The 55,719-nt window shown below is 36.7% G+C and overlaps 1 protein-coding gene across 1 annotated transcript; it reads left to right on the forward strand.

The window, feature by feature from the left end:
- Nucleotides 1–865: 865 nt before the first annotated feature.
- Nucleotides 866–13,985, forward strand: dnase1 (deoxyribonuclease I). Its single transcript, XM_038269262.1, has 9 exons — nucleotides 866–997; nucleotides 3,224–3,382; nucleotides 7,051–7,139; nucleotides 7,272–7,352; nucleotides 7,490–7,605; nucleotides 11,080–11,192; nucleotides 11,274–11,428; nucleotides 11,509–11,602; nucleotides 13,839–13,985. The coding sequence occupies exons 1-9, from the start codon at nucleotides 899–901 to the stop codon at nucleotides 13,884–13,886; spliced, it is 954 nt and encodes a 317-aa protein (XP_038125190.1). The 5' UTR covers nucleotides 866–898; the 3' UTR covers nucleotides 13,887–13,985.
- The last annotated feature ends 41,734 nt before the right edge of the window (nucleotides 13,986–55,719 follow it).

Here is a 55,719-nt window from a genome sequence, read left to right on the forward strand (position 1 = left end):
TAAATATGATTCATCTGATTGAGTCCAAATTTGGTATATTTTTACACAACATTTAGATTTAAAAGTCTGTACTACTTTTTTGTGCTATAAATAATATTTTGGTAGTGTTTTGCAATGTTTATGTCAAAGAAAATTTTGGCGAGGTTCAAAAAATGCAAAATATTTTGTATTTTGTCCCTAATATTTCAGGCAGGGTCAAAGCTACAATGGTGCTGACACCAGAAAACCATTCTATGACATCTTACCTTTACAGACGTACCAAAAGTTTCTTCTTAAATCTAATAGCTGTGAGGCTATAAGTGATTTACTTTTGTGTGTTTTTGTCAGGCAGAAATTTATTTATACCCCCTGAGGGTGTAAGAGGTTAACAGATTCTGTCCATAGTTTCTGAGCTGACCTGCAAAGGTAAGTTGGTTGTCGATGTCCAAACCCCGTAAAGACAAACTATATAACCTTAAATTGATTTAATTTGTGGGTAACACAGTAAAAAAGGGCTTAATGCCATATCACAACACACATCATTCAAATTTGCAAAGAGATAAAAATACAGAAATCTATTTTATCTGCACTTTAGACGCGTTTCTGTGTGTTGGTCAACATCTACAACTTTATCTAAAGAGTTGAAGTTTTGTTAATGAAATGTAATAATGTGAAGGGCTGTGAATACTTTTGGAAAGGGCAGCTGCCCATCTAATGCAGCTGTTAGGGCCAAAGTGGAGTTTATGTTGCAGAAATGTTACTATCAAAAGACAAAAATCCAGAAGGAAAGTTAGCTTGTTATACAGTGTGGCAGTTTGAACAGGATTCCTGAGCTAAATTCATCACCCATCCTTCATCTCTGCTCCTAGCATGCAGTCATCACATGAATCAGCAGGTAAACACAAAACCCTGACAGGGGATGTTATCAGCGGCTGGACTCTGGGTTTATATAAACGCTCCTGGGACTAATACAAGCCAGGCTTTGTTAACAGGCTTTCCTCTTCGACTTGCTGAGCAGGTATGCACTTCTTGGCTCTTTGCTTGTTTGCAGTTTGACCGCTGTTGTGCTGATCTGGTTGTCTGACAATCGTTCTCTCTCGCTCAGTTTGAAATGTGTAACCAGGGTAACGAGAAAACGTATGATCCTTCACTGGTGTTATATTTCGTCCACCCTTTTAAAGTTGATTAGAAAAAGCTACATATGGCATAAAATGTTCCTGCTCTCACAGGTGGATCAAGCAGCAGAATGCTGTGAGGTGGTGAAGCAGGTGTTCTGTCTGCTTCACAATCCCACACTGAGGTGGGCGACAACAGGGGATTTAAAGCTGCTCACACCGCTGTACAGTGATCTGATTCTATTAGCTATAATATGTCAGGGCATTAAGCTTTTATATAGTATTGGCTCTGTTGGTAAATTTTGTTCCGTTATTGTTATAAAGAACATGTTTTGTAAACGGAAATGTTGTTTTTACACTTTTTCTATTCAAAGTTCTCTCTCAAAGTATCTTTACCTCAAGCCCAGTTCTTTACCTCAATAATATGTTGTTGCAGACCAATACAAATGCTTCTTCGCTCCTCATTCAAGAACAAATGGTAGAAGAAAGAATGTCTTAACATCAAAATTATGGAGTGGAATTTCTTCCATACAGTTGCAACAGAAAAAATTTGGAAGCGTATTGTATTCATCAAAAAAAAAAAAAAAAATATGACAGCTTATCTCGTAATTACGAGATACCGATCTCGCAATTATGAGATAAGCTGTCAGATTTTTTTTCTTTGGTGAATACAATACGCTTCCGTACGTCCGTAGCTCTTTTTAAAAGATCTCAAAAATCAGTTATAAAAAACATGTTGTTTGCAAAAGTAATGGAACAAAATTCCCTCCATAGACCTAAACCTTTTATAGAATATATTTCAATTCAGATTAATTCAGTTTCAATCCAATTCAGTTCAATTTTCAGTTCAATTCAATATTGATATATTGAACTGTGTTTGCTGAGGAGCGGTGAACATCAGAGAAAACCACAGATTCTGGCAAATCTGAGCTAAATGTAATACTGCAGCTTTACATTTAGATACACAATAGAGGTAATAAAAATGATTTTTAAAAAGACTTAAAGGATGGAAAATAAATTAGAGCTCAATAAGAAAACAAATATCAGGTTAATGTGTTATGAAACAACAGGAGGCCATATCATTAGATGAAAATTATCAACACTGGTTCTGTTAAACAAGTTGGACACAACTTTTTTCACCACTAATAGTGAACAAAAGTGTCTGACAGCAGGACTCAGAGCCGTCAGAACCAAGATGAGAAGGACAGCATGAATGAATGCTTATAGTTCTGAATAATGAATATCTCTGTCTCTGCTAGTAATATGTTCCATCTATGTGCTCCTTTAACAGGCGCCACCTTCTGGCTGAACTGGGTTTTGCACCTCATCTTGCAGGGAACAAGTTTACCTGATTTTTACCATATCAAAAAATTATGTCATATTACATAAAAGTGCAATAAGTGTTACCAGTCACCCCCCAAAAATTAAACATTAAATATTATATTGAATCATAACATACACACGGCATCATCAGTGACCCCTCACACCCCCACCATGGACTGTTCTCCCTCTCTAGGTAGAGGCTTTGCAGCATTCCATGCAGGACCAGCAGGTTCTGTAACAGCTTTTCCCCGCTGCCATCAGACTGTTGAACTGTGGAAAAATCTAATCAAGTCACAAATCGAGACTCTGCATCACAACGATAACATACCTATAGAACTCAACTCAAATGTGTTCTACTGCATTTTCGCAACATATATATGTATTTATTTTTGCACTGCTCTGAACTTCCACATCAATGCCTTTTTGCACCACGTCTCTCCCACGTTGTTTACATTTTGATCACTGCTGCACTTAATTGTTCAATTTTCACTGCTAGGCTGCTGCTCAGTCACTATCCTGACTTAAAATCTTTGTTTTGCCCTCCCCATTTTCCTATGCAGGCCAGTTAGTTATACGTCAGCTTGTAAATTTTTTCGGTCATAGTATCTTGATTCATGTATAGCAGCTAATATACGCAACGGTTGAAGTAAGAATCATTTACATTCCCATTGAGTTCCATCCCAGTGTTCACGGGGATGGACGTCTGTGAATAAACTGCCTTTTATTAGTTTATCTCAACCAAATGGTGATTCTGTTCTCTAAACTTCTAGTTTCCACTTGCTAACTCTACCATCTTCCACATTTAGATCTGTCCTCTGTGGTCCAGGATGCGGCTGCTGTGCTCTGTGGTGTTCTTTGTGGCTCTGCTGCATCTGTCCTCCTCCCTCCTGCTGGGGGCCTTCAACATCAAAGCATTTGGGGACACAAAAGCCTCCGACTCGAATCTGATGAACATCATTACCAAGGTCTGCATCTCCACTCAGCGTTCACAGTTCTTTAACTATAATCTTTCATTCTGTTGTTGTTGTTGCTTGAATGAAATCACAGAGATAAAAAAAATGTTGCAGAAATCAGACATTAAATATATGCCTCTAAAGTCAGAGAGCAGTTTGGTTTTCTTTGTTGCATTTAGATTTTTGTATTTTATTACTCCCCCCAAACTTAATTACAATTAACAGTAAAAACTGTATTTTGCTTTTTTAAAATATGAAATCCCCCATTCATAAACACAACCACATATTAATCACATTTTGGTCACATTGTTTATAAACAGAAAAGGGCATCAGCTGTATCTTTTCAAATTTTGTATTTATTATTATTCATAATGAGTCCAGAGCTTATGTCCAACGACAGTCTAACTTATGCATAATTTCGCCTGGAGGCGCCTGGCCTGCATAAAAAGATTTCTTTGATCGTGGTATTAAACTAGTTGCTGATTACCGCCCATCAAAAAAATAAATATAAAGAACAAACAAAAAAGAAAATAAGAAGGTTGGCACTCACGGAAGATTCAGCGTCATGTCTGCTAGTGTTGGTAGTGGCTGTGGGCGTGAATGCAGGGAGGATCTATCACGCTCACCTTCTCACTCACCCTACAACTGCCAAATTGATGAGATCATGCTGATGTTGGAGAAGAGCTAGTATGTATTCCCGTCTCAGCCTTGCAGACCCTCCATCTCTTGTGGAACATTTGAAGTCTTGGGGAGTACTGACAGTTTCCTCCTGTGAACCCTCTTTTTATCCAAAATGCTGCCAATAAACCGTTATACATTAGCAGTACGTTAGAAACACGTTTAGCATTCGCCTGGAACATTTCAAATACAATAATATGTGTTGGATACGTTCCTGATAAGTTATGCTCAAGTTGCTAATAGGTTTTGGATAAGCTAGACACCACGATTTATGAGTAAACTTGATCAAAATGATCAAACAACTTACCTGCAACTTATGCCCCACGTATGAGCATGAGCTGACATAACTTGCCGTATGTCGACATGAGCCAGTGTGTTTCAGCGTGCTCATAACTTATACAAAAGTGACACATAATTTATACAATGTATGCCCGGATTTATCGTATGCCAGGAATACGCTGGCTAAATCATCAAGGTGTGACAGACGCTTTAGAGATTAAACTAACAGATTCTGCAGAGTGGGAGAATACAGATAGAATGAAGCAGAATGATGAAAAATGGGTCCCTATGTCCTCCAGCAGTCTAAGCCTATAGCAGCATAACTATAGAGAAAACTCAGGATAACCTACTTTTAAGTCTAGCCTTAAAAGTAGACAGGGTGTCTGCCTCATGGACTAAAACTGGTAGTTGGTTCCACAGGAGAGGAGCGTGAAAAAGATCTGACTCCCATTCTACTTTTAGAAATTCTAGGAACCACTAGTAAACCTGCAGATTGAGAGCGAAGTGCTCTGTTAGGAACATAAGGAACAATCAGATCTCTGATATCAGATGGAGCTTGGCCATTTAAGGCTTTATATGTGAGAAGGAGGATTTTAAATTCTATCCTGGATTTAACAGGAAGCCAATGAAGAGAAGCCAGGATAGGAGAGATATGATCTCTGTTTTTCATTTCCATCAGAACTCTGGCTGCAGCATTTTGGATCAGCTGAAGGCTTTTAACTACAGTTTGTGGACTTCCTGATAGTAAAGAATTACAATAATCCAGTCTTGAAGTAACAAATGCATGGACTAGTTTCTCAGCATCAACCCTGGACAGGATATTTCTAATTTTTACAATATTTCGCAGATGAAAGAAGGAAATTCTAGAAACCTCTTTGATATGGGAAATAACACCAAGATTTTTTACTTTATTAGCTGAGATCAATTTAATCCCATCCAAATGAAGTGACTGACTAATCAGCTTCTGTTCCAAAGACTAACTTCTGTTTTTTCTGCATTCAGAAGCAGAAAGTTAAGAGTAATCCAGGCAAAGGCAAAGGCTTGATTTCAACTTTGGTAGGGACACTATTGGTCTGATATCATTGGTCCCTTTGCAAAATGATGCATGCTCATTTTTGTATGCTTGACGGGAAAATCAGGGTGTATTTTGTTTAAAGAGTAAAGCAGCATTTCTTGCTACATTGTAAAAATGTGATAAGCGCTACACACACTAGATGCTGTTTATCAATGTTTGAAGCATCATCGGCTCTGATGAATGAGGAATTATGACTTTTTTCCACTTTGAAAAGGTTTGCATTTGAAATTACCAGCGATTAAAACAGAAAGTAAATATGTGCCTATGTAACAAAATATAGTCTAAATATGTCTGTTTTATGTGGATTTATCCTGTTTTTTCTTTTGAAGATATACAATTGTGCAGAGGTAAAACCCACTCTTATCTTTTATATATTCTCTCTGTATCATGAAACAAAGCAAAAATAATAGATTTAAGGGACACCAAATAAATTTCTTCTATAATTACTCTATTTAACCCATATCATGTATTTTTATCTTGGGCTGAAACAATTCATCGGAATAATCAAATATTGAAATGCCAACAAATTTAGTAATCAATTAATTGTTAACTGGAGTATTGAGACTCTAAACCATGTCTTTAGCTCACAGAGCGACCCACATCATACCAAAATAGTAAAAAAATATATATTCAAAAATGTTTTCGTCTGTCAATATTCTCCATCCAGAACCCCTCTACTGCTGCAACAAAGCTGTATTGTAAATTATAAACATGTCATTTTTGGTTGGGACAAGTAGGTCGGTTCAAAATTTTGGTAGGGACATGTCCCTATGGTCCATGTGCAAACCTACGCCCATGAATCCAGGTTTATATGTCTTCAAGAAAATGCCTGTAATCTATGTAATGGGTTAGCTTCCTTTGGATTTATAGACAGATATAGCTGAATATCATCAGCATACCAGTGGGAATTAATCCCATGCTGCCTGATAATTCTACCAAATGGGGGCATATATAAAGAGAATTGGTCCTAGCACTGATCCCGGTGGTACTCCACAGGTAGCCCTGGAGCATAAGGAACTTTTATCATTAATGTGAACAAACTGAATTCGATCAGATAGATAAGATCTAAACCAGTCTAGTGCTGTTCCTTTAATTCCTACAAAATATTCAAGTCTTTGAATATTATAAATATATTATAAATGCAGCACTGAGATCTAAAAGGACAAGTACAGATACAAGTCCATTATCTGAGGCCATGAGAATATAATTTTTGACTTTCACCAAGGCTCTGTCAGTGCTATGATGAGCCCTAAAACCAGATTGAAATGCTTCAAAGAGTTCATTATGGTGTAAGTGGTCGCACACTTGTTTGGCAAATACTTTCTCAGAAATTTCAGTTCAACCTCAAGGATGACTGTTTCAGACTGTAAAATGATTAAAAGGGTGCTTTCCCTACTATATCTCAATGAGATTTTTTACTAAATGCAATAAAAAGCTTTTCTGATTAACTAACGATTAGGAAGAAACTTCATAAACTATCTCCCTTCTGCACCTTTGTGTTATAACTTAACTAAGTTGGATGCGTAAAACCAGTGCTGCAGTGTTTCTCAATAGATATTTGCTCTACGCTGCAAGTAACCTGAAAACAGGGTTGGTACATACAGAACAAAGAGCATAAAGAAATACTCTTCCTCTGTTTTTTTTGCAGATTGTCCGTCGCTATGACATCATTCTGATCCAGGAGGTCAGAGACAGCGACCTTTCAGCAACCAAAGAATTAATGGACTATGTCAACAAGTTAGAGTCACTCATACCCAGCATCCACTGCACCATTATGCTAACATAGCATCAATGTTTCTAAAAGAAGTAGCAGTAAAGTTTCAGAAAATCATAACATCTTTCTAATGTTTATTTGTGCGTTTTCCCCAGAGCTTCTTCTGATTACCGCTACATTGTGAGTGAGCCTCTGGGTCGCAGCACCTACACAGAGAGGTACCTCTTCCTTTACAGGTAGGAATAAGCAAATCTATATAAAATCATATAAAATAAATGTTCTTATTCTTCTATTTTATACATTCTGCTTTTCAATGTGTAGCACTTTAACACCTCAGCTCCTGATGTAATTCTCTTTAACCCTTTATCTGCAGGCATGCAAGTGTATCGGTGGTTAAAAGCTACACCTATGATGATGGCTGTGAGTCCTGTGGGACAGATGCTTTCATCAGGGAACCTTTTGTTGTCCAGTTCTCATCCAAATATACCGGTATGCTTTAAAACACTTCCTCTGTTTCAGTAACATTTATTCTCCAAACACCCAGACTTTGATGTTCTCTTTAAAGGGTAACTTACCCCAAAACCACAATTTTTGCAGATAAAATAAGTCTCTCAGTGTCTAAAAGATACTATTTATCTTTTGTTTGGTAAACTTGTTTAGCAATGCAAACTTAGTGCTGCCTTCCTGTTGAAAGGTGGCTATTAACTTTAATATTTCCTATTGGTTTCAATGGTTCATGTAGCGTCCCAGCAATTCTATGCACAAAGACCCTGGGCCCAGAATCTTCTTTCTGCAAGACAACAGTTTTAAAGACTCTGCAGGGGTTTCCAAAGAAAATTAACCACGCAACAGACCGGTGATCCTCTAAAAATACATATTCAGTTAAAATATACGTTATTAATTCCAAAGAGAAATTAAATACATCGAATAATGAAAATGAATAAAAATAAATATGTTTTTCATATATTTATTTATACCTATGAAGTAGTTATATTAGTTTTTTTAATAAATAAATTTTTCAAAATAACATTCATCATTTTAAATGTATTTTTATTTATTTAATTTGTTGATTTTATGATTTAGTTGTATACCGGTATTTAATATTTAAATCATGGATCAAAATAAATAATAGATGTTACATCTGCTTATTTCATTGTACTTTTATCCATCATTTTGGCCCTCCATAGACCTCAGTCATCACATCATGGTATATAAAATACATAGAAAACCAAGTTAATTGAAATAAATAAAATCGCTTTAGGAACCACTAGAAATAAGAGCGCCTAATGTGTCTTCCTGAAATAAGACAAAGGACACAGCAGCGTTTTATATATTCATATGCAGATGATGCACAGCTATACATGTCTGTATCTCCTGATGATATGAGCTCTGCCAATAAGCTTTTTGAATGCTCTATTGGTGTAAAGACAACCTGGAAAACTATTCAATCCATTCTGAACTCTTTGGTTTAGCCTTGTGTGCATGTTAAGAGCCTTGGTGTGATAATGGATTGCAGTCTAAACTTTTTAAAAACTGACCTAGAAAAAACAAATTTATGCTCTTTTTTTCTTAAATTTTCTATATTTTTCTAATCTCGCTCTGGGATTAGATGTCCCAGAACTAGAAGATAGTCCAACAACGTTTCTTTCACATGCAAACCATTATGACTGTTCCCATAAGGTTCCCCTTGATACTTGTAAGGTAAAATTTATTGAAAATTATTTAGGGAGTATAATTGTATACAGCGGACATGAATAAAGAGTATATGAACTAAGGAAAGAGAGAGAAAGACAGGCAGACGGGCAGGAAAGACTGAATTAAAAGAGATTAAATAAAACAAAACAGCAAAAATAAACACAGAAGATATACAGTGACTCCTACAAGTCTGCTTCCATACCTGTTTGAGATGAGAGGAGCACAAAACAGAGAGCATAACAGCAAAAAGAGGACAACAAACAACCAGAGTAAACATCAAAATAAGGTTCAAGACCAGCAGGCCAGTCTCAGTCAGAGAAACAGGACTACACTATAAAAACAGGTCTTCACGAACATCTATAAACAAAGGTGTTTATGGCAGCAGCACAGCTGATATTTCCCTCCAGATGGTGTCCAGGAGATTGCCTTTATCATTGAGCCCCAAACCTCCGAACCGCACTCCAGCAGTGAAAGCTGTTCCCCATCAGGGTGAGGAGGCACTCTGCCTCAAGAACTGTGCAGGTCACCTGGCTGGTGTCCTCACAGACATCCAGGAATCCTTAGAGGGTAAAGGCTGGTTTGGATTCAGACGGTGTGCCCAGACGGACACGCACAGAAGCAGACAGGCTGGATCCAGTAGAGTCAAAGTTTGGTTCAGGCAAACAGATCATATGGGACAGGCAGGCCAGTGGGTGAAAGGGAACGGAATCAAGAAATCAGAATCACTAGGGAAATGCTGAAACAATCTCACCACTGGTTAAGGAATTAACTCGTCTGAAGATACATGAACCTTAGAAATAACTAAAACTAACGAAACAGAAATCAAACAAACAATGATCTGGCCCCGATAGCTGGAACTGAACCCAATATAAGGAACAAACAGGCTGAGAAGTATTCGTGCACGGGGATTGTATCCCACCTGCCGTACAGCCACACCCATCCCACACCTAAGAAAGGTAGAATAATCGAAAAAGTACCTGAAAATAGAGGCCAGGGACATAAACAAGAGGTCACAGATTAGTGGACCAGGCTCCGGATCTGGACCCACCTGCTGGCTAATCCGGACCCAACCTGATTAAAAATATTTATAAATTACCGCATGTTGTTCGACGAGAGTGTCTAAATTCACTTGCACCTCTTCTCCTGTTAATATGGTAAAACCGTCCAGAGCGTCCGGCACCAGGCTACAAGGGATACAAATGATCCAATGAGCTGCTGTCAGTTTGGGTTGCTGCTGCTGCTACTTTTAGACACAGCAGGCAAACCTGTGGTAAGCCGGGCGATGGGAAAGAAGGAGAAGATGATGAGAAAAAGAGAGCAGAGAAAGTGTGGACTGCTGCAAGAACTGCGGTGAACTGGTGAAAGAAAAGTGAAATGGTGCTCAAAGATGACCCTGAACATTTAGAGGATGTTTGGCTCAACCTGCTGCTGTGAAGCAGGATTCTCCACCATGAACAGAATCAACAATAAATATGGATCCAGGCTCAAAATGAGCACCTTGATCTCTGCTTTAGAACGGCTTTGTCTCCATTCAAACCCAGGTTTAAAGCCTTGCAGGGCAGCATAAAGCCCACTGCTCTCATTATGCTATAAAATTCAATTCATTTTATTTATATAGTGTCAATTCACAACACGTGATATCAAAGCCGTTTACAATTCAACCAGATCATAAAGTCAAATTGATTCAATTCTATTTAAGGAAAACCAGTTTATTGCATCGACTCATTGACTTGAATGCATCCCTCACAGTAAGCATGCTTATAGCGACAGTGGAGAGGAAAAACTCGTTTTTAACTGGAAGAAACCTCCAGCAGAACCAGGCTCAGTGTGAGCAGCCATCTGCTTAGTCTGACTGGGGTTCAATATGTGAATCACAAAATTGTCTATATACCAAACTGAACGATTGTTGTTCTCTACTTCAGAAACACTTTAGATTTTAAAATGGAAACATTTTCTTTTCTTTTTTTTTTAAATTAATGTATAACATGGATGCATAAACCCCTAATTATATTTACTGGTTGATGATTTTCTGATCTTTAACTGGTTACTCAGATTTTAACATTCTGTTTATAAAGCCTTAAAAGGTCTGACGCCTTCTTATATTTCTTATACTTTTATCGAGTACATCCCAAACAGGTCATTGAAGTCATCCGACAAAAAACTTCTTGTTACGCCTAGCATATGTTGTTATTTAGCCTTCAGCTCTTTCAGGCTTATGATCCACTTCTCTGGATCTCTCTATTAACAGACATCCTCTTTGTTTTCCAGCCTCAAGCAGCTTCACCCTGATCCCCCAGCATACCTCTCCAGACTCGGCTGTGAAGGAGATAAATTCTCTCTACGACGTGGTGGTCGATGTCCGCAATCGGTGGAACACCAATGTGAATAAACTCTAAGTGAAGACATTAAGGTAATGAGATGGGCAGCTGCAGCACAGTTAACCCTCCACCCTCTCTGTGCAGAACATTGTGCTGCTGGGGGATTTCAACGCAGGCTGTAGTTACGTGACGACCTCTGAGTGGCAACAGATCCGGCTCTTCACAGACAAGACCTTCCACTGGTTGATCCCAGATACGGCTGACACCACCGTCGGCCAGTCTTTCTGCCCTTATGACAGGTAGATCCATACTAACACAGCTGCACCAACACATGAACTCCATGATTCACTCTTTCTACTCATTTCTTTGTTTCTTGCAGGATTGTGGTCACGACTGACATGAATAAGGGAGTGGTGCAGGGCAGCGCAAGAGTTTATAACTTCATGGCTGACATGAATCTCAGTAGCAGTGGGGTAAGAGCTAATCATATTCAGTGGTCAGATAACATCCATGTTTTTCCTCTCTTTATCCCTGCTGGGGTTGTGAGGGGTGGTGCCTATCTCCAGCATATATATACAAATACATTTATATATATATATTATATATATATATATATATATATATATATATATATATATTAGGGGTGGAACGGTTCACAAAATCCACGGTTCGGTTCGGTTCATGGTTTCGTGGTCATGGTTTTCGGTTTGGTTCGGTATATTTTGATTGTTACCCCGAAATCCCATAAACATTAATGAAGAAATCCCAAAAAATTAATGAATTGTAATTATTGTTAATGATCCGCGGAAGCCCTGGATCATTTCCGCATGTTTTTTTCTGCTTTGAACTGAATCATCTCGCGCATGCCCTCTACGATCTCCAAGGAACTCAGAGCAGAGCGGACGGGAGCCACAGCGGAGGCTGAAGGCTTTGCCTTGTGCAGGCAGTCTGGAGCGCAGCGGGGCGGGGCGCTGACGGAGTATGTGGGATTTCGGGGTTAGCATGACATGTTGGTCTTTTTGGAGTTTATTCCAGACCTTCACCCCACTGACTGAAATGCACATTCTCTTCAAGGTGGTTCGAACCCTCAAGGTTCTGAATTTAAGGTTTTCCCTGTAATAATAGCCCCCCACTCCAACAGGCAACAGCTTTTGAATATTTTCTGGTAGTTGTTTGTTTCTAGCTTCAAACATAAACTGAGCTGTTTGAAATTCTACCAGATCTGAGAGTTTTAGGAGGCAAGACTCTATAAATATTAGGTTAGTATGATGGTGGAATCCTGCTTATGAACCATTCTGATGGCCTTGTTTTGTAATGTGCATAACGGTAGCAGCGAGGTTTTATAGTTGTTGCCCCGTATTTCTACATAGTAACTCAAGTAGAGTAATATAAGTGAGGAATCAGAATGTGAAGTGCAGCACAATTTAGTAAATGTTTTGCTTTTTTTTAGTTAGCAACACTTCTGCATGTTTTAGTTTGAATGTATTTTATATGTCTCCAGCAAGTCTTATTGTCTATCATTACTCCCAAGAACTTAATTTCCTTAACTCTTTCTACTGTTGCATTATCTATCAGGATATTTAAATTTGTTTCACTTTCACAGTTTACAAACAACATAAACTTGGTTTATGATTAGCTGCTTAAAGAGAAAGTTAGAAAGTTAGAAAATTATTGCACTCTGCCTCACGACATCAGTGGCCCCTCAGGGAGATTGGGTATATTTTTATTTATTTATTTTTTTTATGGGTAGGTGGGGCGGTGTCAGTGTCGGTATTATCTGTAGTCCGTGGGTTAATCATTCCTTTACATAAAACATGATGGCCACTAAACTTCCAGTACAAGGAGGGGCTGCTCAGAGAGCATGAGGATTATGTAGACATGCATCAATACAGCAAAACACCACTTTGTGCTTGATTCTGATGAAAGGTTAAAAGGTCAACTTTGGCTGTGACTCCATCCTGGAGAGACATATCAGCTGTGCTGCTACCATCTACACCTTTCTTTCTAGATGTTGAAAAAATAATACAACCTCTTTTTGCATTTACTTAATTATATTCAGTGACTTTAACACCATTGTTTTATGTTCTACCCTGATAACATGAAACAATTGTGTTAATATGATGAAATAAAAGCCAACAATGGTTGCATTATTTTTTCAGTGGCTGGAGGTGCAACTCTTTCATCCTCTGACATGGGATGACATTTTTATATCTCCGCTTCTGTCTCCTTGAACCCCAGTCGGCCTCAGCAGATGGCCGCTCACACTGAGCCTGGTTCTGCTGGAGGTTTCTTTCTGTTAAAAGGGAGTTTTTCCTCTCCACTGTCGCTACAAGCATGCTTGGTGTGAGGGATTGCATTTGAGTCAATGAGTCGGTGCAATCAACTGGTTTTCCTTAGATAGAAAACTTTGAATCAATCTGACTGTATGATCTGGTGAATTGTAAAGCACCTTGAGATGACGTGTTGTGAATTGGCGCTATAGAAATAAACTGAAATTAAGTATTAGTTTGAGGGTAAATATAAGTCACATTAGACGTGGTAACGTTTTTTTTTTTTTTTTCATCATGGTCTCATTTGTCAAAGTCCAAACAACATGACATTTTAATAAATGTTGATGCATTTGGATGGCCCCAGTTATTTTTACAATGTCTGCTCTATTTAATCATCTCTCCCCTATCTAATGACCACTGTTTGCTTTGTCTCCTTCAGGCACTGGATGTTAGTGACCATTTCCCAGTGGAGGTGAAGCTGGCCTGAGATGTCTTGCTGCCTGAATCATGACTCACAGCTGAGAAGAGACTCAACAATCATGGACTCATGAAATTAAATACTTAAATTAATAAATAATGATTCCTGTTCCTGTGTCCATGTTCCTCTGTTTTCTGTTTTGCAAAGTGAAGCTCAGTTATGGTAAAATTTGAACTTAAGATGCGGTCATCTTAAAACAAATGACAATATGTGTAAATTTTTCCATTTAGGCCTATATATTTAATATATTTGATCCTACATGGGACCTCAACATTCAACATAACGTTCAACATAATTAGGTTAAAAAATACAACCAAAGTAGGACCATTTGGTGTAAACTGTTCTTAATCAGTAACTTTCTACACACATCCATGGGTACTTAAAGGAAAAGTCCGGTCATATTCAGAATACAAACTTCTGAAAGTACTTTAAAAATGAAATTATTACATACCTTTCAATAAATGATAAGTGTTTTTAATTAAGAGTAATTTTCATGTGAATGTGCTTTACTGGAGGCATCCATGTTTGTTAAAGAACACTACTGCCACCTACTGGTTTGTGACGTCACGGTGCGGTATCGGCTGTTGATCAAGTCCAAGTGCTGTAGCTGCTGTTTGTTACAAGCTTAACTATAGCTCTAACTAATTTCAATGGTGAATAATTGTTTTTGATTGCAGATGTGTCTAGTAGTGGCGCTAGGCTCACCGCAGCGTGACGTCACTGCAGGAAGATGTCAGGACTGAGGTGTTAATATATTTGGGCAAAAATGGCTGCCTCCACACTCAGTGATCGCAACGAAAATTATTATTTTTATTTTTTTACTTATTTAGCTAAATTCATTAAATCACCACAAACGTAGTGGTTATAGGTATAAATAATGATCCATGGATTATTCCTTGCTGACCGGACTTTTCCTTTAAGGTGCATTCATAACACACAGGGTGTCTGGAGCAGGGGCAGTGTATTTGCAAGGTATCCCAATGGCAATTGCTCAGGAAAGGGTGGTGAAATGGTCAGCAGTGTATCCCACACTATGAGAGTGGTCACCACTTTGCAGTGGTGTCAAAAGTACCCACATTTGTTACTTAAGTAGAAGTTTAGATACTGCAGTTTAAAAACACTCTGGTAAAAGTAGAAGTATCAACTTGACCTCTTTACTCAAGTAAAAGTGAAAAAGTATGTGCTCCAAAAACTACTTAAAGTATAAAAGTATAAAGTAAACTTTAAAAAAAAAACAGCCAGATGCCACTATATGAATATAAAAGCTCAATTTTTGGACTATTTCTATAAATTCTCTGAGATAGGGCCAAGGATGAGGGAGGTCTGGTTGGTCTCCGTCTCCCGATACGCTCTCGCCTGTGTCCGACCTTTCAGACATTTCAACATCTTTTTCTGAATACCACATTGTAGCATGGCATAGACAATTCACGTTAGCAGTTTGAAGAACACCTGCTTGCTTCTGATGATTTCCTTTAGCTAACCAATGAGTGTTTGCGTTATATGACTCATCCAATCACAATAGTTTTCACTAGATGTGGATGGAGCCAATGATCTGCATTGGATGGAGCACATGACGGGAAATAAAGATTTAGAAACATTAAACCAGGGGAACCAATTAAAAATCAGCTGGTCTGAATAAAGAAAATACATAAAATTTTTAAATTGAAAAAAAAAAAAAAAATTGCCAAAAATTGCATCCTGTGTTATCTCAGAGGAGTTGACACTTATATGACTGTATTCCTATACATCCATCAGTAGTTAAAGGTCAAGGGTCAGCAAATGCTAATTCTACCTGTAAAGCAATAACAGCGTAATTGTCGTTGTCTGATCTGAAGCCTCATTTGGAGCTTCTAAACTGGCTTTTGAAAAACTTTGATAATTTGCTGCTAATATTACAGATTTTTTTAGAATAAAAAACTAGCAGATGTGCACAATCAAACAAAAATTAGAATTACAATTATAGAGCAATCAGTATTATAAAAAAAAAGCCCACACTGTTTCTGAATAGATACATTATTGTATTAGTTAAGTTCTGTTCCGTTTATGTATCTTTCCTTGAAAATATGAAATGTCCCACGCTCCTGAATGCACCATAGCTATCTGACGCTCGTGAATGCATCACACTGGTCTGTGAACGCTGTGCTGTGTTGATGCGCGTTTGATTTTCCGCTTCAGACAAAGCTTTGCAGTTTCCAAACTCACGTCGGCATCACCGTTTATTGTTGTGTGTGAAAAACAAGAGACTAGAAAAAATAAATCAGCCGTACCTCGATCAAAATCTTTGGATTAAATGTTGTTCATAACATCCATATATTTTTTAAATGAATCTTCCATATAATCACAAATGTTTTCCCCAGGAGGGGAATATTTAAACGTTTTTATATCATTAATATAAGAACAAGTAGCTCCATTGGTCATAGTTTAATCAGTTTCCCTCGTTGATATGTGGTTGTTGTAAAGGAAGAAAATATTCTAACATAGTTAACTTTGGAAAAAGGTTGGCTTTTCATTCTTCCCTTCCCCAGGTCCACTCGGCGAGCTGCGTTTGGTAATAAAAACCAACATTGCATGTTGACGTCACAGAATTACGGAGTTTAATCTAATATAAGACAATGGATACACTTAGAAATAAGACAATGCACAAACCTACACCAGAAACTGCAGAACAACAGAGACATACATTCCATTACCTGACATAGGAGGAAAGAAAGCAAAGACGTACAAGACATCTTTGGAGAGTTTGCAAGAGCAAAATCTGATCTTTTTCTTCTATTTAGAAAGCTTTATCCTCTTGTATCTAATCCATTCAAAAAGGGGCTGGCCCTCGGTCCTCCAATCAAACGCCATCTCTGACACTGCTAGGGCTTCCCCTTATTTACTGCAAACATCTGGGGTCATTTGCTTCTTTGTTTTAACAAGAAAAGGCGGAAAGCTTGTCCTGGCATCTAGCATTCCTAAAGTCATAAAACACAAGATAAGCTCTCACAGACAGCTTGTGGAATGCGGGGGTCTCACCATCCCTGGTTGTTTATTCTGAAAGACTTTTGACCTTCTGTAAACCAAGCAGAAATCTCTCCTGCAGGCTTAACTGTTATTCACCCCCCAGGAGATACTCATTCTATGGGCTGGTGGTCTAAATACTTATCCATTAGTAGTTTTAAATCATTAACACAGCCTTGTTCAAAATTAAGAAATATGTTCAAGTGAGAGTGTTTACACATGCCATAAGATTAACTGTATTAAAGTCTAAAAAATAATCATTTTTCTTTAACAGTCCCCGTTTTGAGGTCTGAGACATACAGACCTCACAAATAAAATGATTAAGCCTTCTAATAGAGGAACCAAAAAACTATTTAGTATACTAAAAAACTAAAACATTAGCCCAATTTTTATAACAGTCCCCTTTTTAAACAGCACCTCCTAGGTCCACTGCCAGGTCATGTGTCTAAAGCTAAACTCCATAATCTAAACTTATCAAATGTATCTTGCGCTGTCCAACAATTTAATACTCACCTGATGAACCACAAAATTTTAACCAGTAAAAACTAAACTAAAAAATACATTTCACTTATCAAACATGAAAAATCATAAAACTCAGTTATGTCAATAGAAGAAAACACACAATAGAAATATTAGCCCAAGTATAAAATTAGAAAACCAAAGCAAGATATCTCGAAATTACCAAAAAATGCTCAGCAGACTCAAAAGACAATACTCGCCACAAAAATTACAATTTGTCAATACAAAACAATAACAACATAAAAAATACATCATAAACACATAAAAATTACAAAAGACCTTTTTTTCTTTTTTTTTTTTCACAATTCAACAATAAGAAGTTAGAGTTCGTCTCTATGCTCCTTCGATAGTCTTTCAAAAATGAATATGAATTCTTCGTCAGGAAACGATCCAAAGATACGCGCAAAAAGAAACGAATGTTCTTGAAGAGTTCGCAAAAACGAAAACACGCAATAAAAAGAAGATAAGTTAATGATGATCTTGTAGCTGGATCCTTCACGTGTTCCTCCTCGGTTGTAAACCTCAGGTTTTCACCTGAGTGTCCGTTGCTCACTGAAAATTGGAGTATTATGCCAATTTAACAGTGAGTTTAAGGAGAGGGTGCAATCTCCTTTTCTCAATGGAAGGACACCGGAACAGGATTATTGTGCCTGTCTGGGCCTTTTAAGCCTTGTAATTCAGGAAAATGAAGTGGTTTTGGCAGACTTCTGCCCGGAAATGCAGATCCTCCTCCGCGCTGTGATGGCCCTCAGACACTCCTCGACCGCAGGTTGAGACTGTAGATTCTCCTGTATGCCCTGCAGCGTGCGCCGTGGCTCCTCAGCTGACTCCAATGGAACCACGTGTCTCCTTCTCTCTTGTAGACGGACAGCCTGAGATGTACTCTCCACGACTCGGTATGGTCTGGCGAAGCGAGGTTCAGACCACTTTCTTTTGATGACCTTCAGGCGCACCCAGTCGATTTCCCGAACTGATCCCGAGCCTGGACGTTCCTGTGACGTCTGGTATTTTGTAAATTCTGCTCCCAGGCCCCTGTAACTTTTGGGAAGGGAAATTTTTTATGAGAAAAATTTGGGGAAAACTTCCCTTTCCACCCTGGAATGCGGGGTAGGGGGCCCTGGAAACTTTCCGCCCCTTGTCTGGACTCATAGGGAAAGAGCCCCCCTTGTTGATTGGTTAATGTTTGATCCTACCTTTAGGGACAGCTTCACTGCCCCTTCCTTTTTTATTTAAATCTGCTACTTTGGAGCTGTATTTTAACCACCCCTTTGACCCTTTTTTTATATGGGGCCTAATGAGAAAGAAATTTTCCCTATATTTTTAAAACCCCAAAATTTTAAACTGTTTTTTTAGAAGCATTCCATAACGGGGTTAATTTGTAAATCTCCAATTTAGACCAAAAAAAATTTTAAATTTTCAAAATTTTTTTTTTTTTTAAAAACCCTTAAAGAATGATCACCTGTTTTTACAGGGAGCAAAAAATACCCAAAAATGCCCTACTTTATTCCAATCTTTTTTAAAAACCCCAAAAATTTAAACCCTTTTTACCTTTGACCCTTTTATTAAATTTAAAACCAAATTTAAAAAAAATTTTTTTTAATTAAAATAATGATTACCCCTTTTTATATTGTTTAAAATTTATCAATTCCCTTTTCAGTTTTGGAAAAGATTTAAAATACAGCTAATTTTTTTAAAAATGATGTAAATTTTTTATTTTAGACCTTCCGGGATTTTCTTAGTTAAAAAAACTTATTTTAAAAAAACCATATAAATTAGAAAATTACAACAACCCAATGATCCCCTTTCCCCTTATTTTTAAAAACATTTATTTTAGGGTAAATTTTTTTATAGTCAATTTTTTTGTTTAGTATATTCAATTTTTACATTTTACTTATTTCTTTACCAAAATAGTTAGCTCTCTTTAATGCTGGAAATACACCGTAAAACATTTAATGTATTTTTGATTTAACTTAAATAACCTTTTTTTCCCGAAAAGAAAATGCAGAGATCCAAACTAAAAATTTTATCAGTAAATTTCCAAATTCATGCCCCCCCTTTTTTTCTATAAAAAAACAAATGTTCTGTCAAAGAATACAATAAAAATCCTTAAACCCTAAATTTGGGAATAAAAATTCCGCTATTCCACACAAATTTTTAGCCTCATGAAACCCACATTTGGGATGAAAAATTCAAACAGGGTGCCCCAAGTTACTTTTACAATCTGCAACCTCAATCAAAGTTTTTAATTTTTTGATTAAATTTATGAAAAAAAAAACACAAAATTTGGTTTGTCATTTGCCAGTAATTTTCAGTCTATAGACACCCAATCCACTTTAACCCCTTAAAATTTTTCAAAATTCCTTTTTAAAAAATTTAAATTTAGTTTTACTGAAGGGTAGCCACGGGTACTAGGGAAAATTTAAAAAATTTAGATAATTTTCCCAGTAGATGAAGCGAAACCCCAAAAATGAAAATTCCCAGCTATATTAAAAAATGAAATTTGCAATCATTATCCCCCCCCAAATTCTTTTGGGGCGGGGAAGGGAAAAAAAAAAAAACATTACCCCTTTTTGTGAGCAAACAATTGGAATCATGGAGGAATGAAAGGGGTCTTAACATTTGGTGCCCCCAAACCCCCTAACTCATCGAAAAAACCTCTGACCCCAGGAGAGGGGGTTTGTCCTCAACCTGAATTACACTGCAGGGCTCCGGGGCGTGAAGAAAACAGGGCCCTCAGGGTATATCTAAAATAAGAAAGAACAAGGGCATCACACACTAAAAAAAATTTTAAAGAAAAAGAACTTATTAAACCACTCCCAAAAGTTTTGTTGGCCCCCCTTTTTTCGTCCCAAACCCTTGCAGATTAAAGGGGAACCCCGGGAATGGGTTTTGGCGCCCAGGTAAATGATCAAAGGTAAAGAACCCCAGGATCAAACTGAAAACCCACAAAAACGGGCCCAAGCTGAGCGACTTGCCATCCCCCCCAATTCTGAAATTCTGCGGGAATCAGAAGGTCTAGGAAGCAGTCATTCCAGCAGTGCAAAACATCTGGTTTTAACAGTCCCGTTTTGATGAATTTTGGGTCACCCTTTCGGGTCGACAGACCCGGGGACATAAAAACCCCAGAAAGACCATTTTCCTCTATTTGAAGCCCCCGCCCGGGGTTTGTCTATGATTTTTTGGTCCCCAAATCATTTGTGATTTCCCCAGCCATAGAAGACTCCCCCCAGTTTAAGCCCGGAGCCCCTTTTTTTTGTTTTCACCCGGGGCTTTTAAAAAGCAACAGCCCAAAGGAAAACATCTGTTCCCGGGTTTCAGCAGGAGAACAGTTCGCTTTCACTGACCTTCTTTCCCCGCTCAACAGGTTCGGTTTCATACAACAGTCCAGCAGAAGAGGGGCCCTATTTGCATAAATTCAGGGGTCTTTTTTCCCGGAAACAACAGGGCCCCGGGGGAGGGCCGGGGTAAATCAAAAAAGACCCCTCCAAATACATCTTCCATGATTCTACCCTTTTAAAAGACCCTTCCCCAAGATCGCCATCAAGTCAGAAGGAAGGAAAACTGCCAGAAAAAAAAAAATAAATACAAATTTAATTTAAAAAGCAAAACTTATTTTTTTCCACATTTTGGGTTACTTTCCCAACTATCATAAAAAAAATTTTAAATTTGTGATCCCTCCTCCCGTGCCCCCGCAAGATTTTTTGGTTGTTATAGCAAAAACCGGCCAATCCCCCAAACCCTGAACTGCAAAAAGAATAAAAGAAATTTGTTAAAATAGTCCAGGGATCGGATGTGCCAAAAATTAAAGAAAATAATGACATTAAACTGTTCAAAACAAATAAAGTCAATACCTGATAAACTTTTCACTCTGCTTTCCCAAAAATTATCAACAAACAAATTTAAAACCACAACCTCCAAACTCATTAAAAAATTTAAACAAACTCTAAAATTTTTCCAATATGTTTACTTATAAAATTTTGTGAGGGAATTCCCCTTTGGGGTCAAAAAATTTTATAAATTGCATATTGTTTCTACAAAATACCAAACATCCTTATCTTTGGGTTCCCACGTTTCCCAAGGGAAAAAGCCCTTTTTCAAATTTCAGAAATCCTTTAATTTATTTTGAATTTCATAGCATTTTTTAACCCAAAAATTTTTTCCTAAAAATTTAAAATTTTAAACCCCCAACTTTTATAAAATTAAAAAGTCAAGCGTTGATGCAGAAATCTATCAAAAATTTTTTAAATGTAAATAGTCATGGAAAATTGATGTTATTTAAAAACCGTTCAATTTAAAGTTTATAAAATTTAATTTAGTAGAAGCTTCTATATCACATAAAACCATATTTTTAGTAAAGCAGGAAGGCCATATGACTTTTCTTTAAAAAAAAACCCATAATTCACAATTGTTGAAGGGAAAAAAAATCAAAATTTTATTAAATTAATTTAATTTACCATTAACCATACCCAAAAATTTTTCCAGGAATTAGGGTCAAATTCTGCTTCCTCCCCTGTTGAATAATAAAATTTTCATTTTAAAACAATTTGGAATCTATGTCCCCTTTTTTTATAAAATTTTTGGGCTAAAAAAACCAAAATATCATAAAAAGTTCCACCTTTTCCCCAAAAATCTTCCATCTAGTTTTTCAAACAAGACTGAAAATTATGTAAATTTAAAAATTCCATCTGAAAATTTTCTTCTTTTTTAAAAAAACCCCCTTGGTTTTTTCTTTTTTCCCCAAAAGAAAAAAAAATTTAGAGGTGGAAAAAAAAAAAATAAGAACTTACCCCCATTATGCAAAAAATTTTCAAAATGCCCAATCATTCACCCATATGAAATATAAACCAAGTTTTTTTAGTTAAAAATTTGGGTTTTATTTTGTTGTCAAAGTGGATAACACAATTTCCTAAAAAACTAACCCTTTCTGCTTTAACCCCAAGGTAAAATTTCTCTTTTTCATTTTAATTTCATGCACAAGCAGATGATTCACCCTTTAACCGGGATCGTGACACCCAAAAAATGAAATTTTATTACCTTAAAAAATTGTCCCTTAAAGCATTTAATAAAAAATATTTATGAAAAAAACCCCCCTTAAAGTGTTCCCTAAATAGTTTAAAAAAGGGAAAAAACACACAGCTAAACACTAAACTAAAGGTCATGTTTACATAGAGCATCCAAAAACCCTTTAAAACCCCATCACCCCAAACCTTCCCCTCTAAATTCACACTAAAGCAGACTCTCAACACATTGTAAAAAGATCGGGAAATGTTACCCCATTTTTTAAAACCCAAAATTCACCCTGTAAAAGTTTTAAACAAAAAATTTTTTATAACACCAGGGTTTTAAAAAAAAAAATTTAATAATAAAAAAAACCATTTTTTACCCAAAAATTTTTCCAAATATTGTTCAGTTTTTTGGGGTAACCTTTTTAAAAACCCCAAATTTTTTAAACAAAACCCCCTTTTTCTTTGATAGCCCATGTTATTAAATGGCTACCAAATCCCCCCTGAAAGGAAAAACCCCAAAAACCTTTCATGTGGTCATGTAATATGCGAAATGGGTGCACACAAAGGATCGTCCTAAAAGAAAAAAAAAGCCCTTTTCTTTAAAGGGGTTTAAAATGTCCCCATTAACAGTTTTAAAAAAACGGGGGTTACCCCGGAAAAACACCCATATGTTTCCCCTTTTTAAAATCTTGGGGGTTTTTTCCCCCTTGTTTCAGGAAAACCTCGAAATTAAAGTGGATTGTCAATTTTAAACATTTATTAAAAAAAAAAAAAAAATTTTGGGGTAAATTCCCAGTGTCTACCGGGAAAAACTGTTTGCAACACATTTCACCCCCCTGGGGAAAGAAAAAACCCTTGTAAATCTGTTTTTTGGGTACTTTTCATTTCAACAAAAAACACAGTCCTAAAGAAATTTTCACATAAAAACCCAAGAATCCTAAAAAGCGTGAGTTTGGAAAATTAGCAAAAACTAAAGCACCCCCAAAAATTTGCAAATAAGGGGGGCCCCAATCGGGCCCCCCTGCTGTGAAAAAAAAAACTTGCACCCAAAAAAACGGAAAAACACCGCTGTCCCACAAACACTTTTTTAAACAGAAAGGGGTAATAAAACACCCAAAGCAAAAAAAATTTTAACAAAATTCAGAACACAAACTTGAAACACAAATCATTTCCCGGGCACAATCTCAGAAAAATTTCGACACAAAAAGACGAAAAGGACACCCCAGGCGTTGGGGACAAAGGGCTACAGTATAACGGGGGAAACAGACACACGCCACAAACAAAAAGGGAAAAAAAACAAAACACAAAAAAACACAGACAACGTTGAAATTTTCAGTCAAGAAAAAGACAGAAAAAAAAGAAAAGAAAACGTCCCGGAGCCGGGTAAAGGAATGTAGACGCATCTTTTAATTGTTTCCCAAATTTTAATTTTACAAAAACCCTTTTTTTTCTCATTTTTAAATTCTCAGCCCACACTTCAGAGCTTGGGGCAACTCGAGGCGAAAATAAGCCTCAAAAATTTTGGTTTTTTTCGATCACTCCCAAACCGCCCAGTGACAAAAAATTTTTTTTTTTTTTTTCTTTTTTAGCTGGGGGAGAGCGATTGAACCCGTATTAAAAACAAAAAAATTTATTTTTTTCCTTTATTTTCCACCCAGTGATACAACTCGGTCCAATTAACCCCCCCTATTAGTCCTTTTCCATGAGTGATCCCCAATGAATTTAAATTAACCCCAAAAAAAATTAAAAAGTCCCCCTGGAGATGGTCGGGAAAACTGGTGAAAACAAGCCAAAACTAAACCAAAACACCCAAATTTTCCCAAAAACTTTTTTTAAAAGGGCCCCGGCATTGCTTTTCAGGGTAAAAAGAATAAATTAATCTTTATTTAAATTTAAACAATTAATAATTAATCAAAACAATTTAAAAAAAAATTCTTAAAAAACCCACTTAAGGGCAAAAGTTAAAGGTTTAAAGGGTCTGTTTTTAACTAGCCAAAAGGGTTCCCCCGTAATGTGTATTTATTTTAAAACCTTTAAAAAACCCACTCTTTTTGAAGGGATTTTTATCTACCCCTGGGAGGGATCTGAATTCTGGAGGCCGCAAAACAGCAAAATCACCCCGGGGCCGGGCCCCACGGCCTTTTAGACAAAAGAAAATAATCAAATCGGGCTTAAAACCGAAGCGTCGGGGGCCGGAAAAAGGATCAATCAGGACCAAAACAGCCGTCCCCCGAGACTCCAGAACCGGCCCCGAGCCCCCCCAAATTTTAAAGGGAAAAAAATATTCTAAACCCCCAGTTAACTTTGGAAAAAGGTTTTGCCTTTTTTATTCTTCCCTTTTCCCCCGGGGCCACTCCGGGGGGGGGGCTGCGTTTGGTAATAAAAACCAACATTGATGTTGACGTCAAAAGAATTACGGGGTTTAATCCCAAAAATAAAAACAAGGATACACTTAGAAATAAGACAATGCACAAACCCCACACCAGAAACTGCGGGAACCCAAAAGAGACATACATTCCATTACCTGGGGCTAGGAGGAAAAAAAGCCCCGACGTTAAAAAGACATCTTTTTGGGGATTTTCAAGAAACAAAAACTTATCTTTTTCTTCTATTTAAAAAGCTTTATCCCCTTTATCTAATCCATTTTAAAAAGGGGCTGGCCCCCGGGTTTCCCCCAAACAAAAAGCCATCTCTGACACTGCTAGGGGGTTTTCCCCTTTTTTTACCCGCAAAACCCGGGGGCCAAATTTCTTTTTTTGTTTTAAACAAGAAAAGGCGGAAAAGCTTTTCCTGGATCTGCAAATTTTCCAAAAATTTTAAAAAAAACACAAGAAAGCTCTCACAGACAGTTTTTGGAAAGCGGGGGGGCTCACCATCCCCGGGTTTTTTATTCTGAAAAGACTTTTGGGCCCTTTTGTAAACCATAGCAAAAAAATCTCTCCGCAGGGTTAACTTTTTTCACCCCCCAAAGGGGATACTCAAATTTTTATGGGTGGGTGTCTAAATATTAAACCATTTTTGTAGTTTTAAATCTTTTTCACACCCGGTTTTAAAAAAATTTAAAAAATATGTTCAAGTGAGATTTTTTACACATGCCATAAAATTAAAATTTTATTTAAAATCAAAAAAATAATAAATTTTTTTTAAAAATAGTACAGAGTGAGGGGGCGCTCCCGCTACGGGGATTTCATTTTTCAGCCCGGGATTTCACTTTTTCCCCATAAAAACCGGACCGGGGGTCCGCTAATCCGTACCCCGCATTTTTAAAACCCAAGCCAAAAGTAACAAGTAAAAGGTTGTTTTAATAATGTAAGGGAAAAGAAAGTTAAAAGATATTGTGGGGAAAAAGTAATGGTAAAGTCAGAAGTAAGAAAAAAATTTTGTAATGGAGTAAATTTTAGATACCTTTAAAAAATGTACTTAAGTACAGTAACCCAAGTTTTGTACTTCGTTACCGACACCTCGCCCCTTTTTGGGTCATCGTGTGGGGATTAAAATCCCGCTGTTGTCCAACAGAAAATTTAGGGAAAAATTTGAACCTTTTGCTGGTGAAATTTTCCCGTATCCCCCGGTTTAAAAGTCAATTTCCCAAAAAATTAAAAAAAAAAAAAAAAAAATCCACTGGGGCAATTTTCTTCCCATCCAGGAACGGGTTTTTTTAATTCCCAAAAAGTTTAGAAAAAAAGCGTTTTATTCAAGGGGTTTTTTCAGGAGCCCACCAAAACCCTTTCTTTTGTTTTAGAAAAAGGCTTTCAAGACAGCTGTAAAAGGCGGGTCTTTGCAAAAAACACACAGCCAGGCGGACCCAGCCTCCCAGCCCCGCTCCCATGCCAGAGGAAGAAAAGGCACAACCACCTTTCCCGGTTTAGAGGGAAAAAGGGTCACTGGGAAAAAAGGCTGATCTCCAACATCTATAAACCAAAAGGGGTTTTATGGAGCAGCACAGGATATTTCTTTCCCGGTTGGGAAACAAGCCAAAAAGGAAATCAAGGACAAGCTACTACGAAAAAAAAAAGCCCGAGGGGAGCAATGTTAGAGTTTGAGCTAACAGATTCCTCAGAGTAGGAGAAAGAGAAAAGAATGAACCAGTTCAAATTAAACCCTTAAAAAGAGTGTGGAAGTTTTTTAAAATTTAATTTTGGGGTTTTAGTTTTTGGCGTAAAATTTTTGGGTTTTCATTTTTAATCTGAAGGGGAGATGGCAGGTTTTTATATCCCCCCATGTGGTATAAAGTCCCCCAAAGGGTTCAACCTATTTTGAAAGGGAGGGGTGGGCAAAACCCTTCTGTCCCAGAATATCACACATATTTTGAGGACTTTATGCAATGAGAGCAGAGATTGATACCAAACTGAAAAAAAATACGGTTTTAAAAAAAAAGGGTAATTTTTTTAAGCAGGGGGGGGGAGTTTCAATCCGTGGGGGGCTGGTTTAAAAAATAATTTTTTTGGGGGGGTGAAAATAGCCTAGTGGATGTTTTCCCCAATAACCCCGGGAAAAAGAAATTCAAATTAAACCCAATTTGGGCCAAAACTAAAAATTTAACATTTAAAAAATTTTTTAATTTTCTTATAATAACTAACCCGTGAGATTTGGGTTTACGGGGACGGGGGTTTTTTTTGGTCCAAAATCCATCTCAGTCGGGGTTTTCCCGGGGTTGGTGATTTTTTTGAGCCCCAAAAAACCCCAAACAGGGTGAAAAAAACAAAAATAAAAAGTATTCCCGGGCCTCAGCCTCCTCCAGTTACCAGCCAAAGAAAAAAAGAAACAGAAAACAAAAAAATTTCCCCTTTTTTTTCCCCAGCCCCCAAATTAAAAAAGTTTTTAAACCCCCCACCTCAGGCTCTTTTATTTTGATTTTTTTCTATTAATCGTTTTTCCCATAAATTACCTCCAACAAACAATTTATAAAAAACAAATAATTTTTACAATTTTTTTTTTTTAACAATTCATTAACTTTCAAAACCACCAAATGGGTTTTTAAACCCCGCAAAAACCCAGCCGACCTTTAAGATACAAAAACCCCGAAAAAAATGTAAAAAACCCCCACCCCCCACATACCCCCCACAAACCACACACACACCCCGGTACAACCCCCTAAAAAACAACACACACACCCCCACCAACACACACACACACACACACACACACACACACACAACGGCTAACCCCACTGAAATAATTTAAATGTGCCCCCTCAATACCCCGCAGGGGAAACCCGGAAAAAAGCTTGTTTTGTTTTAAAATTTATGGAGCTACTGGGTCGCGCGAGGTATTTGGGCCTCACAAAACAGTATAAAAGGAACTGTTGTGTGGCCGCAAAGTTAGAGGGGGTTGTTTTAAGCGACGAGGTTTGGGTTTTTGTCACAGTCACAATAACCATGAAAAGAAATGTTCATATCCCACAACAGGGATGTTTTCTGGCAAAAAGGGTAGATTAAAAAAAAAGGGTCTAGAAATTTGGGGGAAGCTGCATTTTCGCTCGTTACATTCGCCATCTTCCCTTAATTGTCTACCCCGCGCTTGGGTTCAAAGGCCCCCTTAAAAACGCAGTATTTTTCCGCGCCCCCAAAACCCAAAAAATTCCCAGAAGGGTGAAATTTGGGCCCTTTAAAATTTACCTAGGGGAATAGTACATGATTTACGGGTTTCTTGCAAAATGTGGGTTGGTTTGATCAGCGCCCCCAGAAAAAGAGACGGTAGGAGTCTGTTTGGGAAATCCACAAATTAATGACAGTAATTGGGGAAAAAAAGTTTAAAATAATTTGTTTTGCTTTTAAGTTACACAGTCTAGGGAAATAAAACCCGAATTTAAAGAGTTAATTTCTAAAAATATATTTTACGTTTTCCCTCTTTTTTCAGGGAGGGCGGGGCCCCAGCGCCCCCTATGGGCCGGGGCCCCCCCCGGTTTAAAACTATGATTTTTATCCTACTGTAACCCCCGCCCCAGAAACCAAATTTTCCGGGGGCCAGATGTTTACTTTTCTGGGGGAAACCCGGGAGTCATAGTTTTTTTTTCTGAAGCAAGGGGCCCTTTGGGTTTTTTGCCCGAAGGGCAAAAATCATGCCCGTGAAAGTCAGAGTTAGGGAGGGGAACGTTAAAGTCTCTTTTTGGGCCAGCCACGGTTACCGTGGCCCGGGGGAAAACTAAATCCCCCCCCGGGTCACCAACCTTTTTTCATTTTAGGACTTTTTTCAGGGGTAAGATCACAGGGGAAAGGGCACCAAAACTACCTATGAATTGCAAGGGTTTAGCGTTTTACCCAAACTTCCTACATCCTAAAAAATATATTTTTTGTTTCTTTAAATTTAATTTTCTTTTAGACATTTTTTTTTGAAAATTTATAAATATTTAAAAAGCCATATATTAAATTTTAAAAGGTTAAATGTTCTGTAACCCAAAAAAAAAAAGAAAAGGGGAAAAGAATACAAATGAAATGGGCCCAAAAAAAAAGTAGGTAAATGTTGGTTGTTTTTATTTTCAGGGAAAATCTAAGGGCTCCCCTTTTGGTCCTTGAGGGCCCCTTGGGGCCCCGGGAAGGGACCATGTTGGTGACCCCTGATCTAAAATTAATTTTTATTTTTTGGGGATGCACACAACAAAACACAACATGCACATAAAATACAAGCCACAATAAATAAATAAAAAAGGCAAAAAGGGCACTTTTGGGGATTAAAAAGGGGCTTAGCGGCAGGTGCTTTTCCCCCAAACCCCCCTCACCCCCCCCCCTGCACGTCCCGCTCCTGGGTCAAAACCCCCCAGGTATTACTGTTTTTTTTCCACCCTGGGGAAATTTAAAATTTTGGACAAATTTATAAAATCCCCAAAGGGGGGGCCTTTTCCCCCAAAAACCCCTTTGCAGGGATACAAAGTAGGGCTTGGCACTTTTTTCCCACCTCTTTGCCTTGAAAACAGAGACCTCCCCCCCCCCTATCTGAAGGGCGGGTTGCAATGTTTCATTTATTGCTCCATGGAAAAAAACACTAGAAAAAAAAAGGCACCCCTTTTTCATAATTTACCATCAGTGTTTTTGCCTGAAAGGGGTTCATTAACGAAAAATTCATGAAATCTTTTAAATTTTTTGGGGGAAATGAAATGAACGTACGGCATTATGCCCTTTTGAATTATTGTGAAACTCGTTCATTTGGGGCTGTGAACGGCGCGCTCTTCGTTAAAAAATTCCCTTTTTGATTTGGTTACCAATTTTTTATAGAGCCCCCCAGGCGAAACCCCCGGGAAATCAAAACCCGGGAAAAGGCCTTAAAAATGTAGGGGAAAAACACCCAATTGACAACACCAGGCTTTTCCCGTGTCTAGCCTACAGCCCCCTGCGTCATCCAAAAAAAAAACGCAGGTGGGGGCCCCAGCACATGGAGGCGGGGCCGGGGGAGGGGAAAAAGCAGCAGTTTTTATCACTTAAAAAAAAGGTTTTTTTGACCAGGTGGTCGGGGAGGATGATGGGAACAACCCTTTCATTTCTCTGCCCAAAATTTGCCCCCCGGCTTTCAGTAAAAAAAAATCCCACCTTCAGAAAACCCTTTAAAATTCCCAAACCCCCACCGGTCCCCCAGTTTTGGGGTTAGTAAAAATTTTTCTTGAGGGTTTTTTTCTATTTATCTAATTGTTTTTTTTAAACCCGTGGGATAATTTTTAGGATTCCAGGTTTTTCCTTTTTTTTATACTGAAATGGAATTTCAAAATTTAAAAAAAAAAAATTTTTAAAAATTTAAAAAAAAAATTTTTCACCTTAAAGACTACGTTCCGTTTTTCTTTTAAAAAAAATTTAATCATAAAAAAAACCAAATTTAAGCAGGGACATTTTTTCCCGATGTTTTTGAAATAAGTTTTTTGAGGGGGTGAAACGCAGCTGTACTAGTGTGAATTTTAAAAGGGGCCCGGGAACAAAGCATTTAAAACAACAATGGGTAAAAGTGTCTCCTCAAGGCTAAATGTCAATCCCGGTTGGTAAGGATTCAAAACTGGATAAGAAAATGAAATCTGACCCCTCAGTTTCAGTGTTACAACTGATAAAATAATTGCTGTCTGTGGTTCTACAGGAGGCTATGGTGTAATTGAGCAATATATGAAAAAAAAACAAAAAAAGAACTATGAACTAGTTCATTTTTTGGAACTGTGAACTTAGTTCAAAATTTTTAATTATGAACTACGAACTGAACTAGTTCATTTTAAAATGTGTGAACTGAACTTTGAACTAGTTCACGTAGAAAGAGAACTTTCCCAACACTGCTTACTGGACCATGTTTTGTCTGCCCCAGTTGAAAAACTGAATAACCTTTGCAAAGCTGATTACAGTAGAAACAAAGCAATGAAATAACAAACATCTGTGTTCAATTAAAGTAATAAACATATTTTTCTGAAACTATCAATTCTTAACATAATTTGTTTACGCATATATATGAATTGACACAAGGAGGGGATAATTTTTTTTATCATTTTTTATTTTTTTGTTGTCTTTTTTTAATGTGCATATTAAAAGCTGTGGCCTTTATTTAGGCCAGAAAACATTTTCAAGCTGGAGGCCTGTGTTTGTCTAATAGCCTCTGTAGGGAGGAAATCTTCTGTTTGCCTGCAGACCTCTGTTTGGATGGTGGTTTCCATGTGTGGGGGGGCCTTGGTTCATGTACAGCCCTGCGTCTCGATGGTGGCTTGTATGCAGATGATGGCCAGCATTTATGTAGACGCATGGGTTTGCGTTGAAGCCTCCGTTTGGATTGTGTCTCCTGAAAAAAACTATATACCCCACCTTTCATCAAACTCGAAACCACGCCCACATTCCAAAGTGACAGCCGGAAGTCCCGCCTTAATTAAACCGGAATTCCCGCCTTAATTAATATAAAATTGATATAAAATTGATATAAAATTTATATAAAATTGATATAAAATTAATATAAAATTGATATAAAATTAATATAAAATTGAATAAAAAAAAAATAAAAAAATGAATAATTAAAAAAGTTATTAAAACATTTATAAAAATGCATATAAAAAATTAAGTATGTTATTTTAATAACGGTTATGATGATTAAATGATTATTTTTAAGTACTTGTATTGATTTCTTATATAATCACTGTAAGCACTCCGTTTCAATCTCTGCCTGCCTGCAGCTTGAGCAGCTGTGTGATGAGTGCAGTCACTCATAGCCCCCCCCCCCCCCCCCCCCCCCCCCCCCGACGCTGCAGCAGCTGTAGCCCCCTAAGTCTGCATGTATATGTATCGGTCTATTAAAAGACAAAAAATTAATAAATAAATAAAAATAAAACATAAAAACCAAATGTCTAATTTTGTTCATTCATACGGTTTAAGCGTCCCACATGCGCAGTAGAGACTTCAATAACGTCACAAGCCGTCTTGCTCCTTGTTTACTTCCGTAAAAAATGGAGGGAAGGTTTAGATCGCATCTAGCTGTCTTTCCCAAACTTAAATACACAATGTTTTTTAAGATGGTCAGAAAAAAAAATAAATAAAATGCTCTCCCACCATGGATGTTGTGTTTCTAGCCGATTCTGTGCTCGCTCAGACGCAGGTTGCAGTGGAAAAGATCTGGATCACTTTAGGCTGCTGTCCTTTCTCCAGTAAGAATAGGTGACTTACTGACGGCTGTCCAGAGCATTCTATACAAAGTGGGGGGCTGACTGAAGCGCTCTATACAAAGACGATACTCTCCTTCCTAAGGGTCACCTGATATGAAAGGTCGCATCATGAGGAGCTCACACCATGCCACACGGTTTAAGCGTCACCTGATGAAAAAATAATTAAAAAATGTATACAAATGCATATAAAAAATTAACTATGTTATTTTAATAACGGTTATGATGATTAAATGATTATTTTTAATTACTTGTATTGATTTCTTATATAATCACGGTTAGCACCCCGTTTCAATCTCTGCCTGCAGCAGCTTGAGCATATCGGTTATTAATTCTCCAGTTTTATATTTTTAAAACACTTTACAGAATTTTATTTTTTATATTTTAACTCTTCCCTATTATGTTATTCTCATACATTTTTCTAAGGTCCACATTTGTGTGACCATTTTCAATAATCTTTCTGCTGCTGTAAATTTGCCCATTGTGGGACAATAAAGGGATTTTCTATTCTATTCTATAAAAGGGGTAGAGAGATATAAGTAAATCTAAACAATGTATCTACAAAATGTATCTGCAAAATCTCTAATATTCAACAACAAAAAAAAAAATACTTATTTAAGCATATTGTGCAAAACAACAATAAAAAATTTTAACTCCTATCAGATTTATAGTCCCCACCCTGCAGATTTCTTAGAATCTGTCCTTAAATTACAGCCAAACCCATTTACACAGTAACAGATAAAAACTTTAGATAAACCAAACATTACCGCCACATATCTGACTCTATAACCATTAAAACAACTAGTAACAAGTAACATTTCCTCTCATCACGGAGCAAATCCCGATGATGAGACATTTGTTCTTTCTATCAACCCCTCCCCATACTGTCCTTCCTCAGGGTCACATGATGTGATAGGTCTCACTATGAGGAGCTCACACCACGTCACACGGTTTAAGCGTCACCTGATGTGAATGGTTAATTAATCCATCAGGTGTTTGGACCTTGGGAGGGGGTGAAAAATACACCACTTAGAAAAAAGAGGAGAGACTCTTTGTGGATCTCCTGACCGTGGTCTGAATCAGAGTTCTTTTCCCACGGAAGAGGATTTGGGAACAATGTGGCGTAGCATTATATAAATTCAAAAGTCGCGGTATCTGTCTTTGGTAACTCCTGATTCGATCAGCTGATAAGGTGGAGCCACAGCGTCACGATCTGAGCCACAAACCGTCTGAAACACAATATGTTTAAAGTTAGTTTTTTGTTCACTCAATTCACTGCCTGGGTTTTTTTAAATAGACAGAATCCTTTTTTTTCCTTTTCACTATTCAGTCATTGATGGAAATATCTATCGTACAAACCTGATAGATGACAGTCTATGGATTGCAAATGTTTTGTAGCGTTCTGCTGCCTGAGGAAAGATTTTCTGCTTTTCTCTGCTGTTCACAGAGAGCAACTTTGACACAGCGGTTTTTCAGCTCTACTAAAATTGTATCAATAACTGGATAGTGATATTCGTATCTAAAGGCTTATCTATCCATATGTTTGATTATATTCTTAATTTGAAACCAACCGATTGGGAAAACTATAGCTTGTTAAAACAAACTGTCCTCTTTTTTTAATATAATTTTTTGTATTAATCTCTTAATTTTTTCAAACATTTATTTCTCTACTGAATCATTAATCTTTTTTTGTAATTCTAATAATAGATTTGATATAGTGGCAAACTGATAAATTGTTTAACCCTTTCCTGAACAGAAATCAGAGAAACGCTTTAGGTAATAGCACCTGCACCCTGTTAACGTAGATTTAACAGATATATCAGCTATATGGTAATTTCACTTTTATTACTGAAAGGTTTTCAAATAGCATAGATTAAGAAAAAGTAATTGCATACAGTATTCAGCCTATAATTTTTAGTCTGCCAAGACCAAGCAGTTTTTAACACATCTCAACCTCCAAATGTAGCTACTGTCTTCTTAGTAATTATGTGAAAAGAGCCTAGAAAAAATCAGAAGATTTCTATTCCTGTTTATTTTTATTTATTTATTTTTTTTAAGAAGCACCCTTGTCAGATGGCCAATTCTGTAAAACGGGAGGACATTTTAAGTGCAAATTTGATGGAGCCATCTAGCAATTAGAACTTTTGCTCTATCTAGCGTCATTGTTCTGAAGCAGGGGTTTGAGCTTCATGATACGTTTGTAAGTAAACCCTTTAAGTTTTTTGCAAATACTCCTTGTGCAATTACTTGTTGGCCTCAGCCCTCTGGGACTTGTAGCAGTCATCTTTTTAGCAGACCGTCTGAGGAGCAGAACTTAAACTATTGAATATTTTCAACCCAGTTATCTGTTTTCTATACCCTACCAGCTTCTCCGTCAGTTTTGTTGTAGAGTGAGTTCCTGTCTTTATGTGTCATTACAAGAAATGCAGGCAGCAGAAAGTGCTAGTTGCTACTTCATTGCATTTTTTTAAAAACAAATCTGCAGTTTACAACCCTCAGTTTGCAGTAAGGTAATCTGTCTAAAACCTTTGCTTTATTTTGGAAAAAATATATTTATATTTCAGTCTTTACTAAAATCCCATTTAAGTAGAAATTTTAGGTTATTCACAGTACAAAAGTCAATAATATTGCCTCCTTATCCTCAAATATCCTTGTCCTATGTCTCCACCATACTCCTGTAACCAAACACAAGAACAATCAAATAAACGTTCTGGTATTAGTATCACACTTGGAGGAAAGTTTTTGCTTTGAAAAAAAAGTGAATTATAAACAAGCAAAAACTCACATTACAGACCGTTTCTCCTAGAACTTGTTTACAAATGCTTATGTAGGCAAAACCACATTATACGCTCATAACTGTAGCCGTATGACATGATGAATCAAGCATTTTGCAAGATCTTTCTAATTACGAAATGGCAGACTGTATTTAGCATTTTAGATAATCAGTATCTCTGTTTTCATCATTTGACCATGAAAAAAAATTATTATCTTTTTTTTTTTTTATCTTTTCCGGAGAACCTATTTTTCTACCACTTTTTATAAACAGCTACTTTTTTATTTCCCTAACTTTTCTCAATACAAACAAGCATAAAATAAAATTTTTAGATAAAGGCATTACTCTGTTGACTCATTCTATGGGAGACCTACTAGTATAACATGGAAATAAGAGTTACACAAGGGAAGGTAATAGGTTTTTCTTTTTTTTTTTACTGATGCAAATCTAAAGGAGAAGCAATCGATTACAGAATTATCCAATGGTGTCAAACATCTGTTGACTGAACATGTAACAAAAACAAAGCATTACCCACTATTATTTAAGCTGTAAAAACTTACAAAAACATTTTAAGGAGCAGATTAGGGTGACATTCGCTGTATGGTTAAAATGTAAACTGCTCAGCTTATACTGCTGTTATTTTTTTCCTCATCAAAATTAGTTGTTTTAGATCTGCTACTTTATGTTTTTGCTTGTCTATCTTTTTTTTTCCTTTTTGTCATGAATGCAACAAGATTCAAACCAACCTCTAAGTAGTCTTAAACATCTACGCTTTCAGTGATCATACCATCATTTCTTTGTATAACTAACTAGTATAGTCATGTGAATATAATGTTTTTGATTGAATTAGTTGGGCTATTTATTATTTACAATGAAACCATCATGTCTGTACTCTTTAATGCAAGTCTTTTTTCAACCCTGTAGGCATTTAACCCTTAAACATGATATAACCACTCTGCCTAACTCTTTAGTCAGAACTATATCGGTCTGCAGAAGATAAAACCATGTCAAAAAACCTACAGGATCAGAATTTCAGCTGTGTCGGATCAGTAAACATTCTAGATGATAAATTTTACAGTATTTTACAAAGAATGATATTACGCCCTTTAGGTAAAATTACATCTCACAATCAATAGTACTTTACTTTTTCTTTTTACTGAAAGGTACTATAGAAATAATTTGGGCTCACCTTAAACCTACCGGTCCTGAATTTGGGCTATTCAGCCATGGGCAGGAAAATCAGCTGTTCCACAAAGCCCTTTAGGTTGGACCAGCAACATAGAGCTATAAGGTGAACAGTTAGTTTCCTGGTAATGTTGTTGTTTTTTTCATGCTTAGAAGTGAACGAGCCTACGGTCATCTTGAGTTACTCAATCATAAAACCATATGCAAGTGTTTAGTCAAATACCTCTCTACTGCTTTAGTCTAAAAAAAAAAACTCATCCTTTTCATTTCTCCTATTACCCAAAAATGTTTGTCTAAAACCTAAGAAAATGTTTTGTGCTAACATTAGGCAAAGCATAGTTATTACAACTAGAACTATAGATGAATCGGGACCAGTTTCAAATTCTAATTTTAGTCAAACTTTGTTGTCTTGTAAGACAAAAGATAGGAATAATTTAGAATTTGTTAAAGTATATAACCAATGAAACACTTTATTTGTTCTTTTGTTTAAATCTAACCATTATTCCTTATCTCCCAAAAACATATTCTTACTATTTCTACCGTAAAATTTTTACTGATGACTCAGAATTTAGGCACTGACTATTGATTTATTCTCAGTCATCGATCAACAACTAATTATTTTGTTTTGGTGGTCTATAAAATGTTTCACTAGTTGGTAGGATCTTTGCTTCAGAGCTTCGTTAAATTCTAATTAATAAAAACTAGGAAGGACCAGTGCTTTGATACAAACATGGGGGAAAGTCATGTTATCTCCTGACTCTCCTGACTTGTCTCCTGACTTGTCTCCTGACTCGTCTCTCTCTCTCAATAAGATTCAGCTCTATCCTCCCTGCCAAGCGGTCATAGGATAAATGTTTGTTTTATTAAGTTGTTGAAATAAAAAAGTTTACGCAAGCTAATAGGAACATGTTTTCAGTCCATACAATCTGAATGAGAGAGCAACAATTTGTTTTAGAAGCATTTTTTAACATATTAAGAAAATGTACAAATTAATAAACAAGATGTTTGTCTTGCATTCTGATCTTTTTCTTTCTAAACAGAATCAACTCAGAAATCCATTCTTAGATGGATCTTCCCCTATCACACCACCTTTGTAAGAAGCACTTTTAGCAATGAGAAGTTTGGAATTAACCTTTGACCTTCATTTTTGGACACAGAAAGATTTTCACACCAATCTTACAGAAAGTAGGGCTGGATTCTAAATCAATCTTTGGATTTCATACATGTATTAAAAAAAATAAGTATTCTGCTTTCCTAACAGTGTAGGGTTTCTTGTAAACTTTACCACAATAATCATTTTTAAAATCATTACCAATCATGAAACAATAAAAGTTGCTTTCATTGCTTTACCAAAATTGTGTAAATAATGATAATATGTGTAATGACACTCTTTGTTGTTGTATCTAATTTCCCGGAGGATACTTTGGGAATGAGAAGTTTGGTATTATGCTCAGATTTCAGTGTTGCTCTTCTCACTGATTCTGCAGTTTAAAGATTCATACATCTTGCAAAGTTATAATCTTTTATATTCTCCGTATTGGTTCAGATTGAAGTACAAACAAAACAACTGAACCATTTATTTACCTACAAAGCTGAATTAAGATCAGTTCCTTATGGAAATGTGAATCATTATAAAAAAAAAGAAAGGACCTATTTAGAAAAAGGGGATGAAGATATATATATATGTTTAAGCGTCAGAGTTGTTGTTCGCAGATGCGTGCTGATGATGCTCCTCTCCCTTTGAAAAGGCGAATCGAAGCTTGGTTGTCCAGAATTTTTTTTATAACACTCCATCTCAGTTAAGTTACCTGCACTCGAATTAACGGACCCGGGGAAAAACCACTGACGGTGTTTTTCAACAGGGAGCAGCAGAAGAATCATTCATCCAATATTTTGAGTGTTTTTCAACATTTAATTTTTCCAACCAGTGAATACTGCAGGTTTACTAACTTGAAAAAGTAGATAGAATTACAATTTTAAAAATGTGGTGAGATTTAAAATTATGAGGATCAATTGCAGATTTAAATATATTACATTTATATATTACATTTTTTATTTCATTTCTGTCATAAACTTGATTATATAATGTTTTTCACATTCTAACAAAATATAATAAAAAGTATTCAAATATATATTTCAGTTTTTTTAAAACGAAGACCTTGAAATGGATGATTCCGCTTCCCCAAACATTTGTTCAGATTTCAAAGAGTGCAAAAACACAGACCACTCCCATCAGCATGGATGTATATAACAATCCTGTCCAAGCAAACTATTTCTCCTTACATTCTAGAAAGATTCATAAACTCGGTGTAATCCTGTGGGGGGAAATAAGGTAAAATAATTATCATTAGAGAGATAGAAATAAAATTTCTCAAAAGCCTTTACTATCAGGATTTATTGTATTCCTAATCTTTATAGCAAATTTTAAAATGTTTTAATGATGATACCATAATAAAACATTGATCTTCTGTTTTGTGATGAAACTGATTGTGGTTCTCTCACTCTGAAAATCAAGAAGGTAAAAAAACAAGCTTCTACCTGATATGGATCTAGCCAAGTATTGTCTCTGAATAGGGAGAGCTTTTCCAATTAGTTATTCATTTATTACGCAAATCTAACAGATTAGACTATGGCTGTGATAGGTTGAATAATAATAGTTGTATACTAACTAACAGTTTTGTATTTTGTCGATTGTAGTAATAAATGAATAACTAATTGGAAAAGCTCTCCCTATTCAGAGACAATACTTGGCTAGATCCATATCAGGTAGAAGCTTGTTTTTTTACCTTCTTGATTTTCAGAGTGAGAGAACCACAATCAGTTTCATCACAAAACAGAAGATCAATGTTTTATTATGGTATCATCATTAAAACATTTTAAAATTTGCTATAAAGATTAGGAATACAATAAATCCTGATAGTAAAGGCTTTTGAGAAATTTTATTTCTATCTCTCTAATGATAATTATTTTACCTTATTTCCCCCCACAGGATTACACCGAGTTTATGAATCTTTCTAGAATGTAAGGAGAAATAGTTTGCTTGGACAGGATTGTTATATACATCCATGCTGATGGGAGTGGTCTGTGTTTTTGCACTCTTTGAAATCTGAACAAATGTTTGGGGAAGCGGAATCATCCATTTCAAGGTCTTCGTTTTAAAAAAACTGAAATATATATTTGAATACTTTTTATTATATTTTGTTAGAATGTGAAAAACATTATATAATCAAGTTTATGACAGAAATGAAATAAAAAATGTAATATATAAATGTAATATATTTAAATCTGCAATTGATCCTCATAATTTTAAATCTCACCACATTTTTAAAATTGTAATTCTATCTACTTTTTCAAGTTAGTAAACCTGCAGTATTCACTGGTTGGAAAAATTAAATGTTGAAAAACACTCAAAATATTGGATGAATGATTCTTCTGCTGCTCCCTGTTGAAAAACACCGTCAGTGGTTTTTCCCCGGGTCCGTTAATTCGAGTGCAGGTAACTTAACTGAGATGGAGTGTTATAAAAAAAATTCTGGACAACCAAGCTTCGATTCGCCTTTTCAAAGGGAGAGGAGCATCATCAGCACGCATCTGCGAACAACAACTCTGACGCTTAAACATATATATATATCTTCATCCCCTTTTTCTAAATAGGTCCTTTCTTTTTTTTATAATGATTCACATTTCCATAAGGAACTGATCTTAATTCAGCTTTGTAGGTAAATAAATGGTTCAGTTGTTTTGTTTGTACTTCAATCTGAACCAATACGGAGAATATAAAAGATTATAACTTTGCAAGATGTATGAATCTTTAAACTGCAGAATCAGTGAGAAGAGCAACACTGAAATCTGAGCATAATACCAAACTTCTCATTCCCAAAGTATCCTCCGGGAAATTAGATACAACAACAAAGAGTGTCATTACACATATTATCATTATTTACACAATTTTGGTAAAGCAATGAAAGCAACTTTTATTGTTTCATGATTGGTAATGATTTTAAAAATGATTATTGTGGTAAAGTTTACAAGAAACCCTACACTGTTAGGAAAGCAGAATACTTATTTTTTTTTAATACATGTATGAAATCCAAAGATTGATTTAGAATCCAGCCCTACTTTCTGTAAGATTGGTGTGAAAATCTTTCTGTGTCCAAAAATGAAAGTCAAAGGTTAATTCCAAACTTCTCATTGCTAAAAGTGCTTCTTACAAAGGTGGTGTGATAGGGGAAGATCCATCTAAGAATGGATTTCTGAGTTGATTCTGTTTAGAAAGAAAAAGATCAGAATGCAAGACAAACATCTTGTTTATTAATTTGTTCATTTTCTTAATATGTTAAAAAATGCTTCTAAAACAAATTGTTGCTCTCTCATTCAGATTGTATGGACTGAAAACATGTTCCTATTAGCTTGCGTAAACTTTTTTATTTCAACAACTTAATAAAACAAACATTTATCCTATGACCGCTTGGCAGGGAGGATAGAGCTGAATCTTATTGAGAGAGAGAGACGAGTCAGGAGACAAGTCAGGAGACAAGTCAGGAGAGTCAGGAGATAACATGACTTTCCCCCATGTTTGTATCAAAGCACTGGTCCTTCCTAGTTTTTATTAATTAGAATTTAACGAAGCTCTGAAGCAAAGATCCTACCAACTAGTGAAACATTTTATAGACCACCAAAACAAAATAATTAGTTGTTGATCGATGACTGAGAATAAATCAATAGTCAGTGCCTAAATTCTGAGTCATCAGTAAAGATTTTACGGTAGAAATAGTAAGAATATGTTTTTGGGAGATAAGGAATAACGGTTAGATTTAAACAAAAGAACAAATAAAGTGTTTCATTGGTTATACACTTTAACAAATTCTAAATTATTCCTATCTTTTGTCTTACAAGACAACAAAGTTTGACTAAAATTAGAATTTGAAACTGGTCCCGATTCATCTATAGTTCTAGTTGTAATAACTATGCTTTGCCTAATGTTAGCACAAAACATTTTCTTAGGTTTTAGACAAACATTTTTGGGTAATAGGAGAAATGAAAAGGATGAGTTTTTTTTTTTAGACTAAAGCAGTAGAGAGGTATTTGACTAAACACTTGCATATGGTTTTATGATTGAGTAACTCAAGATGACCGTAGGCTCGTTCACTTCTAAGCATGAAAAAAACAACAACATTACCAGGAAACTAACTGTTCACCTTATAGCTCTATGTTGCTGGTCCAACCTAAAGGGCTTTGTGGAACAGCTGATTTTCCTGCCCATGGCTGAATAGCCCAAATTCAGGACCGGTAGGTTTAAGGTGAGCCCAAATTATTTCTATAGTACCTTTCAGTAAAAAGAAAAAGTAAAGTACTATTGATTGTGAGATGTAATTTTACCTAAAGGGCGTAATATCATTCTTTGTAAAATACTGTAAAATTTATCATCTAGAATGTTTACTGATCCGACACAGCTGAAATTCTGATCCTGTAGGTTTTTTGACATGGTTTTATCTTCTGCAGACCGATATAGTTCTGACTAAAGAGTTAGGCAGAGTGGTTATATCATGTTTAAGGGTTAAATGCCTACAGGGTTGAAAAAAGACTTGCATTAAAGAGTACAGACATGATGGTTTCATTGTAAATAATAAATAGCCCAACTAATTCAATCAAAAACATTATATTCACATGACTATACTAGTTAGTTATACAAAGAAATGATGGTATGATCACTGAAAGCGTAGATGTTTAAGACTACTTAGAGGTTGGTTTGAATCTTGTTGCATTCATGACAAAAAGGAAAAAAAAAGATAGACAAGCAAAAACATAAAGTAGCAGATCTAAAACAACTAATTTTGATGAGGAAAAAAATAACAGCAGTATAAGCTGAGCAGTTTACATTTTAACCATACAGCGAATGTCACCCTAATCTGCTCCTTAAAATGTTTTTGTAAGTTTTTACAGCTTAAATAATAGTGGGTAATGCTTTGTTTTTGTTACATGTTCAGTCAACAGATGTTTGACACCATTGGATAATTCTGTAATCGATTGCTTCTCCTTTAGATTTGCATCAGTAAAAAAAAAAAAGAAAAACCTATTACCTTCCCTTGTGTAACTCTTATTTCCATGTTATACTAGTAGGTCTCCCATAGAATGAGTCAACAGAGTAATGCCTTTATCTAAAAATTTTATTTTATGCTTGTTTGTATTGAGAAAAGTTAGGGAAATAAAAAAGTAGCTGTTTATAAAAAGTGGTAGAAAAATAGGTTCTCCGGAAAAGATAAAAAAAAAAAAAAGATAATTTTTTTTCATGGTCAAATGATGAAAACAGAGATACTGATTATCTAAAATGCTAAATACAGTCCGCCATTTCGTATATAGAAAGATCTTGCAAAATGCTTGATTCATCATGTCATACGGCTACAGTTATGAGCGTATAATTCTAATCTATAGTTCTAGGAGAAACGGTCTGTAATGTGAGTTTTTGCTTGTTTATAATTCACTTTTTTTTCAAAGCAAAAACTTTCCTCCAAGTGTGATACTAATACCAGAACGTTTATTTGATTGTTCTTGTGTTTGGTTACAGGAGTATGGTGGAGACATAGGACAAGGATATTTGAGGATAAGGAGGCAATATTATTGACTTTTGTACTGTGAATAACCTAAAATTTCTACTTAAATGGGATTTTAGTAAAGACTGAAATATAAATATATTTTTTCCAAAATAAAGCAAAGGTTTTAGACAGATTACCTTACTGCAAACTGAGGGTTGTAAACTGCAGATTTGTTTTTTAAAAAATGCAATGAAGTAGCAACTAGCACTTTCTGCTGCCTGCATTTCTTGTAATGACACATAAAGACAGGAACTCACTCTACAACAAAACTGACGGAGAAGCTGGTAGGGTATAGAAAACAGATAACTGGGTTGAAAATATTCAATAGTTTAAGTTCTGCTCCTCAGACGGTCTGCTAAAAAGATGACTGCTACAAGTCCCAGAGGGCTGAGGCCAACAAGTAATTGCACAAGGAGTATTTGCAAAAAACTTAAAGGGTTTACTTACAAACGTATCATGAAGCTCAAACCCCTGCTTCAGAACAATGACGCTAGATAGAGCAAAAGTTCTAATTGCTAGATGGCTCCATCAAATTTGCACTTAAAATGTCCTCCCGTTTTACAGAATTGGCCATCTGACAAGGGTGCTTCTTAAAAAAAATAAATAAATAAAAATAAACAGGAATAGAAATTTTCTGATTTTTTCTAGGCTCTTTTCACATAATTACTAAGAAGACAGTAGCTACATTTGGAGGTTGAGATGTGTTAAAAACTGCTTGGTCTTGGCAGACTAAAAATTATAGGCTGAATACTGTATGCAATTACTTTTTCTTAATCTATGCTATTTGAAAACCTTTCAGTAATAAAAGTGAAATTACCATATAGCTGATATATCTGTTAAATCTACGTTAACAGGGTGCAGGTGCTATTACCTAAAGCGTTTCTCTGATTTCTGTTCAGGAAAGGGTTAAACAATTTATCAGTTTGCCACTATATCAAATCTATTATTAGAATTACAAAAAAAGATTAATGATTCAGTAGAGAAATAAATGTTTGAAAAAATTAAGAGATTAATACAAAAAATTATATTAAAAAAAGAGGACAGTTTGTTTTAACAAGCTATAGTTTTCCCAATCGGTTGGTTTCAAATTAAGAATATAATCAAACATATGGATAGATAAGCCTTTAGATACGAATATCACTATCCAGTTATTGATACAATTTTAGTAGAGCTGAAAAACCGCTGTGTCAAAGTTGCTCTCTGTGAACAGCAGAGAAAAGCAGAAAATCTTTCCTCAGGCAGCAGAACGCTACAAAACATTTGCAATCCATAGACTGTCATCTATCAGGTTTGTACGATAGATATTTCCATCAATGACTGAATAGTGAAAAGGAAAAAAAAGGATTCTGTCTATTTAAAAAAACCCAGGCAGTGAATTGAGTGAACAAAAAACTAACTTTAAACATATTGTGTTTCAGACGGTTTGTGGCTCAGATCGTGACGCTGTGGCTCCACCTTATCAGCTGATCGAATCAGGAGTTACCAAAGACAGATACCGCGACTTTTGAATTTATATAATGCTACGCCACATTGTTCCCAAATCCTCTTCCGTGGGAAAAGAACTCTGATTCAGACCACGGTCAGGAGATCCACAAAGAGTCTCTCCTCTTTTTTCTAAGTGGTGTATTTTTCACCCCCTCCCAAGGTCCAAACACCTGATGGATTAATTAACCATTCACATCAGGTGACGCTTAAACCGTGTGACGTGGTGTGAGCTCCTCATAGTGAGACCTATCACATCATGTGACCCTGAGGAAGGACAGTATGGGGAGGGGTTGATAGAAAGAACAAATGTCTCATCATCGGGATTTGCTCCGTGATGAGAGGAAATGTTACTTGTTACTAGTTGTTTTAATGGTTATAGAGTCAGATATGTGGCGGTAATGTTTGGTTTATCTAAAGTTTTTATCTGTTACTGTGTAAATGGGTTTGGCTGTAATTTAAGGACAGATTCTAAGAAATCTGCAGGGTGGGGACTATAAATCTGATAGGAGTTAAAATTTTTTATTGTTGTTTTGCACAATATGCTTAAATAAGTATTTTTTTTGTTGTTGTTGAATATTAGAGATTTTGCAGATACATTTTGTAGATACATTGTTTAGATTTACTTATATCTCTCTACCCCTTTTATAGAATAGAATAGAAAATCCCTTTATTGTCCCACAATGGGCAAATTTACAGCAGCAGAAAGATTATTGAAAATGGTCACACAAATGTGGACCTTAGAAAAATGTATGAGAATAACATAATAGGGAAGAGTTAAAATATAAAAAATAAAATTCTGTAAAGTGTTTTAAAAATATAAAACTGTAGAATTAATAACCGATATGCTCAAGCTGCTGCAGGCAGAGATTGAAACGGGGTGCTAACCGTGATTATACAAGAAATCAATACAAGTAATTAAAAATAATCATTTAATCATCATAACCTTTATTAAAATAACATAGTTAATTTTTTATATGCATTTGTATACATTTTTTAATTATTTTTTCATCAGGTGACGCTTAAACCGTGTGGCATGGTGTGAGCTCCTCATGATGCGACCTTTCATATCAGGTGACCCTTAGGAAGGAGAGTATCGTCTTTGTATAGAGCGCTTCAGTCAGCCCCCCACTTTGTATAGAATGCTCTGGACAGCCGTCAGTAAGTCACCTATTCTTACTGGAGAAAGGACAGCAGCCTAAAGTGATCCAGATCTTTTCCACTGCAACCTGCATCTGAGCGAGCACAGAATCGGCTAGAAACACAACATCCATGGTGGGAGAGCATTTTATTTATTTTTTTTTCTGACCATCTTAAAAAACATTGTGTATTTAAGTTTGGGAAAGACAGCTAGATGCGATCTAAACCTTCCCTCCATTTTTTACGGAAGTAAACAAGGAGCAAGACGGCTTGTGACGTTATTGAAGTCTCTACTGCGCATGTGGGACGCTTAAACCGTATGAATGAACAAAATTAGACATTTGGTTTTTATGTTTTATTTTTATTTATTTATTAATTTTTTGTCTTTTAATAGACCGATACATATACATGTACATCATTATTAATCGTGTATATCGATATATAGATATATCTATATATATATATCTCTTGCAGAATCCTATGAGGCGACGTATCTCATAGCAAGGCAGACTTAGGGGGCTACAGCTGCTGCAGCGTCGGGGGGGGGGGGGGGGGGGGGGGGAATGTGAGTGACTGCACTCATCACACAGCTGCTCAAGCTGCAGGCAGGCAGAGATTGAAACGGAGTGCTTACAGTGATTATATAAGAAATCAATACAAGTACTTAAAAATAATCATTTAATCATCATAACCGTTATTAAAATAACATACTTAATTTTTTATATGCATTTTTATAAATGTTTTAATAATTTTTTTAATTATTCATTTTTTTATTTTTTTTTTTATTCAATTTTATATTAATTTTATATCAATTTTATATTAATTTTATATCAATTTTATATCAATTTTATATCAATTTTATATTAATTAAGGCGGGACTTCCGGTTTAATTAAGGCGGGACTTCCGGCTGTCACTTTGGAATGTGGGCGTGGTTTCGAGTTTGATGAAAGGTGGGGTATATAGTTTTTTTTCTCCTGTTTTCATGGTGGGGGCCTCTAACTGTGGAACTACATCTGTTTCTTTGGGGCCTGTTTTGCATGGGCGCCTCTTTTTGACTGGAAGCTTCAGTTTTCAAGGACTCTTCTGTTTGTGAGGAAGCTTCATAATGTTCTTTTTTCAAAGGAAGTTTCAACTCTGCTGTCAATTGTGAGACTTGACTCTTCAGAGATTTGATCAGTTCCTCCTGTTCCTTGAGTCTGGAGTCATTTTCAGTTTTAGTCTTCAGCTCTTCCTCATATTTGAGCCTCAGCTCTCGTTCTTCTACAAAAGCCTCTGCCAGCCTCCCTTCTCTGCTGGCGTTTTTCTCTGCCTGCCTCTTCAGGAAGGCAAGCTCATGCAGGACACTGACGCACACTGTAACTGTGGGAATGCGTGGTAACTTTGACGCACGTGTAGGCTGGGTTACAGTGAATGTTTCCTGCTTCTCCTCTTTCTCTTCACTTTTGAGTCTCATGCGACGTTCACTTTCTAAACTTTTTTCCAGTTCTGCGATTTGTTTCATCTGAGTTTTGCAGTCAACCTGAAACTCGATTCTTTGTTCTCTCTCCTCATGCAGATCACAAGTCCTCTCGTGCAGCTCTTGTTTTAGAGCAGTAACCTGCTGAGTGAGATCGTTGATATGTTTGATAGCCTCTTCGATGCACATCGAGCGAGGGATCATCGTAACCGCTGATGCATGGCGTGGCATCCTGTTGCTTTGATAGAACTTGGAGCGGTCAACATCAGTTTTTCTGTTGGTCCCGGTGTGCCATGGCTTTCTCTTGTTTTTATCTGGTTTGGAAGACACATAATGAACTGGGTTATTAAAATGTGGGCAAACTGCATGTTTGTATTGACTAGGGTTGTCAAAAGTATCGACACTCAAAAAAGTATTGATACTGAAAAGTTACAGGTGCTGGTCATAAAATTAGAATATCATGAAAAAGTAGATTGATTTCAGTAATTCCATTTAAAAAGTGAAACTTGTATATTATATTCATACATTACATACAAACTCATATATTTCAGATGTTTATTTTGTTTAATTTTGATGATTACAAATGACAACAAATGAAAATCTCAAATTCATCATATCAGAAAATTAGAATATTGTGAAAAGGTTCAAAATTGATGGCCCCTGGTGCCACACTCTAATCAGCTAATTAACTCAAACCACCTGCAAAAGCCTTTAAATGGTCTTTCAGTCTAGTTCTATAGGCTACACAATCATGGGGAAGACTGCTGACTTGACAGTTGTCCAAAAGACGACCATCGACACCTTGCACAAGGAGGGCAAGACACAAAAGGTCATCGCTAAAGAGGCTGGCTGTTCACAGAGCTCAGTGTCCAAGCACATTAATAGAGAGGCGAAGGGAAGGAAAAGATGTGGTCGAAAAAAGTGTACAAGCAAGAGAGATAACCGCACCCTGGAGAGGATTGTGAAACAAAACCCATTCAAAAATGTGGGGGAGATTCACAAAGAGTGGACTGCAGCTGGAGTGAGTGCTTCAAGAACCACCACACACAGACGTATGAAAGACATGGGTTTCTGCTGTCGCATTCCTTGTGTCAAGCCACTCTTGAACCACAGACAGCGTCAGAAGCGTCTTGCCTGGGCTAAAGAGAAACAGGACTGGACTGCTGGTGAGTGGTCCAAAGTCATGTTCTCTGATGAAAGTAAATTTTGCATTTCCTTTGGAAATCAAGGTCCCAGAGTCTGGAGGAAAAGAAGAGAGGCACTTCATCCACGTTGCTTGAAGTCCAGTGTAAAGTTTCCACAGTCAGTGATGGTTTGGGGTGCCATGTCATCTGCTGGTGTTGGTCCATTGTGTTTTCTGAGGTCCAGGGTCAACGCAGCCACATACCAGGAAGTTTTAGAGCACTTCATGCTTCCTGCAGCTGACCAACTTTTTGGAGATGCAGATTTCATTTTCCAACAGGACTTGGCACCTGCACACAGTGCCAAAGCTACTAGTACCTGGTTGAAGGACCATGGTATCCCTGTTCTTAATTGGCCAGCAAACTCTCCTGACCTTAACCCCATAGAAAATCTATGGGGTATTGTGAAGAAGAAGATGCAATACACCAGACCCAACAATTCAGAAGAGCTAAAAGCCACTATTAGAGCAACCTGGGCTATCATAACACCTGAGCAGTGCCACAGACTGATCGACTCCATGCCACGCCGCATTGCTGCAGTAATACAGGCCAAAGGAGGCCCAACTAAATACTGAGTGCTGTACATGCTCATACTTTTCATGTTCATACTTTTCAGTTGGCCAACATTTCTATAAATCCTTTGTTTTTATTGGTCTTCAGTAATATTCTAATTTTCTGATATGATGAATTTGAGATTTTCATTTGTTGTCATTTGTAATCATCAAAATTAAACAAAATAAACATCTGAAATATATGAGTTTGTATGTAATGTATGAATATAATATACAAGTTTCACTTTTTAAATGGAATTACTGAAATCAATCTACTTTTTCATGATATTCTAATTTTATGACCAGCACCTGTATATCTGGATACAATTTTCATTTTCAAAATTATCGATACAGTGCCACCACCAGTGGCACCTAAACAGTCATTCATCTAAAGTGCAGAATAGAGGAAAATGCACTTTCAGAACACTGTGTGATTGAATGATTTTGTGCACTTTTCGGTTTCAGACTTTTTTCTGTAACAGGTGCAGCTGCTGAGAATGATTTTTGTCTTTTAACTGGTTTGGCTAGTGTCATTGTTATGTGTGTGCAAAGCATAGCCAAGGAAGGAACACTTAATTTTAATTTTGTAAGTTTTTTATCAAGCTTGCTTAATATTGTGCACAGCATACAACCTCAAAATGTTGTTTATTGTATTTATTTATCTATTTATTGTATTTTGTTTATTAATGAGAACATTTCTGTTGAATTTTGGAGTCTTTGTTTTTATCCTTGTGGTATCGAAAATGACATCGAGTATCGGCTTAGGTTATCAAGTCTAAGGCAACTTAAAATAATGTGCGCATAGGAAACTAAAACAGCTTTCCTTTAATTAGATGAAACCCAAATTGTAGTTAAATGCTGAAACTGTGGTCTTGAGTGAGAACATTTGGTCTGTGAAATTTTGATTGTGAATACTTTTGATCCCTAATTAATGATACATCACTAATTATAGATGCTCTCTGAGTCACCTGGTCCTTCAAAGATGTGTCGCTTCCTGTGTTTTTAAGTTACCTGTAAAAACGGTAACTTATCAGGGGAAGTTGTTAGGTTTATACTTTATACATCATGTGCATTGTTATTTTGTTAGTCAGATTAGACAGAGCAGAAGGCCTTCCTTCACATTGTGGATGTCACGGTGTGTACGGAGGTCATCTAATCGGGACAGCCTTCGTGTCTTTAAGAATAAACAGGATATGGGCACATCTTGGTGCCGGTCTGATAGGAGAGCTATCTGTATCTGTAACCCTGAAGCATAGAAGCAAGCTGCATGGAGTTCAAGACATTGATGGCGTGTCAGTTTCTGATATGGACAGCTAAGCATCCACATGATGCAACACAGAAGGTATAAGAAGCAGGAGATGACCTTGTTCGGGGCTCAAACTTTGCCGGACGCTCGCGGACGTGAGTTTTGAGACCACAGCTGTGCAAGACCTAAGCATTTTTCTCTGTCCTGTAACGACCTGATCTGGAATACACTCTGTTACTTTTTTATACGTTTTTATAGACCTTTTTTATATGGTTTTACCCAGTTTGAGTTAAGAGTAGTAAATAACTTGCTCCCAGGAAAAGAACCGGTGAGGAGGCCCCCGGGGCGCTACAGCCTTCCTTCCAAGGGGACAAATCCTTCTCATTTTAACAAATGTTTTACTTAGTATTGGTATCGAGTTGAAAAGTTTAGTATCGTGACAACCCTAGTATTGACCCATAAAACACTTACCATGATGGTGTGAGTACGGTGCCTCAGAAGAAAGACCCGCACTGGGGTGAGTCTTTGGTTCTAAGGGGGGAGCCTCAATGGTAGCTGAAGAAACCGCTTCGCCTTGGATCTCTGGACCATCTTCTGCTTTGCTGAGATGCAGCTCGCTGGTGACAGAGCTGTCTTCTGCAACTGGGAAAATAATGGCATCATAGTCGACCTGGATGGGGAGGTCTACCATGTCTTCCCATGAAAGTTTAGCTGGAGAGGTTTCATTTCCACAAACAAACTGTTTTGGCTCCATGGCTAACTTTCTATCAATCAGAATATCTACCTAAAAGTCGTGTGATATCTGAGAACGATGTCTGGCTTGTTTCGCTAAGATTCGAACGTGCTTCTCAAAAGGGATCTGTCTCGATGAAGGTCGGGAGCAGATAAGAACACTGGGTGGGTTTATGCTCAGATCCCTTCCAAAGTCTGTGATGTCATCAGCAGTCTCTTTGTGACATCACATGCCAGGTGTTATCAGGCGCGCTGGAAGCTGTTTCAAGCGAGGGGGGCTGATGGCTGGATTGGAAAACACACGTGACGTCATTATGTTGAGGGCTGTGGCTGACATTTTTAACATAATATTGTAGGCCTACATTTGTCGCCAAAAACTGCCATTTAAAATGCGTCGGAACAAAGCATGAACATTTTAAACTTGATTTCTTCTCTTTTAATCATTCAAAACAAACAACAGCTCCCAATCAACAGGATCAGGAATACTTGAATAAAACATGGCCTAAATATAGCCTAAACTGAGCATTGAACGTCTTGAAAGTCCATTCGACTATGGATATGGGTGAATGATTTCATATCTGAAACAAAACACACACACAAAAAAAAAAACTAATTTCATATTTTATCACTAAATAGCTTAATACAGACATAATATTTAGTGATATGCAGCCTTATTCTAGCGTAGACTTCTTCAGCCACAGGACTACGACGAATAGGCACAGCATATAGAAATAAATAACAAAATTAATAACGCTAAATAAATACTCGGCGGCAGTATAGGGGAATTAAAACCATTAATTACCTCGAAAAAGTTAGAAATACGTTTCTGCTGCCTTTTGCTAGCCATGCCTAAACGAATGTGAGGTGGCGGAAGCTTCTGGGGGAGTAGCCTAGTTTTTTATGAAATATTAAAATAATGAATCATTAGTTTATATCTTATACACAGCCCATCATTTTAATCCCATGTCAAACACAGTCTTTTAAAAAATAAATACATAAATAATTTCATGTTTTTAAGTACAATATTATGTTACTCCACAGCCCCCCACCATGGGGGGCTGATGCTATGACGAGGGAGGCTGCAGCCCCCGCAGCACCCCCCGAACATCAAACATCGAACATTCTAATCCCAACTGCTGAACACGGAATGCATTTTTTAAAATAGATTAGCTGTTTTTTAAACAATAACTTTCTTCTTTGTTCAATTTGGGTTATTTTTGGTTTTCTTTTACTGATCAGATAAAAAGTTATTCAAAGAAAAATATATGCTTTGAAATGTAATTGTCCTTGAATATTTTTTAAGATTTCTCATAGTTTTGTATTTCAGTTTTACAATCAAATGCAGACATTTATAGACAGTATTTAACTAAAGTATTACTGTCTTCAAAGACCTCATTACCTACCTTATACCACCCAAGAAGATTCAACACCTTCTGGTAGTGATGTTGCTAGGCAACATAAGGTGGATCAGTTATAGTTTCCATATTACATTTAATACAACAGTAGCTTGCTAAGCCCAAAAGCTCTGAGCTTTTTGAATTTGGGTGAGACTGAGGCCAGTTTGTAATGATTCCTGAAGCAACCTGCACCAGAGTCCAATAGGAAGTGGATCAAGACCATTTCAGCAAGTTAGACTCGATCCAGTTATTTGGTCTGGACCAGATTTTGCTGGGCTTAAATCAGACCTGCACAAAAGATCAGAACCAAGAGGAGGAAACAAACTCTGGTCCATTTAGCTTAATAGGGCTTATTAGTGCTTTTTATAAAGCTATGTGCCACAGAAAGTGCTTTAGAAGAAATCAGCTGATTATAACAGACTCTTTCCCTTCCTACCCACCAATAAAGATCATAGTCAACAAAAAAAAAAAAAACAGAGCATAAATGGATTTATGGAGGAAGAAGACAGAAGAGATCTTAAAACGGATTCCAAGGATAGCTATCATTTTTTCTATCTTGTTTGAGAAAATACTCAAGCATAATATCAAACATAGAGGATTTTTTAAAATGACAATGCACATAACAGAACATTCTAGAATAAGTACGGAAACATCTTTTTAATATGTAGTCCCTCAGGTTATCCTAAAAGATTCAACAAATATAATAAAAATACATAGAACTACAGGTTCTTTTCTTTTTAGAATTATAACTGAAAGTTTATTTATTTCAAAAACTCAATCCAATAATGCTCACTTTAGTCCAGCTCAGTCCATAGATCTCTGATGGGTAACTTTTTCTTTATATAGTTTCTTCTTGTGCAAATGCTGCAAAGCTGCCTCTCTGACAGTCAATCTCACACATCTGCGACTCAGCACCTGTGTCTTACCTTAATATCTTTCCTGTGATAATGCCCCTCTAGAAGTAGTGTAATCATTCTTCTATCTCCTATTAAGTGAGATCTCATTGTACGATGTATTTCTGCTTCACAGAAACATACTGTCCATACTATTCTCACCAAACTGTGATAACTGTGATTAAATTCAGTGTAAACAAATGCCATATGTTGCCACCCCTCAAAAATTCCTGACCCCCTCTCGCCACCCGATAAATATTTTTCTAGATCCGCCCCTGATGATATAATCACAATCCCATCCAAAAACAATCAAAAGCTAATAGTTTAAATAAGACTGTTGTTTTACACACCTATTGGAAATATTTTATTTTAGATGAGTTATGTCATCATATAAATAATATTTATTGTTGTTGTTGGTATTAATATCTCATCTGAATAAATTCTACAAAGGCTAAATATCACAAAATATTAAAATTAGACATCATTCTTCAATCATGTCGATCTTCCTGTTACTGAATACTATTTCATTCATGAGGAACTTTCATACGTTCAAACTGAGTGGTAGAAAAGCCAACCTAAGCCTGGCTTTGCCCTGCTGTTTTGAATTTCCTTTAACCAACAGCTTCTCAGGGTTTAGTATATCTATACAGTAATATTTTCTGTCTTCCACAGCCAGAGAGTCAATACTTTCTCCTCACTAGACTTCACACTAGGACAGAACTTAGTTGAGAATGCTATGGTATATAACCCTTTTCCTTAAGATTTAACAAAACAAAAAAATGAATAATTCACTTAATATATTAAAGGTAAAAATAATAGGCTCACTTTTCAGGTTTCAGGCTTTTACAACAAACTCTCCAAACTGCTAAACCTCTTCTACTAGAGGCATGGTTTCTCAATTTCTTTAAAGTACACAGGACAACTTAAAGTTCAAGCAAATGACCGTTGCCATAGCAAACCAGCCAAAGTTAAAGAGAAGACGTTCCCTGTAACACCTTATTGTATTCCAACAAACACTCTATCTTCAAATAATTGATCTGGAAAATGACAAATCTGTTAGGATTTCAGTTTGTGTGGGTTGTTTGTGTGTTTCTTCTCTCTCCACCACCAGGTGGTTCCCTGTCCTCGTTGGGCCTCCCTGCACACCAGGGTCATTACCGGAGGAGTACTTGAGCAGCGGGCTGTCACCACCTCGACGCCAGAGTCTTTGCCAGTTTTGGGTATCCTAGCCAAGCTGAGATTAGCAGAGGCTAAACCTTAGTATTGTTTCTCTGAGTCTGAACTTGTTTTTTGTCTCTGCTCTTCTGTGTAACAGCATAGCCTGGACCTTCTCCCCCTGGAAGGATTTGCTGAGTTCACACTAAGCAGGGGAAAATCTCCACACGATCCGTCCAAGTCCTCATCTGGAAAACCAAGTGATAGCCCGCTCCATTGCTCCTCTGGGTCCAACGTGTGTCTGCCTGTCCGCTCTCCAACAAGTTCCCTCTTCTCTGGATTAAACCCCAACAAACTGGATTCAATGATTAAAAAAGAGCCCCCCAAAAATGAGTCTCTCTCCAGCATATTCAAGCCTCAGTCATTTTTCCTACAGTCCCTGAACTGATCACTTACCGGTTCCGGTTCACCAGTCCGCTAAGTTTCAGCTTCCTCTTCAGTGTTTTCCTACATTCAATAAACCTGTTAAACTTCACCCCTGGTCTCTGATCTCTAAAACCAATTATGACATTATCAAGTGTTTTAGAGGTGTTGATAAGGCAATCTGAGGATATCAAACTGCTATACAGCCAAACATTTAAAGGAAGTTGGGTTAACGGTCTTACATCAGGGTTAACAATCGCTACAGCGGGGATATTTTTAGAGGTTCCAGGAATACTTGGATTTGGAGCTATTATTTGGTATAAAAACTCAGAGAATTGGAAGGAGATTGGCTGCAAAGAGAAAGACTTGGAAGCTGTAAGTAAAGATTTCAAGAACATAGTTGGACAAAAAATGAAAGCCCTGCCCCAGATGAAGACCGATCTGGACATAAAGAATGAGGAATCACCTGCATCAGGAACAACACTTGGAGCTCAAGCAGAAACACTTCTCTTAGAAATAGAGATGTTTTTGCAGCTTCTTTCACAAATGGATGAATTATCTGTATGTGATAAAGGTGAACTTATTTTTACAAAGTTAGTTGATCAATATAAGAAAGTTCAAGAAGAGCTTACAAAGATGAAGTTGGTCCTTAAAGACTGAACCTTATTATTGGAAACTTATTTCTGCACCACGTTGACAATGGGCCAAATAAAAACTAAAGATCTTTGGATTTATAGAAACATAAAAGGACACAACAGATAAAATGACCCATACTGTGTCAGAAATGCATGAGAAGTATGTTTAACTGAAATAGTTAGCAGTGTTGTGTATAGATATCATAAATAAGCATTTATTATTAATCTATATATGTTGTAATAAAACATTTTGCAAAGATTCAAAAAATCTATTGATTTGATTTTGAAACTGTAATTCTGAAGGATGAGAAGGAGGGGTGTTTCTTGATTTTGAACTACCGTTGGAAGAGACTAGTTTAATTCCCTGATTGTGTGTTCAAGCACCCACCAATCTTTTTGCTTGGTTTAAAGCCAATAGTCTGATATTTTGAAACAAACACCTTGATATATAAAAAAAGATTAGTTTTATTCACTCTGTAGCATCTTACTGTGTTAGAGGAAGGTCATGGTAAATTCTCAGCTCTGTGAGCGTTCTGGTTTAGTTAATGGCCTCTGTGTTCGTTACAGACACACAATAGGCTCATCAAATGCTGGCTTAATCCTGGTTTTGTCATAAACCGGGACAGATAGACCCAGTATTCAGGTAAGACAGCCAGTAGGGAAGTAGAAAAACTTTATTAACAGAACAATCAGACAGAACAAAAGCGCAGAACTGTGGAGCAGCAGCAGCAGACCTGCAGCGACTGCAGGGGCAGAGCACAACCCATCACTGACTCTGGAGGGAGAAACACGGGTAAGTGACCAGATCATCTGACAGGAAATGATAATATGATTAAGTCACTTACCTGGTTTCACTATTCAGTCCAT

Source organism: Cyprinodon tularosa, unplaced genomic scaffold, assembly GCF_016077235.1.
Source record: "Cyprinodon tularosa strain WSP-4 unplaced genomic scaffold, ASM1607723v1 ctg726, whole genome shotgun sequence".
NCBI classification, from domain to species: Eukaryota; Metazoa; Chordata; class Actinopteri; order Cyprinodontiformes; family Cyprinodontidae; genus Cyprinodon; species Cyprinodon tularosa.

What these genes read in the sequence shown, in the direction of transcription:
- dnase1 (XM_038269262.1), top strand. Translation starts at nt 899, where the DNA reads ATGTTATCAGCGGCTGGACTCTGGGTTTATATAAACGCTCCTGGGACT. An exon ending in AGGTACCTCTTCCTTTACAG is followed by an intron (nt 7,353 to 7,489) that starts GTAGGAATAAGC and finishes CTTTATCTGCAG; the next exon opens with GCATGCAAGTGTATCGGTGG. An exon ending in GCAATCGGTGGAACACCAAT is followed by an intron (nt 11,193 to 11,273) that starts GTGAATAAACTC and finishes CTCTCTGTGCAG; the next exon opens with AACATTGTGCTGCTGGGGGA.